Source organism: Salvia splendens, chromosome 20 (genome assembly GCF_004379255.2).
Source record: "Salvia splendens isolate huo1 chromosome 20, SspV2, whole genome shotgun sequence".
In the NCBI taxonomy this organism is placed as follows: domain Eukaryota; kingdom Viridiplantae; phylum Streptophyta; class Magnoliopsida; order Lamiales; family Lamiaceae; genus Salvia; species Salvia splendens.
In genome coordinates, this window is record NC_056051.1 from 21,954,957 (window position 1) to 22,024,833 (window position 69,877).

General features: G+C 38.5%; 7 protein-coding genes and 1 pseudogene across 9 annotated transcripts; 3 read left to right on the plus strand and 5 right to left on the minus strand.

Annotated features, from left to right (window-relative positions):
* Positions 1-10,931: 10,931 nt before the first annotated feature.
* On the minus strand, positions 10,932-11,631 carry LOC121782549 (protein GLUTAMINE DUMPER 1-like). The gene has a single exon (XM_042180432.1). It carries the CDS (start codon positions 11,399-11,401, stop codon positions 11,066-11,068), a length of 336 nt encoding a protein of 111 aa, XP_042036366.1. The 5' UTR covers positions 11,402-11,631; the 3' UTR covers positions 10,932-11,065.
* A 4,059-nt stretch (positions 11,632-15,690) lies between these two features.
* Positions 15,691-18,397, minus strand: LOC121782548 (transcription initiation factor TFIID subunit 10-like). 2 transcript variants are annotated; one of them, XM_042180429.1, is made up of 6 exons: positions 18,211-18,397; positions 18,054-18,118; positions 16,580-16,642; positions 16,393-16,447; positions 16,276-16,326; positions 15,691-16,033 (listed from the first exon to the last, which is right to left on the minus strand). In XM_042180429.1, the coding sequence occupies exons 1-6, from the start codon at positions 18,310-18,312 to the stop codon at positions 15,953-15,955; spliced, it is 417 nt and encodes a 138-aa protein (XP_042036363.1). In that variant the 5' UTR covers positions 18,313-18,397; the 3' UTR covers positions 15,691-15,952. The 2 variants fall into 2 exon arrangements, with proteins under 2 accessions (XP_042036363.1, XP_042036364.1); XM_042180430.1 differs by lacking the exon at positions 16,580-16,642.
* Positions 18,398-19,126: 729 nt separating this feature from the next.
* LOC121782545 (uncharacterized protein At1g32220, chloroplastic-like) lies at positions 19,127-23,579 on the minus strand. 2 transcript variants are annotated; one of them, XM_042180426.1, is made up of 10 exons: positions 23,419-23,579; positions 22,118-22,250; positions 21,934-22,022; positions 21,358-21,413; positions 21,205-21,260; positions 20,470-20,563; positions 20,235-20,314; positions 19,859-19,901; positions 19,571-19,662; positions 19,127-19,480 (listed from the first exon to the last, which is right to left on the minus strand). In XM_042180426.1, the coding sequence occupies exons 1-10, from the start codon at positions 23,463-23,465 to the stop codon at positions 19,304-19,306; spliced, it is 867 nt and encodes a 288-aa protein (XP_042036360.1). In that variant the 5' UTR covers positions 23,466-23,579; the 3' UTR covers positions 19,127-19,303. The 2 variants fall into 2 exon arrangements, with proteins under 2 accessions (XP_042036360.1, XP_042036359.1); XM_042180425.1 differs by having other exon boundaries at positions 19,571-19,665.
* Positions 23,580-27,673: 4,094 nt separating this feature from the next.
* On the minus strand, positions 27,674-33,200 carry LOC121782539 (histidine kinase 5-like). Its single transcript, XM_042180420.1, has 13 exons — positions 32,919-33,200; positions 31,574-32,447; positions 31,327-31,383; positions 30,926-31,153; positions 30,728-30,821; positions 30,440-30,646; positions 30,208-30,338; positions 30,067-30,116; positions 29,411-29,754; positions 29,208-29,311; positions 28,299-29,021; positions 28,028-28,204; positions 27,674-27,961 (listed from the first exon to the last, which is right to left on the minus strand). Exons 2-13 carry the CDS (start codon positions 32,303-32,305, stop codon positions 27,836-27,838), a joined length of 2,973 nt encoding a protein of 990 aa, XP_042036354.1. The 5' UTR covers positions 32,306-32,447; positions 32,919-33,200; the 3' UTR covers positions 27,674-27,835.
* Positions 33,201-46,384: 13,184 nt separating this feature from the next.
* LOC121782541 (ubiquitin carboxyl-terminal hydrolase 18-like) lies at positions 46,385-50,812 on the plus strand. Its single transcript, XM_042180421.1, has 11 exons — positions 46,385-46,517; positions 47,526-47,694; positions 47,785-47,873; positions 47,965-48,050; positions 48,246-48,408; positions 48,511-48,634; positions 48,761-48,918; positions 49,348-49,432; positions 49,825-50,037; positions 50,135-50,196; positions 50,599-50,812. The coding sequence occupies exons 1-11, from the start codon at positions 46,423-46,425 to the stop codon at positions 50,660-50,662; spliced, it is 1,308 nt and encodes a 435-aa protein (XP_042036355.1). The 5' UTR covers positions 46,385-46,422; the 3' UTR covers positions 50,663-50,812.
* Positions 50,813-54,433: 3,621 nt separating this feature from the next.
* On the plus strand, positions 54,434-58,990 carry LOC121782544 (annotated as a pseudogene).
* A 113-nt stretch (positions 58,991-59,103) lies between these two features.
* LOC121782546 (ubiquitin-NEDD8-like protein RUB2) lies at positions 59,104-61,185 on the minus strand. The gene is made up of 3 exons (XM_042180427.1): positions 61,032-61,185; positions 59,806-60,065; positions 59,104-59,358 (listed from the first exon to the last, which is right to left on the minus strand). The coding sequence occupies exons 1-3, from the start codon at positions 61,122-61,124 to the stop codon at positions 59,247-59,249; spliced, it is 465 nt and encodes a 154-aa protein (XP_042036361.1). The 5' UTR covers positions 61,125-61,185; the 3' UTR covers positions 59,104-59,246.
* A 1,125-nt stretch (positions 61,186-62,310) lies between these two features.
* LOC121780837 (peptidyl-prolyl cis-trans isomerase FKBP13, chloroplastic-like) lies at positions 62,311-64,441 on the plus strand. The gene is made up of 5 exons (XM_042178474.1): positions 62,311-62,680; positions 62,816-62,908; positions 63,085-63,145; positions 63,517-63,585; positions 64,166-64,441. The coding sequence occupies exons 1-5, from the start codon at positions 62,354-62,356 to the stop codon at positions 64,228-64,230; spliced, it is 615 nt and encodes a 204-aa protein (XP_042034408.1). The 5' UTR covers positions 62,311-62,353; the 3' UTR covers positions 64,231-64,441.
* The last annotated feature ends 5,436 nt before the right edge of the window (positions 64,442-69,877 follow it).

A 69,877-nucleotide genomic window follows, 5' to 3' on the forward strand; every position in this document is an offset into this window, starting at 1 on the left:
CTCGGCTAACACCGAACTCGATTAAGCTTCTCCAACACCGAGCTCGATTAAGCTCGGCTAACAACCGTTGTATTTGAACAGCTCGTTCAGTTACAACAATAAGTTTCTTCAGTTTTCAGTTTCACATCTTGGTTTTTCTCCATATTCGTGTGATTCAAGAAACTAGATAGAGAAGTGAATACACTTTGTGATTCTTGAGCTAGCTAGGTGAGTGATCCACAATCGAGTTGTATTCTCCGATTGAGTAGCGAGCTAAGTGATAGTGTGTTGTAATCACCTTCGTTTTGTTTTGTATTCGTAATAATATCGTCTCACATTTGTTCGTGAATCTCGCGTCGATTCTGTTTTTGACTCTTCAAATTGGCGCCGTCTGTGGGAAAAGGAAAGAAATCGGCGCGATGTCTACGGCGAAATTCGAATTGGAGAAGTTTACGGGCAAGAATGACTTCGGTCTATGGAGATTGAAGATGAAGGCCGTGATGATGCAACAAGGGCTTTGGGAAATCGTCAAAAATGGGGAGGCCGACACCGCCAAGGGTGCGGTTGAAAAGGTCGATCCAAAGGCTCAAGAACTTCAACAAAAGGCGTATAGCACTCTGATCCTGAGTCTCAGCGATCGAGTCCTGAGGGAGGTTTCGAAGGAGGAGACCGCTGCGGCAGTGTGGAGGAAGCTTGAGTCCATCTATATGACGAAGTCTCTTGCAAATCGCCTTCATCTGAAACAGAAGCTTTTCACCTTCCAGATATCAGAGGCGAAGAGCATCTTGGAGCAGCTCGAAGATTTTGGTAAATGCGTGGATGATCTGGAGAACATCGATGAGCAGATCAAGGATGAAGATAAAGCACTTATGCTTCTCAATTCATTACCGAAGAGCTTCGAACAATTCAAGGACGCTATACTCCTTGGAAGAGACTCCAAGATCACCTATGAAGAGGTGTATTCGGCCCTGAAATTGAAGGATTTTCAGAGTTCTTCAACAAGACTGCGTGATCAGGCTGGGGAAAGCTTGAACGTGAAAGCCAATATCAAGAAACCTGAAAAATGGAAGAGGCAGGGTTCTGAAAAATGGAAAGGAAAAGGCCAAAGGGAGTGGGATCAGAAGGAGTCCAGGTCTTGCAACTATTGCAAGAAACCTGGGCACATCAAGAAAAATTGCTGGGCCTTAAAGAAGAAGCAAGCTAATGGCGACTCTGATCAGAACACTGCTGACTGTGCAGCAGATTTGGAGCCGGCTCAGGTCATGAATGTGACTGAGAAGCCCATTGCAGACTCTTGGATCGTGGACTCCGGGTGCTCTTTCCACATATGCAGCCACAAGAAATGGTTTGAGAACCTGACTGAAGCACAGGGATCAGTCTTGCTCGGCAACAACCAGGTGTGTGTTGTTAAAGGCATTGGTAATATTCGTTTTAAGGTGCATGATGGTTCTATTAAATTGTTGACTGAAGTAAGGTATATACCTACTATTAAGAGGAACCTTGTATCTGTTGGTGTGCTTGAAATGAAAGGATTTTCTTGTGTATTTTCTGGTGGGAGTATGAGGATTATGAATGGTGGTGCTATTGTTATGTCAGCCTCTAGGATAAATAGATTATATTATCTGGAGGCTGAGGTCATTGTGGGAGATTCCTATGTTGCTGAGGAACAGAATCTGGTGTTGTGGCACAAGAGATTAGGCCATGTGGGTGATAAAGGGCTTAAAGAATTGATCAAGAAGGGCGTTTTTGCATGTGATGATAGGGAGAGTGTAAAAATGTGTGAGTCTTGCTTGCTGGGAAAAGGAAAGAAATTGCCTTTTGGCTCAGGAAAGCACAACTCCACAAGACCTCTGGATTATTGTCACAGTGATCTATGGGGTCCTAGCCCGGTTAATTCCATAGGTGGTGGAAGGTACTTCTTGAGTGTAGTAGATGACTATAGCAGGAAGGTTTGGGTATGGATCCTCAAGGAGAAATCAGACACATTCAGCAAGTTCAGTGTATGGTACAAGGCAGTTGAAGTTGAGAAAGGGTATGGCTTGAAGTGTCTGAGGACAGACAACGGGCTTGAGTTCCTATCAAGGGAATTTGATAACTTCTGTGTGCAAAGGGGAGTGAAGAGGCATAGGACAGCTCCGGGGAATCCACAACAAAATGGAACCGCGGAGAGAATGAATAGGACTCTCCTTGAGAGAGTAAGATGCATGATTTTTGAATCTGGAGTGCCTAAGAAATTCTGGGCAGAAGCTGTCTCCACAGCAGCCAAATTGATCAATAAATGTCCATGCTCAGCCATTGGTTTTGATACTCCAGATGGCAGATGGTATGGAAGCCTAGGAGGTTATGAGAAGCTTAGGATTTTTGGTTGTAGAGCCTTTGCTCACACAAGGCAAGGAAAGCTAGAACCTAGAGCACTAAAATGCATTTTCCTTGGCTACCAAGATGGTGCTAAGGCATATAGACTTTGGTGCACAGAAGAAGGAAATCAAAAGGTCATCATCAGTCGAGATGTCATTTTTGATGAGTCAACTATGCCATTCAAGCCTACTCTGCAGACAGAGACAACTCCAGAACCTGCTGGGGTCAGTTTTGATCAACTTGAACCAGAACATAGAGCCTCAGATGCTGCTGATTTCCAAGAGCCAATGATGTCCTCAGATGAGGAGAATGAGCAGCCTACTAATAATACTCCAGATGTCTCTGATCCAGAGCCACAAGTTCAGCAATATGCTCTGGCCAGAGACAGAACCAGAAGGGAAATCAGACCACCAGCAAGGTTCAGAGATGCAGATTTTGTATACTATGCCTTGTGTGTTGCAGAGGAGTTGGAGATCTCAGAACCAAGCACCTATAAGGAAGCTATTGGCAGCAAAGACAAAGAGAAATGGAAAATGGCTATGAAGGATGAGATAGACTCTCTCATCAAAAACAAAACTTGGATCCTAGTTCTCAGATCACAGATTCAACAAAGACCTATCTCTTGCAAATGGATTTACAAGAAAAAGGTGGAGGCCTCTGAGAATGATGAGATAGACCTATCTCTTGCAAATGGAGTGCTCATTTCAGTTGGAAGAAGCTCGGCCAGAGAGGAGTTCGGTAAGCTCGGCTTACCGAGCTGGAACTAGCTTGGAACTAGCAGAAGAAGAAGGAAGCTCGGCTTTGAGCGCGGCTTTGAGTTCGGCTTTGAGCCGAGAAGACAGTTGGTCTTGAGCCGAGAAGCAAAGGAGTTCGGTTTGTGTACCGAGAAAGGAGTTCGGTTTATGAACCGAGAAGGGAGCTCGGTTGTGAGCCGAAGAGAGTGCTCGGTTGTGAGCCGAAAAGAAAGTTCGGTCTTGAGTCAAGAATAGAGTTCGTCTTGAGCCGGGAAAAGAAGAAGCAACAGTTCGGGCTTGAACCGAGAAGGAAGTTCGGCCTAGAGAAACTAGCCGTTGGTGCAGCAGTTAGTTAGCCGAGATGTAGCAGTTATTCTTCTTGCTTTCTTGATTCTTCTTGTAGTTAGTTAGTAGCAGTTGCTACTTGATTGTAGAGCTTTAAATAGCTCAAAACCATGTACGTAGTTAGTAGTGAAAATCAATAAAGAGTTTTCAAGTTTTCTCTCCAAGATTACCATCTTCGATACTCTAAGTGTGAGTGTGTGTTCTTCTGCATTGTGAGTTATCATACAACTGTGAGTGTGTGTGTGATTCACCTGAGTGTGTGAAAGTCTTGTGCGTACTGAATCCCAACAAGTGGCGCCGTCTGTGGGAAGATGGCAGCAAGGCTTGATGCAGAAAAGTTCACAGGCAAGAATGATTATAGCCTGTGGAAGATGAAGATGAAGGCGGTCTTGATTCAACAAGGCTTGGCCGCAGTTCTTGCAAATACAGAAGAGAAAGGAAAGGCTCCAATGCTTGATGATAAAGCTCAGGCAAAGATGGAGGAGATGCAGCTCAAGGCACATTCTGCAGTGATTCTGTGCCTTGGAGATAAGGTCTTGAGGAAGTTCAAGAAGCCAAGACTGCGGTGGAGATCTTGAACAGGTTAGATGAAGTTTACCTGGCAAAATCTTTGGCTAACCGGCTGTATCTCAAGAAGAGGCTCTATGCCTATAGTTTTTCTGGTGAAAAATCTATCATAGAGCAGTTGGAGGAGTTCAATAAGATCATTGATGATCTGGGCTCTGTGGATGTTAAAATTTCAGATGAAGACAAGGCCATTCTTACATTGAATGCCTTGCCTAGCTCGTATGACCAGTTGAGTGATGCAATCATCTATGGCAGAGATAAGCCTATCACCTATGCAGAAGTCTACTCGGCCTTGATGGCTAAGGAACTCCAGAAGACTACCAGCAGAAGCTCTGCAAGCTCCAATGTTCAAGCAGCAGAGGCCTTGAATGTGAAGAAGTTCAAAAAGCAGAACTTCAAGAAAAAGTTTGAGGGCCCTAAACCCTCAAGTTCTGATGCTCAGAAGGAAACCAGAGCATGTTTTTGGTGCAAGAAACCAGGGCACTTGAAGAAGGACTGCCATGCCTGGAAGAGAAAACTAGCCTCTGAGGGCCACAACACTTCTGATTGTGTAGAGAGTACTGATCCCCCCTGCTCAACTCATGAATGTAAGTGATAATGGGATCAGTCACAGGTGGATAATGGACTCAGGGTGCAGCTTCCATATGTGCCCCAACAAATCTTGGTTTCATGATCTTCAGGAAGCATCAGGGACTGTAGTTCTTGGAAATAACCATGTGTGTCAGATCAAAGGGATAGGGAAAGTGAAGCTAAGTTTGCAAGATGGCTCTATAAAGATCCTAACTGGGGTGAGGTATATTCCGGAGGTGAAAAGAAATCTCATCTCATTGGGAATGCTGGAGGAGAAAGGGTTCACCATATTGATGAGTCAGGGAAAGATGCTTGTGAAATCTGGGAATGCAGTGATGATGGAGGCTGACAGAGAGCACATTCTCTATTATCTGAAGGCTAAGGCTGTTGATGGAGAAAGCAATGCAGTGTCAGATGACTCCATAACGCTATGGCACAAGAGATTGGGCCATCCAGCAGAAGGAAGCTTGAAAGAACTCATCAAGAAGGGCCTGATCTCTGGAGATTTCAACAAGATGGACCCCTGTGAGCAGTGTATACTTGGAAAAGCAAAGAAGGCACCCTATCCTACAGGTATTCACTCTTCTACAGCCCCATTAGACTACATACATAGTGATCTCTGGGGCCCTTCACCTGTAAGCTCAATTGGTGGTGGGAAATACTACCTTGCTATTATTGATGACTACACTAGGAAACTGTGGGTGTATATACTGAAAGAAAAATCAGAGACATTCACAAAATTCAAGATATGGTGTAAAGAGGTGGAGCTAGAGAAGGGAAGAAGTGTTAAATGCCTACGAACTGACAATGGCTTGGAATTCTTGTCTACTGAGTTTGATCTGTTTTGCAAAGAGAAGGGTATGAAGAGGCACCGCACTGTTCCTGGTAACCCCCAGCAAAATGGTGTTGTGGAGAGGATGAATAGGACTATCCTAGAGAGAGTAAGGTGCTTGTTACTCAGTTCTGGTCTGAGCAACAGATTTTGGGGAGAGGCTGTGTATACAGCAGCCTATCTCATAAATAAGTGTCCATCTACTGCCCTTAAGTCTGAGACTCCTGATTACATGTGGTATGGAGCCCATAGTGACTACTCAAAATACAAGGTGTTTGGGTGTGCAGCCTATGCTCATGCTAGGCAAAGTAAGCTTGAGGCTAGGGCTCTAAAATGCATATTGCTGGGGTATCAGAGGGGTGTTAAGGGGTATAGGCTCTGGTGCATTGAGCCTGGTAGGCAGAAGGTGGTGGTGAGTAGGGATGTTGTGTTCTTGGAGGATCAGATGCCATACTTAAAAAGGAAGCTGGACTCCAATGAAATTGAGAGTGATTTCCTCAAGGTGGAGCCAGTGGGACTTTGCCAAGGAGCAGGTGGAGCCTCTGACTCAGAAAGTGAGTCTGAACCAGAGGATGATGGTGCTCTAGCTCGAGGTAGAAAAGTTGATGAGCCTGCAGCAGACTCTGCCAGAGAGTACCAGATAGCAAGAGATAGAGGCAGAAGAAATACAAGACCACCTGAAAGGTTCTCTGATGTGGTCTACTATGCACTTTGTGCTGCTGAGGGCATTGATATTGCAGATCCTCTCACATATAAAGAAGCCATGAAGAGTAAAGACAGAGAAAGGTGGATTGAAGCCATGAATGAGGAAATGGAATCTTTACTCAAGAACAAAACATGGATCTTGGTGGATAAATCCAGACTGACTACAGATGGAAAAGAAAGGAGGCTGATCAGTTGTAAGTGGTTGTTTAAGAAAAAGATTGAGACCACTGATAAAGATAGAATCAGATTCAAGGCAAGGCTGGTGGCTAGGGGCTTCACACAGCAAGAAGGAATTGATTTCAATGAAGTATTTGCTCCAGTTGTTAAGCACACTTCGATTAGGATCTTGTTGGCAGTTGTGAACCAGCTAGACTGGGAGCTACAACAGCTTGATGTGAAGACAGCCTTCCTCAATGGGGATCTAGAGGAGACTATCTTTATGGAACAGCCAGAGGGCTATGTGAAGACTGGAGAAGAAGGCAAGGTGTGCCTGCTACAGAAAAGTCTTTATGGACTTAAGCAAAGTCCTAGACAGTGGAATAAGAAGTTTGATGCACAGATGAAGAGATTGGCTTCTCCAAGTCAGAATATGATGATTGTATTTACATCAAGAAGGCAGGCAGGACTCCCATTGCCTACCTATTACTCTATGTGGATGATATGCTACTTGCAGGCCCTTCTATGACAGAAATTCAGAAAGTTAAACAAGATCTGAAGTCGAGCTTTGAAATGAAGGATCTAGGAGAGTCAAGGAAGATCCTAGGCATACATATTCAGAGAGATAGAGGCTGCAAGAAGCTGTGGATGCTGCAAACTGATTATATTGACAAAGTTATGCAGAGATTCAGAATGGAGAATGCTAAACCTGCCTCAACACCCTTGTCCCAGAGTTTCAGATTATCAAAGGAACAAGCTCCTAAAACTAAGCAAGAGGCTGATGAGATGGAGGCTATCCCTTATGCTAGTGTTGTTGGGAGTATCATGTACACTATGATTTGTACAAGACCAGATCTTGCTCATGCTATCTCAGTGACTAGCAGATACATGGCAGACCCGGGGAAGGAGCATTGGAATGCTCTTAAATGGATATTGAGGTACATGAAGTCAACTAAGGACTGGGGGATTGTGTTCAATGGCTGGGAAGGTGGATCTGAGGAGGTTGTGCAGGGGTATTGTGATGCAGACTATGCTGCAAATCTGGACACCAGAAAGTCTCAAACAGGTTATTTGTTCACCATGTTTGGAACTGTGATCAGTTGGAAATCAGGTCTGCAGAGTGTAGTTGCTCTCTCAACTACAGAGTCAGAGTATATAGCTCTCACTGCAGCTGTACAGGAGAGCTTTTGGATCCAGGGAGTAATTTCTGATTTTGGTTTTGACCAAGAAACAATGGTGATTCATTGTGACAGCAGCTCAGCTATATGCTTGGCCAAACATCCGGGTTTCCATGAAAGGAGCAAGCATATAGACATAAAGTTGCACTTTATTAGAGATGAGATTGAAAGGGGAAGGGTGAAGGTGGTTAAGATTAACACCTTGCACAATCCGGCAGATATGCTAACTAAATCTCTAAGTAGAGACAAGTTTGATCATTGCAAGAAGTTGATCAATGTTTGTGCAAGAACTGAGATGAGCCCTCAGGTGGAGAATTGTAATAATGGAGTGCTCATTTCAGTTGGAAGAAGCTCGGCCAGAGAGGAGTTCGGTAAGCTCGGCTTACCGAGCTGGAACTAGCTTGGAACTAGCAGAAGAAGAAGGAAGCTCGGCTTTGAGCGCGGCTTTGAGTTCGGCTTTGAGCCGAGAAGACAGTTGGTCTTGAGCCGAGAAGCAAAGGAGTTCGGTTTGTGTACCGAGAAAGGAGTTCGGTTTATGAACCGAGAAGGGAGCTCGGTTGTGAGCCGAAGAGAGTGCTCGGTTGTGAGCCGAAAAGAAAGTTCGGTCTTGAGTCAAGAATAGAGTTCGTCTTGAGCCGGGAAAGAAGAAGCAACAGTTCGGGCTTGAACCGAGAAGGAAGTTCGGCCTAGAGAAACTAGCCGTTGGTGCAGCAGTTAGTTAGCCGAGATGTAGCAGTTATTCTTCTTGCTTTCTTGATTCTTCTTGTAGTTAGTTAGTAGCAGTTGCTACTTGATTGTAGAGCTTTAAATAGCTCAAAACCATGTACGTAGTTAGTAGTGAAAATCAATAAAGAGTTTTCAAGTTTTCTCTCCAAGATTACCATCTTCGATACTCTAAGTGTGAGTGTGTGTTCTTCTGCATTGTGAGTTATCATACAACTGTGAGTGTGTGTGTGATTCACCTGAGTGTGTGAAAGTCTTGTGCGTACTGAATCCCAACAACTATGCCATTCAAGCCTACTCTGCAGACAGAGACAACTCCAGAACCTGCTGGGGTCAGTTTTGATCAACTTGAACCAGAACATAGAGCCTCAGATGCTGCTGATTTCCAAGAGCCAATGATGTCCTCAGATGAGGAGAATGAGCAGCCTACTAATAATACTCCAAATGTCTCTGATCCAGAGCCACAAGTTCAGCAATATGCTCTGGCCAGAGACAGAACCAGAAGGGAAATCAGACCACCAGCAAGGTTCAGAGATGCAGATTTTGTATACTATGCCTTGTGTGTTGCAGAGGAGTTGGAGATCTCAGAACCAAGCACCTATAAGGAAGCTATTGGCAGCAAAGACAAAGAGAAATGGAAAATGGCTATGAAGGATGAGATAGACTCTCTCATCAAAAACAAAACTTGGATCCTAGTTCTCAGATCACAGATTCAACAAAGACCTATCTCTTGCAAATGGATTTACAAGAAAAAGGTGGAGGCCTCTGAGAATGATAGTATCAGATACAAGGCTCGCTTGGTTGCAAGGGGTTTCACACAGGAGGAGGGGATAGATTACACCGAGGTCTTCTCTCATGTGGTGAAACACAGCTCAATAAGGATACTCTTGGCAATTGTGGCTCGGAGAGATTGGGAATTGCAACAACTTGATGTAAAAACAACTTTTTGCATGGTGAGTTGGAGGAGACAATCTATATGGAGCAGCCACAAGGATTCATAAGGCCGGGAGATGAGGATAAGGTCTGTTGTTTGAAGAGAAGCCTCTATGGACTGAAACAAAGCAGCCGGCAGTGGTACCTGACTTTTGACAGGCAGATGGAGAGACTTGGCTTCAAGAAATCTGCCTTTGATAGCTGTGTTTACATAAGGTACAAGGGAGGTAAAGCTGTTGCTTACTTGTTACTTTATGTGGATGATATGCTTGTGGCAGGCCCTAGTAAGGCAGATGTGAAGCAAGTGAAGGAGGATTTGGAGGAAGTTTTTGAAATGAAGGACTTGGGAAATGCAAAGAGAATTCTTGGCATGGATATCATAAGAGAGAGAGCTGCTAGGAAGTTATGGTTGATGCAGCATAGCTACATCAAGAAGATGTTAATCAAATTTCAGATGATTGACTCTAGAAAGGTATCAACTCCAACAAGTCCACACTTCAAGCTCTCTGTCAGTCAGAAACCAGCTAATGATCAGGAAAGGAAGTTGATGTCTAAGGTGCCTTATGCGAGTATTGTTGGGAGTATTATGTACATGATGTTGTGTACTCGGCCTGATCTGTCACACGCCATAAGCCTGACCAGCAGATACATGGCAGACCCGGGTAGCACACATTGGCAAGCCTTGAAGTGGATAATGAAGTATTTGGTGGGCACGCAAGATTTGGGATTGTTGTTCTGCACAGCAGACGGTGAGGATGAGCTCATAGGCTACTGTGATGCAGACTATGCTGCAAATATTGATAGCAGAAAATCCCAATCTGCCTATATCTTCAAGCTCTTTGGTACAGCAATCAGTTGGAAGTCTAATCTCCAATCTGTGGTTGCGCTCTCTACAACGGAGGCAGAGTATATATCCTTAGCAGAAGCGGTTAAAGAAGCTAAATGGCTAAAGGGAATATTGGGGGATTTGGTGTGGTGCAAGAGGCTGTAACTATCTTGTGTGACAGCAACAGCGCCATTAGCTTGGCCAAGCACCAGACTTTCCATGAGAGAAGTAAGCACATCGACATCAAACTTCATTTTGTAAGAGATGAGATAAGCAAAGGCGTGGTGGCAGTCAAGAAGGTCCACACCTCTGAAAATGCAGCTGACATGATGACTAAACCCCTACCAAGTGCTAAGTTCGAGCATTGTTTAGACTTGGTTAACTTGACTGCAAGAAGATGAGGGAATTTTGGTGAAGGTGGAGTTTTGGCTGGCCGGATGGTGGATGCAGCCAAGGTGGAGATTTGTTGGGTTTTGGTGTGGCTGGACCAACCATCGGCCCAAGTCATTATTGAGGGCCGAGCTCGATTAAGCTCGGCTAACACCGAGCTCGATTAAGCTCGGCTAACACCGAACTCGATTAAGCTCGGCTAACACCGAACTCGATTAAGCTCGGCTAACACCGAACTCGATTAAGCTTCTCCAACACCGAGCTCGATTAAGCTCGGCTAACAACCGTTGTATTTGAACAGCTCGTTCAGTTACAAAAATAAGTTTCTTCAGTTTTCAGTTTCACATCTTGGTTTTTCTCCATATTCGTGTGATTCAAGAAACTAGATAGAGAAGTGAATACACTTTGTGATTCTTGAGCTAGCTAGGTGAGTGATCCACAATCGAGTTGTATTCTCCGATTGAGTAGCGAGCTAAGTGATAGTGTGTTGTAATCACCTTCGTTTTGTTTTGTATTCGTAATAATATCGTCTCACATTTGTTCGTGAATCTCGCGTCGATTCTGTTTTTGACTCTTCAAGTATAAAATGGTAATTACTCAACGGTATGAAATTTTCAAAGAAACACTTCAAATAATGAGACAAAATCGACCATTTATCTTCCAAAAATTCCAAACTGAAGCTGCTCATCTCACTAGAAAATTTACCTTCCATCGGATCTCAACAACTCTAAAATCAAAAGAAACAAAAATCCATAACAATATTTTTCCATTAACTAATAGTAGTAGTAGTTGATTGGTTTTGCTCTTGTTGCCTCAATTGTAACTGCTCTCCATTTTCCACTACATTTCCATCATCTTTCTTCACCTTCTCCTCTTCTTCTTCTCCACAAAATGAAGCATTTCGAGGGGTGGCGAGGTAAGTAGGCTTGACTTCACCGGCCATGATCACTAAGAACTTCTCTTCGAAAACCGGCAGAGCCTTCTCGGCCGAGCCGCCTTCGCCCTTCTCGCCTGCTCTGCTCTCCGCGTCTCCATCTTCTGCGGCGGAGAGCTTCCAGTAGGAGCAGGCGAGGATGAGGAGGGCGAAGGCGATCAAGCCGAGCATCGCCGCCAGCCCCCCCGAAGAGGTACGGCACCGGAGAGTGCCACGGCGACCGCTGAATGGCGGCCGGCGGCGAGAAGGTTGCCGTTTTAGTGGTCGAGTGAATACCGATTCTCATTTTTTTTTTTGGAGAAGTGGAAAGAAATAATTGAGTTGATTTGAAGAGAGAAAAGTGTGTGTGTGTGTTTTGGTGTTTGAGGAAAGGGAAGGAGGTGTGTGTGTGTGTGTATTTATACAAGGAGAGGTTGTGTATTGAGCTTAGGTCACTTTGCAATTTGGAGAATTTTATTATTGGATATGATGTTTTGTGTGGTGACATAGAGATGTACTATCATGTATGTGTGTATTGGAAAAGTAGTACTATCTAATATTCGTTTCATATTCTAATTAACAACGTATATGTAATAAAGGAGTTTACATTCCTTACACTTTTAAAATTTTAATTGGATAAAAGGTTCAAACCACAAAATATAGCGTGCATTTGAAGTACCTCCGTCCCATAATAGTGGAGACATTTCTTTTCAGCATGAAGATTAAGAAAAATTGTATTAAGTGAGTTAAGTAAATGTAGAATAAAATAAGAAATGAAAAATGTAGAGAGATGGAGAGGAAATAAAGTAAGAGAGAGTAAAGTAAGCGAGATGAAATATTTTGACTTTTACTAAAAACGAAAATTATTCTACTATTATTGAACGTACCAAAATAATAAAATGACTCAACTACTATGAAACGGTACAAAGTTCAACCAAACAAAATAAACAAACAATGCAGTGAGCATTTAAATAATATTGCTAAAAATGTTTAAAATCTTTAACATATTTTTACGATTTATAGTGCATTCTAATATATGGTTTACTCTTTTTTAAACCGTCGAATTTTCGCCAACCGTGTCTAGAATGGATTCTAAATTTCGTGAAACTAAAAATTTATTCTGATTGAAAATTCTGATTCTACCTAAGGTTCATCCTATTTTGATACCATATCCATGTTTGTCACAAAAACAGTGTTGAAATATTATAGGGTAATGATTTTAAGTATGGTCAAATTGTAATTTTTGTCCTGTGATTTTAAAATTAACTTTGGATCTTGTGTTATTTATCAAATGGTGTTATTCATTTATTTCAACCAAATGATATCGTTTTTCTTAATAATAGACATATTTCTCAATTCATTGGTGGTGATGTCTATATATAATTTTCATGTATCATATCAAGTATTTCATCAAAAAAAATTCACCATAAGAATAAATATAAACATTATAGGTTTCTTACTTGTTTTTAAAATTATGAAAATTAAATAAAATTTGATCAAATTTCATGATATTATTTACAATTTTTTATACTCCATGTAACATGTAAGAAATAAAATGAACCATATAAATCCAGTGTTACTATTTTCGTGAGTATATGATAAAAAAAGAAATGAATCATAAAAAAGTATTACTATATCATTATATGTATTCAGCGTATGAAAAGTGAAGAGAAAGCTTATCTGAAATGGAGCAGAGTAGTCCCACTCCAAGCTACAGGGACAAACCACTCAGATTATTCATGTGGGCATATCATCAAAGTCACATAATCATTAATCAACCAATTTATTTATAAATAATATTTTTAGTGCTTCATTAACTTTCCCTATGTCATATCCTCCCATTTAATTACACATTCCTGCCCTCACTTACAAATAATCAGAAATTATGAAAATTTGGTCAAATTCTCATTAATCCAGCAATTTTTAAAGTGAAAGTTTGCCATTTTTTCAAATATCCCATTTTCCTCTCCCCTTTGCAGTCTGTTCATTGCTTGGCCTTGTCGGCCTTTATAAAGTTTTGTATGGATATATACTGAATTCGCCTTTGGTAGAATTCAACTAATCCTGCTCCATCGATGATAACTATATTTTGATTTAGAGAAAATAACAAATTGATATGTGTATATAAAATATAACTATGAAAGGACGAGCACTCTGTTGGAGATTAATAGGATCCCATCCCATTCTCAAAACAATATCCAAATATTTGGCGTCATTTAATGGGCCCAAATTAATCTTTCAACAAGTCGTAATTTTTTAATCTAACCACTTCTGCCTCTTTTTACTTTCACAAATAATTAAAATCAGTAGAATTAATTAATTGCTTTTTTGCTTATTAGTCCGCGGACGATAGGGCATCGTCCGCCCACTGTGGGCGACGCGGATGATGGCGCGAACGATGCAATGCGGTTTAGTTTTTTTTTTTTTAATTCGAAAATTTTGTTTATATAAATACCTCATCCTCAGATTTCATTTGTAACTTTTCGATTCACTTTTCAACTCTCAAATTACGCTATAAAATGGATTCCGGTGGATACTCAAGTCCTGGTAGCCCGATATTTGGAGATGGCACACGGTGGCCGGGTACACAACCTGGCGAATATCGGTCATTCGACGACAACACGCACAACGCCCTTATGAAGTGTACGGATCCGACCAGAGCCGAATACCTCCAGGGGTTGATCGATGAGTTGCGCCGGAAGTTAGGGCTTCTGTAGAATAGTCAATTTTTTTTATTTATAACCATTGTAACTTTTTTTAATCAATGTATTATTTGGCGTTTCTATTTAATCGTTGTGTTTTTTAATTAGTTTGCATTTATATATTTGAAAACATTTAAATTAATTAACAAAACAATAGTAAAACCTATAGAGCGCCCCTTAGAGCGCCCCACTGCAGGTGGAATGGCAGGAGGATAAAATGCTGACGTGGCGGTGTATAGGGCGGGCTTTAGGGCGCCCCCACCGTGGATGCCCTAATATCAATCATTTGCTGGACGTCGACGAGGCCTCGCTTATATTTTGCAATAGATACTTTGTACTACTTCTAGTATTTTATTACTAGCTTTTAATGACATAAAGTTAAGGGACATTGTTTTTTAAAATCACAAGTTTTAGCTTTAAAAGCTGTTAAAATAGTATAAATTTTATATTTTGAACGTTATTTCTCAACCTGATCCAAATAAGTCATTTTCAGCAAAAACTTATTATATGTGGACGACCGTGAAACGTTTATATTATTGTAGTTTATTTTAAAGTTTGTGGCAAGTAAAAAAAAGATCACGTAGAAAGCCACGTTGTTAATTATGCTAAGTATGAAATAAAAAATAAAGCCATGTACGCCAGTTGGATACGGTGATTGACCCGCCGTAGAAAATAGCACACAACATGCAAAAATTTTGGTTTTAAAGACCAATATCCCTAAAATTCATTGTTGTGATTTAGATGCTACCCACTATATACATATATATGCACAATATTATTTTCTTAAAATGGAGGGATAATTTTCTTATGGAATAAGTACCAATAATGATATTAATTCTATTTTTATTTTTATTTTTATAATTAACTCATAGTACTAGTAAATCATTAGTTTGATTTTCTATTCTTCGGTGACAGCTTTAATACAATAACTGCATAGATGCTTTCATGATAACAATTAACAGCTAATTATAAAATAGTCCGCTGTGATTCCTCCATCCTATATAGTAGTATTAAATTAATAATAAATGTATTAAAGGGACTAATGAAGGGCTAAAATAATCAAAGCATACATCACGATTACTATTTTAATTACTACGCACTTATATAGTTATATTAACTAATTAAGTGAAAGTGAAGAGCTTATCTTCATCAGTTTTTATTACAACCCTCGAAATTAATAATAATAAAAATCAGAAGAAGATATTTTATTTTGTTATTGTAGTTCCTACTTTTTAGCTTTAGTATCTCATTTTTATTTTGTTATCAAACATAGTATAGTTTCCGTCCTCTATAAGAAAATAAAATATATACTATCTCACCTTTGGAACCACTCTTTAAAAGTACCCTAATCCTTTTCATAAAATGTCGTACACACATAATTAAGTAAAGTAGAGAGAAGAAACCTTTAGAAAAGAGCATTAATTATTTACATAATTTTTGACATTGTACAGCATATAGAGTTGGATGATAATGAGCAAAACAATTGTCATCAATCTATAATTTCGTACTATTAGATTAAGTTCGATTCCAAAAATACCCAAACCAATTCGAGCAGTATAATTAGACCCAATAATTTTTTTAACAATTATATTACCTCTGTTGTTTATGTGGGAATAAGCTACGCAGTTTTAGTATTCTTTATTTAACTGAGTATGACTTTTTTTTCTTTAAATGTCCAGTTTAACTTTACTCGATTTTTCTTTAAATTGTAAAGAAATTAAATATCTCATGTTGAAGTGATAATAAATTTTAAAAATATAGTAATATGGATGAAAAAAATTAATAAAAATATAAAATTTCATTATACATAGTACGTATTAATTTTATAATATAATGTTATTGAAATTTCATTATATATAGTACTGCACACGTTACATAGTATTCAACTAAATTACGCAGAGTTCAATTGCACAGCATTTGAAACTGACAGTAATTTGATTAGAATGGATGGGATAGAGATGGAGATTGCTACACCAACTGCACAAATCCTCAAATACACTGGCATACATATCCAATTGTGTCCAGTGGTTCGGGCAAGTAGTCACTCATCTCTCGAAGCGGGATCTAAACCAGCCGTTGGAGTGTCAGCAAAGTATTCTTGGTGTTTGACATTCACACCATACTGCAAGCAGTAACGAGAAAACTCAGTTACTACCAATAAAAATGAATAACTAGATTGATTTTCGATTACACAAATAGAAACCAGTGACAAAATCCATGTTGGGGAAGTTAATTTGAGGTGGTCGCAATACTGCTGGTTCACTCACTAAAAAACACCGCTGCCATTCAACTAATTAATGCTGTCAATCTTTGAAATGCTCATCAATAGCAGGATGCGCAAAAGTATGAAACCAAGGCAGTTACCTCTCGTAGAGCCTTGGACAGATCCTCCATGGTCAAGATCAAACGCTTCTCCTGTTATGAAGATTGTTAAAACTAATAAAGACTGGTCGGAATTAATATAAAATCATATGTATCAACCTTTTGCTGTTTATCTCTTTTGTCCTTGATTACAGCTGGCCTTGCCTTACACTGCCTGAATTAAGATGCAAGGAAACAATCATCCAATTAACACTAAGATAGATATAGCAAGGGCAATCAAAACGAACCACATAAATAATGATTATCTCTAAGTACAATTTGCAAAGAGGAAACTAAAAGAACATACTGAAGTGCATCAGTTGCCACATCTGCAATGAACTTCTGTGTTGCAACTGCTACCAACCTAGTCCTAACGAGAAAGAAAGAGAAAATATGATACACCAAAAGATGTGAACTCAAAGCACCAGCAAACGGGGGATAAGCACGTGGGTAAACAGAAAAAGGGGGAAAATTAGAAGACAATAATAAAGAAAACAAGACTGTCTAAGAATTTCCATAAAAGGAAAATAAAGTAGCTATTGTTAGCATGTTGACTCTTTTTATGATTAAACAAACAGCACGGCTGAATAACATTTCCTAGTCTGTAAGGACTAAGGAGGAATCAGGAATCTATTCCAAATAAATATTCTTCAGAAATACTCACCCTGTCCTGTAAAAATATTCACTTTTTGCCATTTTTGTCCGTCAGCCAAAATTACTCAGTCTGAATTTTTAGAAACTAAACCCTAAACCCTCCCACCATGGGAATCACTCTCCACTCACAATACTCCAACCACTTTTTATAAAACCCGTGCCACTATCGATGGTGACTATTTCTCTAGGATAGAGGGAGTATATAGAAGATATATGTGCAAGTATAGCATGATGCGTGTTATGACAATTAATCATTTCGAATTATAAGATAGCAGTAGCATTTAAGTATACAGATCTGACCCCAAAAGTATTTTGTGTACATTTAACTATTCCAAGTTATTTGAGGCTGATTTTTAATGGTAATGTGCTGAATGCTACTGGAAGCAAGGAATACTCAGATAAGGAATAGCAGAGAAATTTAATAAACCTGGTTTTATGCTTTCACTGATATATGTTTTACATGAATGCCTCAGTGGACATACATTGTAGGTCGAATAACCTTGTAAATGGAAAATAATTTCACAAAAAGAAAAAAAAATTCATTCGAAACTCTCCACTACCATGAGTCATGACATCTATGTGTTGTTTTCTTCCTGATTGAAGAACAGGAGAGCTTTTTGAAGTAAAAGTCTGCTTTTACAATAGAAAGTGTTTATCAGTAGTGTTATGCACTTGCTCCAAACGTACTTGAAAATCAATCCACTTCCAATGCAAAAATAAAAGAAAAACTAGAACCTACAATTAGCACTAGTGCACTCACTACTCCAAAATGAACATTTGGAGAGACCAGTTATTCCAAATAAACACTTGAAAAAGATCCTGCTATGTAATCTATTAGGCGTTCACACACAACATCTGTGGATCTGCCTCCAGGTAAATTCTAGTAATCGTGTCACTATATTGTAAAACAGAACAACCTAAAATAGGTAAGCTGAAACAAATCATAGTTAAGCAATTAAAGAAAATAAGAAGAAGAGGTAATAGATAAACAGTTGAGCAACAGGATAATACAAGCTAAAATAGTCGTAGTAAACTACAGAAACTGAAAATTGCAGAATAATTCTAACTAAACCGATACTATTTCCCGATCTAGGGCAAAATACAATGAAAGGGAAGAGTATACTTACAATCGGGTGTCGGGGCACTGGAATCCACTTTTCGCCAAGTAATGCTCCACCAATTCATCAGGTATCTGTGTAGCAACACGATTAGTTACAAATTAAACGGATGCGAAATTCTAATTGCAACACGGCGAGGTATAGATAGCGAGTTAGCGACTATTACCGTGGGGGTATAATCCATTAAAGAAGCGAGGAATTCAGTGAGCGCAGTATCGTCGTCGTGGCGCCCATCCTTGGGTTGCTGATGGCTGGTTTGGCCGTTCATTTCACTGTCCTTCCCTAGGCTAAATTAGCGGCGGAGATGGAAGCGGCGCGTGAGCTCAGACTCGACGATCACTTTATTCCTTGGACTGAATTGAGCTATAAATAAGTATTCGTTCGTCGGGTCATTTCGGGTCGGTTTATGGAGCCCGACCCGATCCAAGTCCGAAATTGTAATTTTTCAACCTATCGTATTATCCAGTTTAAATCGTAAATCTCTATAACCCTCAATTAGCATTTACTAATCTCAATTATAGTCTGAGCATTTGAGGATAGTTTGGTCCAACTTTTTTGTAAAAACTGAAAATATCCTTCCAATGATAATGCTAGGTATGGTTATTAAAGAATATTAACAACAGGTAATATTATTTCTATATCCAAGGACTTAAAATATCTATCTCTGTTCATAAATAGCAAAATTATAAATAATACAAATTTTAGTACGTAATTTGCTAAAGTAAGAGAAACATAATTAGACAAAATTATAAATAACATGAATTTTAGTACATAATTGATAAAGTAGGAGAAAGTAAGACAAAATATGATAGAAATGGTGTAAGTAAATTGTTGAGTCCACATTATTGTTAGTGTTTAAAACTTTTAATTTTTAGAATTGATCAAAAGTTTAGTGAAGTATCCAAAATTATATAAATAGTCCACTTTTTTGTTGGCGAATATAGTGATTCTCTCTAAAATCTTAAAACAACAATCAATTATGTATTTGGTCTTGTTTTTTCGTACTTGTTTTCTAAAAAAAAGTTAAATTAGTGTTTTGGGATCTATTCTGAATTCTAAATTAAATAAGGATACATATCATATGCCTCGCCAGTCAGTTTCTATAATTGCAGTGAATTTCAGCCAGTAACAACAAATACTAAAATTTGATATTTGTGGAGTGCCATAACGTCTCTTTATTACATTGAGCCATCATTAAACTAGTAATTCTATTATTGAGGCCTCAATATAAGCAGACTCTGGAGAAAAAGAAGAAAGTCTCATCTCTGCTGCTGGCCGTACCGTTGTATCCCGTAAACATCAACGATGCCCGGAGGGAATACGGGGTCAGTCGCTGCTCTCACAGCAACCTTAGCCACAGCACTGACACTAACAGGCGGGGTTAATAGAGGACCAACAAGGGGAATCTGGTTCAGAGCTTTAGTATACTGGAGCACCTGCATGTTCACCAATCGGGAACGGCTTCAAATGACTGAAAAAAGAAACAGCGCACACACAGATGAATCTAAACAAAAATTAAGCCTCACCGTCTCCAAAGGAGTCCCAATGACACCGAGTGGTAACTTCATGCTCCCAACACGACGAGTTCCATGAATGAATCCCGGCCTCAATATTACTCCTGTTATAGCAAGAGGATCTTTCAATAAGGTTGAGCATGGTTATGTGATGTATTTCTTAATTCAGATTTATGGTCAACCAAGCAAGTCTTTGAACTCATAACTCTGTCCTAGAAAAGTAACTAGGTCGATTTGGTATATATATTACACAAAATTATAAGTTAAAAAACCAAGAAAAGGCCAGTCTTAGCAGCTCACCTCCGTATGGATACCTGGTGAGTAGCTCCGTCTCAGCGGCTCGCTGCACAACATATGATACTGGCATCAGAGATATATGACATACAGAGTAGTAAATATGCAAGAAATTTTCCAAGTGAAGATTCATTCATCTTTACGCGGTACTTTTTTAAAACTAACAGGAGTGTTGTTACTTGTTACATCCCTTCCTAATTATCAGGAACTCCCAGTCACCTACCATGTTTTTTTTCTTCATGCCATTGTTTCATAAAAGAAATAATTTGTTTTCTAAGCAGTGAGGGTAATTATAAACTCTTTCTTAAATGCTACATGTGCTCCACCACTTGGGATCAACAATGACTTCATGTGTGTAGGCACGTACGATATCTGATCATACCTTTCCTTCGTAATATCCTTGGAGAAGATAATTCACGAGGCCAAAATCAGCAGCAGAGATATATACAAACCTCTTTACACCTACAGACAAGGAGAAAAAAGGGGTTAGGACTAGAACTCAATCCATAAAATTCAGATATAATGAGAGGGTAAAGCCAACAGACCCTGGCTAAAACAAAAGTATTGAGGACAATCTATGGCCTTGCTACAAGAAAAGGGAAAAACCATAAAAGCACCTGCTTTTGAAGCAGCTCTAATAGCATTAATATTTGCAGTTCCATTGATTTTGTACATCTGTGAATTGGAACCAAACCCACCAACACAAGAAATCTGTGTAGGAAAACACATTCATCAATGATTGACTTAAACAACAGCAAGCTTGGAAGAATGCAATATGAGCTCAAAATTAATATAGAAGAAAATCCAGGGAAAATTTTCTAATAAAATAATCTGAGCAGTCCTTCCCGACTCATGACAATCAGACAGGGAGATCGGACTGGTTAATAAGCACAATTATGGAGTTTCAAGTGCTTAAATTGCTATGCTCTCATGTACCTACATATGCATTTAAGAAATATGTGAATAAGAAAGGATTGATTCTGTACAGTGAGCAAGGCAAGTCATGCTTTCAGTCAATAAAAAGAATAGAGAAAATTTGTCAAGCACAACACAGAAGGATGGATTCTTTAGAAGTACTGTGAAGATTGGTCCAGACCAATATTAAATATCTTGTAATCTGATCATCACAAAATTCATATGTTCACTGGTGATATGCCTAGCTAACTTAGTACACCTACAGACAAGATAGCCCTCTGCCCAACTATCATAACAATAATCCAATTGTGCAACAAATGCAAACGCTACTAAAGAAAGTGCAACTGTTAATATTTTGATACTATACAACACTGTATTTTCAGTTTATTTTGATAATTTACAACAAAAACAAAATGCGAGGCAAAATTAGAACGCACAATTGATGTAACTCCTTTCAGCGCATCCTTCCACGACTCAGACAAAAAAAGGTTACCTTCAAACAGGAAAAGGAAACTCAAATGAGTAAATTCCTTCTAATCAGTAAGGAGATTAGGGAGAGACAAATGAACACAACAGAGCAATCATAAAACCTTGATGCCACATTACTCTGTTAGCCCATGATTCTTGTATCGAGGGTCTTCCTGACCTGCAGATGGGAGAAAAAAAATGGTTTGTGAGGCGTGAGTAACAGATGTAACAAAACCACTTATAGTTAGAACAGAAAATGATACATCTAAGCTGAGGCAAAAGATGAAATGACGTTTGATAACACAGAGGTACCTCTTCCAAGCTAATTTTATCTTCATAAATATAAACTAGCATTTTCTGGACTCGGTTAGGTATACCCATAAGCCAGGGAAAATAACAAGAGTGCATTATAGAAAAAATATTCAAGTTGGGATATTCTCAACTTCCAACTTCAGGAAGATGTTCATCAGGGAGCCCAAATTTTATAACTCAAGAGAGAAATAGGATTGCAACTTCATACTGCAGCATGTATGAAGGAATTATCCCCTGAGTAACATGAAATAAACATGCAAATGATGATTGAATTCGTCGCAATACAAGCTTTCTTCTATAACTCTGAAAGTAAAGCAAGTGGTAGACAATCACACATTTACAACCAGATGGACCAAAAATTTGTTCTTAAATTTACAGTAGAATACCTGCTGAGGCTAGCGACAGTCAAACCACGATTCAAAGCTTCCTTGCAGACATTAGAACCAACAAATCCATTTCCCCCAAGCACAAGCAACTAAAATACAAAACAAAAAATACAGCAAAACATAATGAGTCACCTAGATAATTTATTAAAACATGAGAGATTCTCTTCAATAACCAAAGACCTACCTTCTCTGTTGGAGGAGGAGGGACTTCAACTGTCTCCGCTTCCTCAATTTTATTAGGTTTTACATAACCATTAGGGCTCGTAGGTTTATCAGGACCGGTAGAGAAAAAACGCCCATTTGTTGATGCGGCTATACTGTTTTGTGGTAAAGCAGTAAGTAGAATAACAAGAAATATTTACACAGAGTATCAAAGATGTGGTGAAAATAGAGAAGCACTTAAGAGACAAGAGGTCAAGAATAATCTGGAAAGGAACAAAAGACCATAAACAAAAAGAGTAAGGACACAAGGTTACAATCAAACAATCACTTTATCCAAACTGCCACTGAGTGAGAAAACCATACTTCAAGAAATTCTACCCTTCTCATTAAAACCTTAAGACCTTTTGTTCCGCATCGACACCCAAACCAAGCAATTGCCACATTTGAGAAGCTTCTTACATTTCCTATCTTGATTATAGGTGCCCTAGTATTTTGAATCTTTGATATGTTGAAAGAACCATGAAATATCTTCTACCAAAGCATTTGACATATTTCTTAAGACAATAAACTTGTTTCTTGCTTTAATTAGTGTATAAAATTACAGCAAGTACAGTAAGGGAGCGATCAAAGAATGATTACATGTTTTTCTCCCAAGGGAGTCCAATATTTCAAAACCTGTCTTAAAAAGATTTAAAATCTAGTTTTCTACAGCAATCATGGAAATTGTTTCAACCCAACAAACAACCATACCATAACTATTTTCAATATAGCATTCTTCCAACATAAGGTTAGCATAAAAACAGAATAAGACACCAAAAAATGAGAAAACTTACAGAATCTATTAGAATTTCTCAGTGTGTCTGCCATCAATACATTTTTTTCCTCTTTTCATTTTTCTCAATGCCTAATACTGGAAACATTCCCTACACGCTCACAGAATTCAACATTTGAAAGAAGCTACCCACATATGCTCAATAATAATCAAGTACCACTACTTATTCACCCCCTGGTAACTTCGCATTTGGGGGAAAACAAGCCGAGAGCATAAATTTGTCCCAACGATGATCACACAATGATAAACTCAAGCACTGCAATTCTCCCCGCAAAAAAATTATACTCCTATAAACTAAAAACACCAAAATTAAGCAGGAAATACCATCGCAATCAATTACAATCCAAAGTTCAAGCTCCATTTTCTAACAAACGTGCAAATAGATAATTAGCACGTTAGAATATCCATAATCCAAAGAAATAACCATAGAAATACAGAAGCATCAACAAAAAAAAATCATACGAAAAAATGTAGAAAAAATAAAAATTTACGAGAATCTGGGGAGCGAGAGTCTCGAATACTGAATTAATCGAGACATTTCGTTGAAGCAAGTGTAATTTTATAGCGTGATCGGTGTCGACAAAATTGCTTGAGAGAGGAATGAACAATCTTGTTTCTTTTCTTCTTTTTAGTGTTTTTAATTTTCCTTTGTTTATTTTCTGATTATATGATTCTGCATATGGCACGATCTAGAAGTTCGCATGGAGGTAGGAACGTTAGTACACGTGGAGAGTTCATGTGCTGACACGTGTCATGCAGATGTTGCCTCTCATTGGAACTTTGCTCTACCAATACTACTTTAGAGCATCTCCAGTGGGCGGATGTCCCACTCGGACATCCAATAGGACATCCCAAAAACACCTCCTGTCACGTCACTAGGACTTCTCATCCCACTGTCACGTCACTAGGACATCCCCTGCACAATCCGCCCTTCCCATCGCCCTTCCCACTAGGACGTCCGACCCGGACGTCCGACCCACTCCACAATGGCGGACGTCCGCCAGGACGTCCGAGGACACCCGACGTCCTCACGGGACGTCCGTATCCGACCTTCGACGCCACAATGGCGGACGTCCCGATCGCCCGTCGCGGACGTCCGATCAGACGTCCGCCATTGGAGATGCTCTTAATTTGAATGAAACTTTGCTCTAAAACTGTACATGCATATATATGCATTTTCTTTTAATTGATAGCATTTTCTTTGGAGGATGGCTAAGTAGAGGATTAGAGTGACCACAACATAATTTATCCAACTTTGTTGCTTTTAATCTCTTCTCATGTCCTATCCCTAGATCAATTCTTTATGTAACATACATAATGCATAATGCAGAATCCAAATTCACCTCTTTTGTGAAATTCTAGAACTATGGAATAGGATCTTTGAGGATGAAGTTCACACACGAATATTGATCTCTCACTGGACTGGACTGGAGGATTTTAGAGCCTATCATATATGAAATTTGTTGGTCTAATCCAATTACTAACATTATATCTCTAGAAAAGCCCAAGTAATCAACAGATAATTTCATGGCGGCCCATTATAAATGTTGATTATTTTCACTGGACCTATGATGGGCCCCGTGGATTTAAGAGGTGAAATCTGTTGAACTTAATTTTGTTTCATGAATGAAATTGTCTTTGTTGAACATTTTCAATACTCTATAGTTACTCATTTTGCTAAATAGAACATACATATGCTAACGAAGATTTTGCAAATGAGAACTCTTCTATTCTGAAAACGTGAAAACTATATATTTTTAATAATTGTATCACGAAGAGTCGAAGATCTACCGACTACCGTTGTTGCATCTACTTTAACTTGATAGAGTAGTGCAGATCATATTTTTTTGTTGACCCTCTTAGTAAAGAGGAAAAAAAAGGAGTGCAAATCATGTTTTCAAATAATGGGTTTTAATATATTTTCAGAATGTAGTTAAATTAGTATTGCGTTCTCACATTCACTTCCGAGTTATTGTTGTTTTTTTTTTTGAGATAATTACTAAGTAATTACAAGGGTATCTACTTATGGGTCAAGCGACTAATTTGCAAGGGTATCTACTGCCGGTCCAGTGACTAATTTACAAAGATATCTATTGGTGGACCCAGTGACTAATTCCGCTCTCAGCAAATGGGACAGCTGACCCAAGGATTTAAAGTTGTTCCATGCACTTATTTGTAGGCACTTCAATAAGTAGGACAGCTGGTTCAATTATTCAAAGTTGCTCCATACCTTAAAGGTAGGGTTGCTCCATACCCAAAGGCAGGGATCAATCTAGACACCTCAATGCATGGGACAGCTGTCAATGATTTAAAGCTGCTTCATACCTCAAAGGCGGGGATCAATCCAGTCCCTTGACCATTTAGTTAAAAAATAGACGAATCTCATGCCACTCGACCACACCCAGTTAATTATTAATGTTTTTTAATGTATAGCTACCCTTAATTACTAATCTTTATCAAGTACTCACTTTGTCCCGACTAAGATGACACATTTCTTGGTCGGCACGAGATTTTAGGAGTTATTGGTAATGTGTTTAATTGGAGAGAGAAAAAGGTTAGTGCAACTATTAAACTAGAGAGAGAAAGAAAGATGAATATTTTAATAGGAATGAGAAAAAATGGTTAGGTGTATTAATTAGAAAATGGGAAATGTGTTATCTTATTTGGGACAAACTAAAAAAGAAACGGTCATATTTTAAGTGGACGGAGGAGTAGTAATTAATTAAGAAGACTATGTGGCATTATTTATTAAAAAACATCCTATATGAAAATAGTGTGTGGAAAATATAAATACAGTATAAAAGATGTACGAAAGTATGAGAATATATAAATTTAATTATTAGTAAACTCATACTGTATAACAAACGAAATCAGTATTTCAAAGTGCATGATTGATAGATAAAATTTGCATAAATCCTACTAGGGAGAAAAATGGTTTGGAAAATAGATTTATTAGGGGCTTAAGCCCTCGATCCAAGCATGCATGTCTGCCATTTTATCCGAGGCTAAGGATAAGAGCACTAAATAAAAATTCGAAGACAAGAAATTGTAACCTTTTTAGTTATCTTTGATTGCACCGTTGGTCTAATGTTTCTGCCCACTTTGATATGTTTTTTATTTTATTTCTATGTATGTATATATATATCTATATATATATATATATGGTGTTGTGTGATTAAGTAGATGAGTCAAGATTTCCACCATATACTAGGAAATAAAGAGTATTTCTATAATTATAATTAATTGAACACATCTTGTGGTAATATATAAGAAATTATTAAAATTTTATTCAATCTATAGAGGTATTGATTGAAGCGAATTTGGGGAACGAGTTTGGATTTTCGACGGTGTCTCTGTCAAATTTTACATAGTGCTGGAATAGTAAACATATTACCACAACTGATTTTCTGCGTGCATATAAACTAGTAGTGATCTTGATTATTTTATGTGATCAAATTCGACTTGACTTAATTTTCAAGTATTTTCTGAAAATATATTTAACTTTTGTTATGTATCGACTAGATGGAACTTGATTTATTATATGATAGTAAATTCTGCGCACATTAAACCATGCATTATGTGAGTTTTTAAATTTGTAATGATGCAAGTTTGAGTACATTACCTTCTGTTGGGATCGATGTATAGGGTAATTAAATTATTAAAATGCTGTAAAATTATTTATGTGAGCTTTTAAATTTGTAATGATTCTTGTGTTTGTGTCATACAGCATTACATGTCTGTTGCACTTAATTTCAATTATTGTTTGAACAAAAACATCTTCAGTTGTACAAAGTGCTTCAGAAAATTGTACAATTATTTTTATATAATAAAATGTGAGTGAAATGAGTTAGTAGAATATGAAATCCATAAATATGTGACATAAAATTTGATACTTATATGTACGATATTAATGGGTCTGAGTCAAACTTTATTGGGTTCGTATCCATATCAAGTTAACTAATTATAAACTTGATAATTTTGGGTTGGGTTCAGGTAACCTATTAAAAACTAATACTCTAGTACTTCATCCGTCCCACATAATTTGACCCAGTTTTCCATTTTGGACCGTCCCACATAATTTGACCCATTTCACTTTTACCATTTTTGGTAGTGGACCCCACATTCCACTAACTCATTCCTACTCACATTTAATTATAAAACTAATATATAAAAGTAGGACCCACATTCCACTAACTTTTTCAACTCACTTTCCATTACATTTCTTAAAACCCGTGCCCGGTCAAATTGTCCCAAATTATGTGGGACGAAGGGAGTATTATTTAAATTATTTTTATTCTTTTGAAAAAATTATACTTTAATTTTACTTTATAGGTTTGTGTATATCAGATTTTTGTCGTGTAAATTAGGTTGTGTCATGTAATATCAGACAGGCTATAATCGTGCAATATCAAGTTTTAATTGTGTAAATCAGGTTCAGGTTGTTAAGATGTTGTGGTTTGAAGGTATCAGGTTGGATTCGTGTTTGAATTGAGAATTCCCTTAACATGTTGGGTTCGGATTATGTCTTGTTGGGTTAAGACGTTATTCGGTTGACCCAATAACGACCCAATCCGCACAATTTGTCACCCGTGGGATCATTATACCAAGATCAAGCTAATCGTGAATCGAATACATATTCAAAATCGTGCTATGTTTCACTATGTGAGTCCTCAACAAGGATATTGATGATTGCGCGATAGAGGAACTAAACGTTCAAGAATCTGAATGGGACGGTAGCCAAAATGATTAACAAGGAAAACGAAGACGATACACACAGATAAATTGACTAGAAAAAAACGCGGCAGATGCTTTACATAATACATTGATGTCAAAACTTCCCTAACTCATTTCTTTTCTATACATGATGCTTACCATTTACAGCTGCTACTACGACTACTACTATTACTACTAGTCTGGTATATATTGCTGCAAACACTGCTTTAAGTTCTGGAAATTAACCGGCTTTGATACAAATGAATCCATACCATTAGCAAAGCAATCATCAGCACTCTCTGATAATGCATTTGCTGTCATCTGCACAAGATCATTTGATTTTAGATCGACGAATAAAATAACAGTACAGGAAAATCAAGTGCTTACTGCAATGATTGGTGTCCTCTTTCTTGGTATTTCCTGCTGAAATTTTGGTGAAGAATGTTGGGGTGGTAACTGCAACTCCACTCCTGCTTTCACTGCGCCATCCCAACTACCCGTTTCCTCAAAAGATCGTATCAATCTTGTGGCTTGAAGTCCATTCATCACTGGCATGCATACATCCTGTGTTATCAACAATTGTTAATAATCAAAATAAAAAAAAGGACCAGAAAACAGTGTTGCAATTTTATACTTATTGCTCTGGTTTTAAGCATACCATTAGAATGAGATCGTAATCTTTGCATTGAACTGCACGCACAGCTTCTGCTCCGTTATTGACAATATCTATGTTGTGTCCCAACTGCTTCATCATCGACTTGGCAACAATCACGTTGATCTTGTTATCTTCCACGAGAAGGATCTTCGGTTTGACCTCAGCCTTTTGACCTTCATTGCTCTTTCTGGAAGAACACTCGGAACTTCCCTCTGTTTGAGCCTCAGTTTGACATCTTTCTTGGGTAACGCTCGGCTGGGATATTTCACTACAGCGGTGTGTTTGTTCATTCTTTTCAGCTGAATCTAAGTTATCAGAATTTAAGCTCTGGTTCAGTGAAACATCAACTTCAGAAGATGTGTCCATGGCAGCTAAATACGCATCTTCCTCTGAACTCATCTCCTGACATGTAATGCTACTAGAGGGTGACGAAGAATCCTCCAACAAACCATCGTAATTCTGTGTGGGATCAATGCCATAGGTGATTGGCGAGAGCTTTTGGATCCTACCGGAACTTTGAGACGAAAGTAAACCCAAAGTGCGCGGTTCAAACAGAAAACTTCCTGCGTGTAAATCTTCATCATCTGAGACCTCTTGGTTATCCATATCCGAGAGCTCGTCTGAACTATCAGAGACTGCTGAAACTTTATAGGGTAGTATAAACATGAAAGTAGACCCTTTGTCTTCTACGCTTGATACAGTTAGTTGACCACCCATGAGCTCAACCTATTCACAAAACAAAAATGTGTAAAAACGTAGATATTGAAATAAACAAGTAGAAGCAGCAGAAAAGTAGATAAAAAGTTCAGCTACCATCTAGAAAGCATGTTATTCTAGTCATTATGTCTAAGGAAGATCAACTTCTTGAGAAGGAGAAACTCGAATCCAAATTTCAAGATGATGATTACTCACCAATTGTTTACAGATTGCAAGTCCTAATCCTGTCCCACCGTACTTTCTAGCAGTATCCGCACCTGCTTGCGTGTATTTCTTAAACAGAGTGGGAATCGCATGCTCTGTCACATAAGGATCAAATGAGGCGATTATCATGTTCAGTTCCCATCAAATGCGTTTGAAAAGGGAAGCCAAAAAAACCCATGAATTTGAGCAGATACCTGGTATTCCGATCCCTGTGTCATAAACATCACAGCGAATCCACACTACTGATTCTTGAGGATTAGAATGGCTAGCTTTGTCTTCTTTCGTTGGTGTCCCATCTCTCTCTTGATCGTTCAGCATGTTTTTTAATTCATTTTTATCACCAATACCTTCTCCCTCATGACATCCATGATTGCCTCTCTGGCTTCGACTCAAAGATGAGTCTTTTCTTGTGTTTGCTGAATCAGAGGACTGATCTGCAGGAGCTTTCCAAGACTTTTGTTTGCTTAAATTGTGCGGCTCTGGCACTACATAAAGCTTTATCCCAACCGTTCCCTCGCGAGTGAATTTGATGGCATTGCTGTTAAACATTAAAACACGGATATCTTTATAAATAAATCAGCTGATCCATGGTGCAACATAGCAGATTGATAATCACTAGTACAAATATAGCATGCATAACTCAAACTGAAAATCTAAATACTTTTGGCATTGAGAGGATATGTGACATATCTCTGAGTCAGTAAGTCCATAAAAGTATAGAAACTGAGCTTTAGATTTAACTCTAACTTATTCTAGAAAAAACTTTTTCATATATGATTCAAGTATCAATGTTGTTATAGCATAAACTGTGTGCATATAATATGCATGTACGAGAAAGTCCTATAAGCACCTGACCAAGTTTGTTAGAATCTGGCGAATCCTTAGAACATCTCCAATCACCTGAAATATAGCAGTTTCCAATCCATTAATACAATCCAGTCTACAAATTAATCCATTCGCTCTTGAATACCGTTAGGATCATATCATTTACCTCCACAGGAACATCATCTGCTACATTTCCTTCTAAGGTTAGTAATTTCTGTAGCGATGCAGCTGCTGTCTGCAACACATGTTTAACTACCTCTCTTGGTCTAAATTTTGCAGCTTCCAGTTTCATAACTCCTAAAAAACAAAGTGGTGAGATTCTTAAGTTTACTTCCATATATTAATTTAGATGATGATGGAACAAAGATGAATTCATGGGAAAAGATATAAACTCCCACCTGACTCAACCTTAGAAAGATCAAGGATGTCATTGATTATTCGAAGAACCAAATCACCAGAAGACATCATGACGTTCACCTGCTGTCGCTGCTCTTTGTCGAGCTTAGTATTGGAAAGAATCTCAGCCATGCTCACGACTCCAGATAGAGGAGATCTTATCTCATGAGACATGGTAGCCAACATTTCTTTCGCACGCATTGATTCCTCTGCAAGAATGTTACCAAGAGAAAATTAGTTAGCACTACGTCTACAGCCGGTTCTTGAAATCACGGCCAAAATTTGGTTACCTGTGATATGAATTGTCTTGTTGAGCTCCGTCTCCTTAGCTTTTTGTACAGCCATTTCTTCTCTAATCTTTGCCATCTTCTCTCTTTTTCGCACCTGAAATACATCAAGAAAGATAAATTGACAGAACAAAAAGTTATTGGAATTATAGATAAATAAACAAGTTATGGGAAGGAAAAGGGTAAGAGAATGGAACTGACCTGATCAGTCACTTCCATTCCCATATAATTTACACCAATTGTCTCTCCAGCCTTGCTGAAAACCGGTTCTACGTAGATTAAGAAGGTTTTTGATCCAAACAGCTCAGTTTCAAATGTGATTTCTCTCTTTGCAGGTAATCCTCTTTCCAGCACTTCTTGTTTAAAGTCTTGGGATTCCTTTACACCAGAGCCGGTGAAGATCTCAACATCTGTTTTGCCTATGATATCCTGTAAAATATGTTACTCTGAGGAATCATTCTAGCAGTTGATTCAGGAAATATACTACACCACATAAAAATTTTAGACCAAAATATGAACTTTGATTCTCAGTAGTCGTAAGTTATGGAATTCTTAAAGTTAAAACAGTCAGTTCAAGAAACTGTATGATATTGCCAATTTACCTCCTCGCGCAAACTCGGGAAATGGTTAAAGATGAATCGGTAGCGCAGTTCTTTATCCTGGAAAATGTGGAGCATTTGATCAGTCACTATGAGAAAACCATTAGCTGCTAATGTAAAATCAGAAGTTTGTAAATACATGATAAATGAATTCCTAGCATTAGATACGTTAACTTACAAAGTTTATAGTGCTTACTCAATGATGAAGTAAGGAAATAAGACAAATACATAAAATATGAGGATAGTATACCTGATGGCCTATGACAACTGGAGCATTCTGCAAGACAAAATGCAAGAAATTATCTGCTCTATTCAAAACCTGTGACAGTTCCTCAACGGGGCTCGACTGCTTTTCCAGTTTCTCAATACTCTCCTGCAATTTCCCCATCAAAACTTGCTCTCGTCTAAGACTAGCCTCTAGGAGTTTCTCTAGATTCATAGCATGTTGCTTCCAGTAAACCATACTGTCATATTCAGCATCGACGCTTATTTTCTCATCCTGGAAGACAGTGTCACGCTTCCTCCTCGGAGCATCTTGATACAAGTACTTGAGATTCTCATCAAGAATGGAGATAGGACGCTTGTTTCCACCGTACCCATCTCTTTCAAACCGATGTTCCTCCAATATCTCCAACTTCTTGAGCTCGACTTGTCGCTGCTGCCTGCTGAGGGTGTCGAGCTCCTCTCTCAGGAGGCGCACAGCATTCTCCTGCTTGTATTCCCAATTCCTCACCAAGTTAGCCAGCTGCCAGTTCCCCTTTTCAGTGTAGCTGGCAAGCTCCATGAGACGCTCGAAATCAACTATGTCGGGCTCCCTCTTGATAGTCACCTCCTCCAGCATGTCTTTATCCACTCCTGGCCTCTCCACATTGAACTGCCTCCCGGCCTCATTCATGTCCTCCGGCCACATCGAAGAGAGGACTATGTCCATCTCTTCTGACTCGCCGGTCTCAATAGCGCAACCCATAATTTCTTCTACCATTTAAGATTACAAAGTTTCCAAACCAAGATGGGCAAATGTCTCAGTGCCTAAGTTAGGTCACTAATGCAACATGAGCTTATGTCTGAAATGTTATCGTCGATTTGAGATGGATCAGAGTGAAGTCTGTGTTGATTGTGAGATTCTGCAATTTAGCATCAATTACAACTATAAACTGAAAAAGGAACACAGAGAGGGAGGGTATTAAACAAGCAGTTTATGAGCTGTAAAGCGCAAAAGTAACAGTATATTCTACTAATGAACAACTAATTCGATATAGTTATAATCAAACTTTACAAAAAAAATTTGCACTATTGAATTTGGTGGTCGTTGTTCATCAAACTTGGTAATTAAGTCGAACAACAATACTCATGGATTTGATCCTCAACTAAACATTTTGGAGACCAGAATTGCAATTCAATTTCATTAATCAAACAAAATTCCACCAAATTACAGTTGAAATTTTGGAAAACAAGCAGAAGCAGAGTAGTAGAGGAGCATTGACTGAGTCGACGATAATGATGAAGAACATGCAGTTACAACTTACAATCAAAATTATGATAAAAATTCACGAAACCACATGGGGATAAAAATCAAATAGCTGAATAAAGCTGACCTTTATAAATAAAATCTGACGGCTTGTTTCTCTGATTGAAGAATAATATTGGTTCACTGTAGATCTGGAAGAGTCTCTTCAAAGAGCAAAAAAGAGCCAAAGTTCTGCGCGAATAGAAAATGCAGAGAGAGAGAGAGAACAGCATCTGCATGTGGTGTTGGGTGTTGGAAATAAGAAAACACTAGAAACAAAGCATGATTGTTGAAATACAATGTGTGTGCGGAAAATGAAATCAAGACGAAGCCATGTGATTGTGATGTGATGGTGAGGTTTATTAATGGATTGAAAAATGGTTGATCTGGATTTCTCTTATAGCAGCGGCGATAAGCAATTTTTTAACGAGAAAAAAAACTGTTTGCTTGTTTGTTTCTCTCTCCCCTTTCCCCAACTGCGGAGCGGATAGTGTGTGTAAGGCCATCCACAACGCTGTTCCTATACCGTTCCTAAACCGTTCCTTAAACTACTATTTGCGGGCCCCACTGTACTTTTTTACTCCATTCCTTAACTAAGGAACGGAACCTGCAACCCTCCGTTCCTTAACCGTTCCTTAACCGTTCCTTAAATTACTATTCATTCAATTTCATTTTTTATTTTTATTTCCAACTCAATTCAATTAAAACAAACACACTTTAATAAAATTAAAATAACATTACAACTTAAAATTCAAAAAAATAGAAAAAGACATAATTAAAATCCTAAAAAAATAAAAATTGACATAATTTAAAATACAATTTTATAGAGACAACCAAGAATAAGTTTGTCCCACATCGAAAGTGAAACATAAAACATTCAAGGATGTCTCTATAAAATAGAGACAACCAAGAATGAGTTTGTCCCACATCGAAAGTGGAACATAAAACATTCAAGGTTGTCTCTATAAAATAGAGACAACCAAGAAAGAGTTTGTCCCACATCGAAAGTGGAACATAAAACATTCAAGGATGTCTCTATAAAAGAGAGATAATCAAGAAAGAGTTTGTCCCACATCGAAAGTGGAACATAAAATATTCAATGATGTCTCTATAAAATAGAGACAACCAAGATGAGTTTGTCCCACATCGAAAGTGAAACAAAAAACATTCAAGGATGTCTCTATAAAATAGAGATAACCAAGAATGAGTTTGTCCCACATCGAAAGTGGAACATGAAACATTCAAGGATGTCTCTATAAAAGAGAGACAACCAAGAATTAGTTTTTCCCACATCGAAAGTGGAACATAAAACATTCATGGATGTCTCTATAAAATAGAGATAATCAAGAATGAGTTTGTCCCACATCGAAAGTGGAACATAAAATATTCAAGGATGTCTCTATAAAATGGAGACAACCAAGATGAGTTTGTCCCACATCGAAAGTGGAACAAAAAACATTCAAGGATGTCTCTATAAAAGAGAGACAACCAAGAATGAGTTTCATAAATTCGCAAGCCCATCAAATATATATGGGCTAATACGAATTTCTAGTATTCATTTATTTGTAAAAATTGTTTTTAAATATAAAAAACAATTTTTATAAATAAAAATATTTTTTTTTATTAAATTCGATTTTTTTAAAAAAATCGAATTATTGCGTCACCGTGACGACGCCCACTCGCGGGGCAGCGAGTGGGCGTCACGCGTCGAATGGGACGCCGCCACGTCGCCTCGGCGCGTGGCGGAATGTGTCGTGCCGCGTCTCGCGGGAACGGCACCCGGCACGGCACCGGCACGGAATGGCGACGACACGGGCGGCTGCAACGCGTGCCGCCGCGGTTCCGTTCCTCCGGAACGAAATAAGGCACCGCAACGGCACGCGTTGCGGATGCTCTAACTGTGTGCATGGAGATTGTAGAGAGAGAAGTGTGTGTGCCGTGTGTGAGAGAGAGGTGGCGCGCGTGCAAACTACACACAATGTTGTACTACAATTTTTCGTGTTAATATTAATTACCAAAATTATTAAAAAAAATACAATTTTTGAAAAAATTATTAACGGATACATTTAAAGGATTATTCAATTATATAAGTAACATTTAGCTCACAGTTGTATATTATGGGTGAATTTTTTTTATACTAAGTGCTTGTCATAATTATTGAGTGACCTTTTTCATATTTTCTAAAGTTTAGATTTATTTGTGGATGGGCACGGAAATAAAATAGGATGTGGTCACGGTACAAGTTGTTACAAAATAATAATACTCTGTAGTTCATCTGCCCATGCATATAAATATACTCTAATTTTAATTTTAAATGTATGAACGACATTATAAAAAATTAAAAGTCGGTCACTTGGTCGGGGAATCGTCTTGTACTATAAAATACTAATACCCAAAAATGTCTAATTTTATTTAATTGCATGTGATTGCCAATCTGAAACTGAGCTGAGAACGTCTTTGTAATTTCAGTTTATAATTTATATCTTCAATTTTCTAGTAAAATATATTTACTGATTTTTTTGAAAAATGTAATGTGGATGAATAATCGAATGAGTATGTATAGCGTCGCTGAAGCCGGAAAGTTGAAAGTTTTTGCGTTTTTCTTAAGAATATATTTGAAAATTTAAATAAAAATATCCAATATTAAATGAAAATATATGTTCTATAACATGACAGAAAAAGGTTGTCAAAGAAACATTCGCTTAATAAGAACAAAGGAAAATTAATTATATTTCCTGACACCAATTATATACTGTATTAATTTGTCAACTAATCATTCGTAACTGATAATATTATAAGCTATAGTATGCAGGGGCGAATGCAAGAATTAAAATCAAGAGGGGCAAAATTATGTATAAGCAAATAATTAAATAATTGAGCAGTGGCATTTAAGAAGGAATTCAAACAAATATACAAATTTGAAGAAATATTAGTATATATATAAATTTTTGAGGAGGGGCAAATGCCCCGCCAAATGCCCATGTGGCTAGGCCCCTGATAGTATGTATCAACCGACCAAACTAAGAAAAGTGTGTAAGTAGATGCAAGTCACATATCATATGCTTCCCTAAGGATCCGATGTCATGTTTCCTCTCTTGGTTGGGCACTCCTCTCCAAAAGGGTGATAACAAGACGTAGATCTCTATGTTTTATATCATATCTTGGTCGATCTGGAACATACAGAATAAAATGATTTTTCAAAAATTTGAGCCAAACTGGGAGGCCGAAAAGAAAAGACCATTTTTGCAACTTACGCTATGGAATGCAAGTGGCTGTCCAAACCTCCCCCATGACACAGATGTCGATCGATCTAGTGCACGTCTTCAGGTTTTGCAATTTAGCATGTCCGTTGGTGTTTGACTGAGATGTCGTTGTACTTTTATGTTTTTTATTTTTGCGGCTTAGCATCTGGCCGTTTGTCTTGAACCTTTGCTCGCTGCTTGCTGGCTCGAGCCTTTTTTTACTTATAAAAAAAAGTAGATGCAAGTAACGAGTTTTGTTGATGGGATACAGCTATCAATTTACAATTCAATTTGCGCGATAGTTGGACATGGGCGTAATTTTAAACTTTGTGGATTGTAAAACCAAGTCTTGAGCATTACATTAAATGTCAATAAATCAAAAAAAGTACTATGTGATTTTAAACTTCATGGATTATCTTTCATATTTTAAACTTTATAGAATAAATCAGAAAAACATTGTTATTTAAGCAGAAATTAGTCCTAAATCAAATGACATCGTCCGTTGCTTCAACTTCAATTTCACCATAACTAGGGGGAAAAAACAAAAAATAAATGCAAAACTTTGCGAATTTTCATTTTAATTTTAAAAACTATTAAACAAAACAGAATTGACCCTAGTAATGGCAGTTACCCATATTTTTTAAAATGCAATAATTTATTTTGTAAACGATAATCTAAAGGCCCAATCATTGGGTCAGATATTAATAAAATAGATTGAAGATACTATATGATGTGTACGTAGTATTGTTAGTACTAGTACTATTTAAAATTTTAATAATGCAATGTAAGTCTCTATATATATTCTTCTCCCATTTCTTTATGGCGTTTAAATCTTCTTCTCCAATTGATAAATTAATTTTTCCTTGTGCTCAGCTGTCTAATTATGCCAATTTCAACTTAATTAATTAACCAATCCTAAGTGCTTGACATTTGAGATTATTTTTTAACATAAAAAATATTCTGACATTAATTTATGTCATTTATAAGCAACAAAAGGAGATCATTTAATCTAATTAAGCTAAGGACTTTTCAGGTCATAAAACAGTTGATCTCTACACATGCAAATTACTCATCATAGAGGCTATTACAGCTTGTTATATATTTAATTCATTAAACTCCTCCTAATTAATAAATAATTATTGGTGCATCAAATTTAGCCCCTCGAAATATACCCTTTCAATTCAATATATGCGACTAGCAATTTTGTAGAGGAGCTATTTGATAAAATAAAATGGGCGATTTGCAATTTACAAAAAAGATGAGGCCATACAAACAAATCGTAATTTGAGTTAAATGGGCCCTTAACAGTCCAAAGCCTAAACACAAACCATGAAACCCGGAATATATAATATTTTATGATAATGGACACGTCACATAGTTAATAAATTAATAAGACAAAAATTGTCAGAGCATCTCCAAAGGAAAGAGGTAAATGGAGAGTTAAAGAGAAATAACTATCATATTTACCTCTTTTATACAAAATTTTATTCTCCAAGAGAAAAGGTATCTGAAAATGTATTATACCTTCTTTCATTTTGAGAAGTTATTTTTACCTCTACTTGGAACTAAGAGGTAAAAAATTAGTTATTTTATTTGTCTTTTCCATTTATCTTCTTCTTTTGGAGTACATTACTTTTTGAAAAGGTATAATTATTTGTTGAGAAGATAAATGAGAAATATAGCTTTTCAATTTACATTTTTTCCGTAGAGATGCTCTAAGAGTCTACGTATGAATAACATAAACTAGAAATTGTATAAAAATCATTGAGAAACAACGTCACACCCACACTTAATAGTAAAATTATATATCCAATAATTATGAGCACTAATTTTATTATCAGATATTATAAATTATGAATCAAACCTTTGAGTATTTATTTTTCGGGTATCATATATACTAATCAGAAATTAATGTAAGAATGGAATATAATATACTATAGAAAAATATTAAATAAAAAAATGATAAATTACAATGAGGTAGATTTAGTGGACAACACCACTCCGGAATTTGTTATGAGGCCACCACCAAACCCTAGTCCCATTTGGATTTGCAATCTAATTAATCAGTTAATTATTAATGGAACACGAATCAATATTGTACCACCCCAACTGTAATTTTGAATTATCCCAATCCAAATCATGATCAAATTATAAAGAGTTACTCCTATTTATGTAGCTACAAAAGTTGTTTAACAGTAAACCGCACTTAATCATAATCACATTGCAACAAAATAAATTCAGTTACCCATGCATGTTGTAATGATGGCTAAACCATAACTGGTTATATTCTCCCTATATCCCAGACATAATATTTGAATATGATATATGATGCCCTAATTTAGGGATAGATTAGATTTTTGCTGGTTTGACATTTTGTGCAGCATCCTTAGTATCATAAATTTTCCCTTTTAATCTCTCCATATGCGATATAATTCTGTTAGACACGTTGTATGTTTTAAGAAAATAAAGTGAGTGAAAAAAATAAGAAAATGCGATATAATTCTGTTAGACACATTGTATGATTTAAGAAAAATAAAGTGAGTGAAAAAAAGTAAGAAAATGAATATGAGTTCCACTTATTTTATAGCAAAATGTAGGTTTAATAAAGTGAATGAAAAAAGTAAGAAAATAAATGCGAGTTCAACTTTCATACATTAGTTTTATAGCAGAATGTATGTTTAATAATCTAGTAGAGTGTGAAGTTTAGTTATCTATATTGCAAAATGTAGGTTTAATAATCTGGTAGAGTGTGAAGTTTAGTTATCTAGATTGAAAAAAAAATGCAACTTTTAATTAGATATACTCATGGTTGTTTAGATATTTCGGATTAAGCATGTTAGTTTGAAAATTGTATACACTCTCTGTTGAAAGTTTATGAATTAAGAAGAACGGTCTATGGCGATATTGTTAAATATGTAAATATATTAAAGCACTATTCATTATTAGTAATATTAAATGTGCAAATATATATCAGCAAATTTATAAAAATGTGCTCTATAATAATAATAAAAATACATCTTTGATTAATTTCTTTATCATCTAAATTGAATTTCATCATAGAATTCTACGATTAAAGATATGCAGAAAAATTATCGAAATAATATTGTAAGATTTCAATCATTAATACCAATAGTTATGGATAGGTAAAAAAATGTAAATGAAACTTAAGTTATAAGCACATTAATACTAGTAGTTAGGTCATCCACAACGCTGTTCCTATACCGTTCCTAAACCGTTCCTTAAACTACTATTTGCGTGCCCCACTGTACTTCTTTACTCCATTCCTTAACTAAGGAACGGAACCTGCAACCCTCCGTTCCTTAACCGTTCCTTAAATTACTATTCATTCAATTTCATTTTTTATTTTTATTTCCAACTCAATTCAATTAAAACAAACACACTTTATTAAAAAACACACAACATTAAAACAAAGTTACAACTTAAACTTAAAAAAATAAAAAGCACACAATTTTAATAATTTCATCCGCCAAAGTTTGCCCAAATGTGCTCAATTAGATCCTGTTGGAGTTGGGTGTGCGCGCTAGAGTCGCGTGTCCTTGCACGAATAGATAATCGTTCTTGTATAGACGGATGCGCTCCACTTCGAGGCGGACTACTTGCGGTTGAGCTTCCGGGGGATTCGGGGTCGAACCAATTTCCCGCCTCGGGTCCTTCGTCTTGGACAATCATGTTGTGCAAGATTATGCAAGTATACATGATGTCGACCATGTTCTCCATGAACCACGTACGAGCCGGGGCTTTGATGATGTTGAAGCGCGCTTGGAGAACCCCGAATGCCCTCTCCACATCCTTGCGAGCGGCCTCCTGCTTCTGCGCAAAAAGAGTCTGCTTTGGGTTCGCAGACCCACTGGACGTCTTCACGAAGGTAGGCCACTTCGGGTAGATGCCATCGGCGAGATAGTACCCCATTTTATAAAGCCGGTTGTTGGCGACGAAGTTGATGGCCGGCGCTTTACCATCCAAAACTTCGGTCAAGAGGTCGGACTGGTGGAGCACGTTTACGTCGTTGTTCGACCCGGGAACCCCGAATAAAAAATGGCAAAAAAAAAATAAAAAACGGCAAAAAAAAAACGGTAACAATACTGTTGCAAATTTTTTTTTTATTATTAAATTTGATTTTTTTTTAAAAAAAATCGAATTATTGCGTCACCGTGACGACACCCACTCGCGGGGCAGCGAGTGGGCGTCACGCGTCGAATGGGAGGCCGCCACGTCGCCTCGGCGCGTGGCGGAACGTGTCGTGCCGCGTCTCGCGGGAACGGCACACGGCACGGCACCGGCACCGAATGGCGACGACACGGGCGGCTGCAACGCTTGCCGCCGCGGTTCCGTTCCTCCGGAACGAAATAAGGCACCGCAACGGCATGCGTTGCGGGTGCTCTTATGAATAGGTGAAAAAAATAATGTAAATGGCGCGTGATGCTAGAATCACCTATAGTATCTAGTAAACAATGTTTTTATTATTAGAATTTTTTAAAATATCTATACATAATATTTGAGCAGTTACATAAACTAGAATTTGATTCCGAGAGTATTTCGATAAGAGCATCTCCAATAGCGGCGAGCGCACCGGCTCACCGATTTATGGCGCTCGCCGGTCTGCTCGCCGAACTATTGCAGCCGGCAAGCGCTAAATCGGCGAGAAAAAAGGCGAGCACACGCCGATTCCCGAACGCTCGCCGCTATTGCAGGCTCCCCATCGGCGAGCGGATATTTTTTTAATTGAAGAGTTGTGGGCGCGGAGGACTGCACGGCGTTAGTTTTTTTTTTGTAATTTTGTAATTTTTTAATTTTGTAATTTTTTTAATGTACCTTTTTTTAATTTAAATGAATTATTGCATTTTCTCGTATCTGTGTCGTAAGTTGAATTCCGTATTTTGTGTGATTGTTATTTTTATAATTTTGTTTATTATGACTGGGCTATTACTTGTCCAATTGCTTGTCTGGATGATGTGGATGAGGAGTTTTAGTGCTGATGATGTGGCAGGAGGAGTTTGTGGCTGAGCTATTGCTTGTCCACTTCCTATTATGGATGCTCTAATTAAGTTTATAATTATCTTGAACTCGATAGCGTGTATGAAGATTAATCTCTGTTGGAGAAACTATATAAATAAAGTTCAATCAAGCACTACCCTTCACTAATTTTAGTCCATATCATCAATTTCACTTCGAAGGCTTCTCGTCATAATTTGTAAGTATTGGTTTGCAAGATTGTATCCCGAAATTAAAGTATTCATCTTCTTTTTCTCCCCCTTCAAATTTTTTTTCTTTCCCCCTTCAAATTGATGTATTTAATGTGATAATTATGATAGATGATGTTAAATTCATATCCTCAATATTTATATTCAATGGTTTTAATATTAATGTCATTTGTCAATGTTTTGTGCTAGTCATTCTTCAAGACGAATTCAAGAATTATGACGTTTTAATGATGTTGTATCATTTATAATTCAAACTACGCCAAAACTAGCCCACATAGAAATAAGTCTGCTAAAAATTTTGTATTTGAGTCAATAGAATAAAACTGCAAACTTTATTTTTATTTTTATTTTTAAGACTATGTTCAAAATAATTCATAGAGAATACTTGTCTAAAATATATGAATTTTAAGACTAATATCCCAATAAATTATTATGACGTATACATAATTTTCAAGCCTAAAATAAAAAGTAAAAAAGTAATGAGAAAACAACAAGGTTTTAGTCAAGCCAACAATTTCTTAAACTGGGCGTAAAATTCACGATCTTAGGCCATCCACAACGCTGTTCCTATACCGTTCCTATACCGTTTCCTTAACCACTATTTGAGGGCCCCACTGTACTTTTTTACTCCATTCCTTAACTAAGGAACGGAACCTGCAACCCTCCGTTCCTTACCGTTCCTTAACCGTTCCTTAAATTACTATTCATTCAATTTCATTTTTTTTATTTCCAACCCAATTCAATTTAAATAGACACACTTTAAAAAAAACAAACACACTTTATTAAAAAAACACACAACATTAAAAAAAATTACAACTTAAACGTAAAAAAATAAAAGGCACACAATTAAAATCCTAAAAAAATAAAAGTACACAATTTTAATAATTTCATCCGCCAAAATTTGCCCAAATGTGCTCAATTAGATCATGTTGGAGTTGGGTGTGGGCACTAGAGTCGCGTGTCCCTTGCACGAATAGATAACCGTTCTTGTATAGACGGATGCGCTCCACTTCGAGGCGGACTACTTGCGGTTGAGCTTCCGGGGGATTCGTCGTCGAACCAATTTCCCGCCTCAGGTCCTTCGTCTTGGACAATCATGTTGTGCAAGATTATGCACGTATACATGATGTCGACCATGTTTTCCATGAACCACGTACGAGCCGGGGCTTTGATGATGTTGAAGCGCGCTTGGAGAACCCCGAACGCCCTCTCCACATCCTTGCGAGCAGCCTCCTGCTTCTGCGCAAAAAGAGTCTGCTTTGGGTTCGCAGACCCACTGCACATCTTCACGAGGTAGGCCACTTCGGGTAGATGCCATCGGCGAGATAGTACCCCATTTTATAAAGCCGGTTGTTGGCGACGAAGTTGATGGCCGGCGCTTTACCATCCAAAACTTCGGTCAAGAGTCGGACTGGTGGAGCACGTTACGTCGTTGTTCGACCCGGGGACCCCGAAGTTACGCGTGCCAGATCCAAAGGCGGTAGGTCGCGGCAACGGCCTCAAGTATAACGGTTGGGTGGGTGCCTTTGTGGCCGCTCGTGTAGGACCCCTTCCACTGCCACCGGGCAATTCTTCCATTGCCAATGCATGCAATCGACGCTGCCGAGCATTCCGGGGAATCCGTGCACTGTTTCGTGAAGGTTGAGCAGGAACTGACAATCGGTCGTGCTTGGCCTTCGGAGAAATTCGTCGGTGAAGGCTGCCCGGACGCCTTGGCAGAATTTGAGCAAGCACATTCGCCCAATGCTGTCTCCGATGTGAGGGTATTCGTCGAACATGTCGGCCGTTTGTCCAGTCGCAAGCTGGCGGATTGCTGCAGTACATTTCTGCAGCGTCGTGTGGCTGGGACGGCCGACCGCGTCGAACCCTTCCTGGAAGAACTCTTCCCGGGCTGCCAAAGTATTCGCGATGTGGAGAAATAACGGTTTCCCCATGCGGAAACGGCGACGGAAGTACGTATCTCCCCAAACCGGGTTATCGCAGAAGTAGTCGCGTACTAACCTTGCGGCGGCTTCCTCCCGGTTACGATGGATGTACGTACGGGAGCGTCGTTGGGGTGGCGCGGCTTCTTCCGCCTCCCGTCGTCGATCTTCTTCAAGTGATTGTTCCAATATTTGACGCATTTGTTCATAAGGATCCATTAGTTTGATTAAATTTGGGAGAAGGAAAATATAGTTGATTTGAGATGAAAATTGGGGTGGAAATAGAGAGGAATAGATGTGTGTTTGTGATTGAAATGAGTATGAAATATGAGTATTTATAGAGTAAATAATAAAATAAAAATAAAATAAAAATAAAAAACGGATATAAAAAAAACGGTCTCTTACCGTTGTAAATTTTTTTTTTTATTTATTAAATTCGAATTTTTTTTAAAAAAATTAATTATTGCGTCACCGGACGAAGCCCACTCGCGGGGCAGCGAGTGGGCTGCACGCGTCGAATGGGAGGCCGCCACGTCGCCTCGGCGCGTGGCGGAACGTTCCGTTCCGCGTTCCTCCGGAACGGAACGCGGCAGCGGCATAGGAACGGCGACGGCAACGGAAACGGCGACGGAACGCACCCCGCAACGCGTGCCGCGCGGAACCGTTCCGCCGGAACGGCATAGGAACCGCAACGGCACAGCGTTGCGGGTGCCCTTACAAAGTCATCGTCAGAAACCAAAAATCTGAGCTAACCTAATTACTAATTCATAATAATTAAAAGTTTAGTTTCATTGGCAGAGAGTATAGAAATGTTACGGTAACTCAATTGAATTTTCCCCCTTCCTCCTCACAGAAACCCTAAGAGCGTCCACTATAAGGTGGACGCGGCTTTCGCCGCGAGTGGAGCGAGGACGCGGCGGTGGGTGTATAGGCGCGGCTATAGCCGCGGCTATTATAGTGGCGGATATCCGCACGCGGCTATAGCCGCATTTTTTGAATTTTTTTTTTCGTTTTTTTCATCTATAAATACCACTCCCCCTCTTCCCCCACTCCCATTTTCACAAAATCCATACACCCACTTTCTACAAAAAACTCTCTACAAAATGCACCGAGGAGACGACGAATCACCCGACACTGAGGAATCGGGATATGACAGCAATCCATCTCAGCCGTCGGCCCATCATTCGCCGCCATCGGGTATTGGCGGATATGCTTCTCAGCCGTCGGGATTTGGCGGATATGCGGGGCTCCGTCACAGCCTTGGAGTTGGAATCAATCTCCACCACCGTGGGCATCGAGTCCACCCCTTCCTCCATCTCAGTCGTGGAGATCCTCACCAACGCCGCCCGCTTTACATCGGAATCTGAGTCGTTCCGCTTTTGGAGATTACCGACCCAACCTAGACGCGCTTCACCTGCCGCGGCCGGGTTCCCCTTTCCAAGCTAGCCAATCTCCGATCACCGAACAGATCAAGACGCATTTGATACTATGCTGGGTCTGCTCAGTTCCGGCATCCCAGATACGCCGGCAGCGCGGGTGGAAACACCCGTTTCCGACCCGAGGGAGGTAGCGGCAGTCGGGGCTCTGGTGGCGGTAGGGGCAGAGGCCCTAGGGGTTGAGGCGGCAGTTGTGGCACCGGCAACGTTGGTGGACACTCGGGTAGCTGCCCCGGCATTGCGAGTAGCGAGGGCAGTGGCGCCGGCGGGTTGGGGTAGGGGTAGCGGTGATCAGCCCGAGCGGTCCAGCCGCGGCAAGCCATACAGCAAAGACGAGAGCATTGTCGTGGCGAAGGCGTGAGATTCTATCACTTCGGACCCCGTGGTGGGTACCGATCAGGAGTCGGGGAGTTTTTTGGAGGCCGCGTCATGTTGGCATACGAGGAATTGAAGCCCGACGGCGCCGAGAAGGGCGACCCAGAACAGATCCGAAAAAAGTTCGGTAGGATACTGCGGGCTACCAAGCTGTTCGCGTCCATATACGAGAACAACCTTCGCCACGCCGAGAGTGGCCGGAAGCGTAGCAGATGTTAAGACCCTGTCGGAGGGCCAATACCACAAGACGGGCTAGCCGAAGTTCACCTTGTGGGAGGAGTATCTTGTCCTCGCGGATTGTCCGAAATTCAGGTCGATCGTGGCGAACGAGGTGGAAACAGCTCCTGGTCCGAAGCGCACAAGGCACAACCTTGCCCGGGAATACAGCAGTGGGAGCGGCTCGCACGAGTTCGAGCAGTCCGACGAGCAAGTCGAAGAGCCAGCCGCGACTCACATTAGGCGACGACGGCCCATGGGACAACATGCCGCTATCCGCAAAGCCAGAGGGGGTAGAAGTTGCCTCACGCCAAACGGCGGCCGCGTCCGGATCCCGCATCCCCCAGTCTGCCCCAATCCCACAGCCCACGGTGGCAACCCCACGAGGTATTGGCCAATAACATAGACGTAACGTTGATGCAACAACTGCAAGACGTATGCAGGTCATACGCAAGTGAAACTGACCCGTACGTCAGGAACGTCTACAAGAGGCTCATCAATCGGCTTGAGAGTCGACTGGGGTTGGTTTGATAATCGCCTGAGGATACCGAGGCCGGCAGCAACGAGAGAGGAGGAGGAGGAGGAGAAGAAGAAGAAGAGGAAGACGAGGAAGCCGACTCTGACACCGAGTAAGACGGTGCCGGAGTTTTGTAGTTGTATTTTATTTTAATTATCGTTGTATAATTTTACCGGTTTGCAATACAACGAATATTCGGGCTAATTACCTCGTATTCTAGTTATTTATACTGTGATTATTTAAATTACACTTGATTGAAACTAAAAAATATTTAAAAATGAAATTGATTATAAAATTTGGGGGGCTATTGAGTTGTCCACTATAGTGGCGGAAATAGAATTTTGGGGCTATGAACAACAAAATTGGGGCTATGGACAAAAACTGGGGCGGGGTTATTGGGCGTGTCCGCCGACACCCTAAATCCCAGTAATTAATTAATGATATCTCAATCAGATCAGTTCATCCTGAGGAATTCCATATTGTAAATGCATGTCGCGGCGGATCTTAACTGGTTCCTGCAATTCATAGTGTTGGCGTTAGTTGGGATTTCCGGCATGCTGTATTTGGTGCGGAACACGGCGTCGAGGTAACTTCGTGGTGGACTCCAGCTTCGATCCTCCGCCGCCGATTATTCGTCCTTGGATCGCCGGAAGAGGGACAGTATGGCCGGCGGCGCTGCCGAGGGCTTTGATTCCTGCGTCGTGTGCGGCAATCTCACCAAGAAACAGTGCGCCGGCTGCAAGATGGTCAAGTACTGGTAATTACGTGTTAATAATGCTTATAATTGCTTCATTTTGTGTTTAACACTGAATTGCCTTAATTTATGCATGTCAATTTTGTTTGGAATTTTGGGTTTTTTTTCTTTTATACATTACGGCCTTGCTTTATACATCATGCCTTGGCGAAAACGGGTGAGGTTTGTCTGTATATGAAATAATCGAAAAGTTGTACTTCTTGAGTGGGATAGGGTGATTACTGATTAGAATAATTTAGAAAAGAGAGGAAGCAATCATTAAACGCATCGGCATAATGCAGGCACGTGATATGGAAAATTACTAGCTTTTCAGCTCAATGCACTGTAGTATTACTGGTTCTTGACCTCTGCTCGTAAAGGAATCAAATTGTTTGCTGTGTTGGTTCCCAGTTAAGGAGAGTGAACAAAAGGCTCTATCCGTGTTTTGCAGAGCACTAAAAAATGAAAATTGCACAGCATCATAATGGTTGCTATCCCAATTGGACATTTGATATGATCTAATATCGGAAATTTCTTTATGCATGCGATTGTTATCAGATGCAGTGAGATGCTGCATTGAGAATTATATTTGTGCTTATTAGCATGGTTTGTCATTATATGTCTTATGTTTTTGAACCAGTTTTCTAATTTTGATTACAACAATTTGGATTCCGTGTTTATCTTGAGAAATTGTGCCTGCTTCAGAGTTTGTAAAAATAGACACCCGTGGTTATTTCAAATTTTACCTTTCCTATTTTCTTCATCTGGCTAAGGTTGTTATCGATATCTCATTCCTGGATTGTGTTTACAAGAAAAAGTTATGGCCATGAGTTTGAAATCGCAGACAGGGTATAGTGACAGAGAAAAACTATCCATTACTTCATTGGATTTTCTTTGATGCTATTACATTTTCATGCAGTGTAATCTCGTAAATAAGGTCATATTTATAAGTTATGATGTATCAATATTTATTAATACTCACCCTGCTATTTAGCTAATACGGAGTACTTATTATGCCTGCCAAAATTCCAGCTCTGAAGCTTGTCAAAAATCTCACTGGTCTGAGCACAAGTTAAGATGCAAAGAGATGAAGTCACTGTACAAAGCTAACTATAAAATGCCAAAATCCAATTTGAGGGGAAGGAAAGCTTCAGTAACACCTTTGGACGGAAGCTCAAAGATTTACAAACCTTCAAACAAAGTATTTGACCATCTCATTTTCTGATTTCTAACTTACATTTTAGTATTTACATGCTTGAATATGTATTTCCTATTACCGTTCTTTTTTCAGATACTTTTCCCATATGAGGAATTTCTAGAATTTTTCACTTGGGACAAACCAGGCTATCCTCCTTGTGGACTTCTTAACTGTGGAAACAGGTATTGGATTATTCTGTTCTCCATCTGACTTTTATGCTTAAAATATAAATGTCAAATACCAATAATTATTGACCCACTTGCTTTTGTACAGTTGCTTTGCTAATGTGGTTCTTCAGTGTCTCGCATACACCCGGCCACTTGTTGCCTACTTGTTGGAGAAAGGCCACCGCAGAGAATGTAACTACCTCCATTAATCTCTCTCTCTCTCTCTCTCTGTGTGTAATATATATATATATATATATATATATATATATATATATATATATATATATATATAATATTCTATATAATACAATAACACAGTATTCCCATTTTTTCTTGTATGTATTGGTTGGTGATTTTGACATTTCATTGCATCTATGTGTCATCCAGGTCAAAGGGATGATTGGTGCTTTCTTTGTGAGTTTCAATTGCACATGGAAAGGGCTAGCCGAAGTGATAATCCTTTTTCTCCAATGAACATTCTTTCAAGATTGCCTAACTTAGGTGGTAATCTTGGATATGGGAAACAGGAGGATGCCCATGAGTTTATGAGGTCATTATAACTTTTCCCACATGTGGTTGTGTCTCCCCCCCCCCCCCCCCCCAACAAGGAAAAAAGAAGTTGGCATAAGTGTAACATGCAGTTGCTTTTCAGGTTTGCCATTGACACGATGCAGTCTGTGTGCCTTGATGAATTTGGTGGAGAAAAGGTAGTTCATCCTAGCTATCAAGAGACAACCCTAATTCAACATATATTTGGGGGTCGTCTTCGATCACGGGTAGCATGCATAAAGAAGTCAAGCTTTTATTGTTTGTGTGTGTTTGCTTTTTCAGTTCTTCTGATGATTTCCTCAAATGCTAAAGATCCTGCATCGAATTGCTTGGTTAATCTGGTCCGCTTTCAGGTTATATGCGGGGAATGCAGCAATGTTTCAAACCAATTTGAAAATATGATGGATTTAACTGTTGAAATTCACGGGGATGCTGGATCTTTGGAGGAGTGTTTGGATCAATTTACTGCCAAAGAGCGGCTTCATGGGGATAATATGTATAAATGTGATGGGTGAGTGCTATGTTCACAAGTTTACATTTTTAGCAATATTTATTCTTAACAGTCATATTATAATCTTGTCCTGAATTTAAAATTCACTTTTGAGCAGTTTAAATGGACACATTATCACTAGTTATTGCTTATGCCATTTGTGCTTTCTCATACTTTCATCTGCCAGGGTATGTGTGTGGCTGGATTATCATTATTATAACTACCTTTTAATCCGTTATTTTGGTATCTCCATCTGCCAAATGAACTTCACTTATTTTATTGCTTTCATTTGAACCACTTGACTCACATTTTATTATTTACTGATGCCCATGTCATTCCATATAATTCTGCGTAGTAATTGTTGATATCAAGTTATATAACATGAAAGTGCTATTACCTTTATAACAGACATTGCAACTTTTGACCAATCTGGATGTGTTGTCATTGCAGTTGCAATGCATATGTCATGGCTTGGAAGCGCCTTACTGTTGACCGAGCACCAAACATTCTTACAATTGCCTTGAAAAGATTCCAGGTATGGTCTTTGCATCTATTGTGCTGATTCTCTTTCCCCTGATATCTTGATTCTGTAGAAGAAGATGAAGCGTAAGCTTTTAATATGCTTAAATATGTTAATCAGAATAGTAGTAGTGTAGCACCTTAACAAAATGTTGGCGTGCTAATGAAAAGATAATTTTCAGGAGGTTTTTTCATTTGAATAAATCATCCGTATGGTGTCTAAAACTGATATTCAGCATCACTTTATGCAGTATCGTAGGACTTTCAATAGTGGCAAGTTCATTTATACTTGTGTTGTTGCTCCTATACATGTGTCCATGTTTTACCTTTTGCCAAGTAAGTTAAAATGTGAGTAATAGTGTCAGTATTATGTTGAGCTCTACTCCACGTTTGTTCCTCCTTGTGCAGAGTGGAAGATTTGGGAAACTTAATAAGAGGGTGACTTTCCCAGAGACATTGGATCTTAGCCCATACATGAGTGAATTGGAAGATGGAAATGATACTTACAAGCTGTATGCTGTTATTGTCCATGTGGACATGCTGAATGCATCTTATTTTGGCCATTACATATGTTATATTAAGGATTTCCGTGGAAGCTGGTACAGAATTGATGATTGCAGGGTAACAGTTTCTGATCTTCCTGCTAGACTATGTCATTGTTCGTTTAGCTCGTCAGATAATCAGACGATCAAACTTGCATATTGGTATTCTTATTTAGGTTGCTAGCGTTGATTTGGATGAGGTGCTTTCACAGGGAGCCTATATGCTCTTGTACAGCAGGTAATTCTATCATTTTACAGGGTTAATATAAGATTAACAAAAGGTTTTGAATAAGATGAGAAGCAAGATCATGTATAAGATAGTTCATCTATAAATATTCTCCTCAAGTTTTTTTGTAGTAGTTATGGGTTTAGACTGTTTGTTTCTAAAGACTCTAAATGTGAAGTCCCTGTGAAGTGAATATATATCTGTGTATACGCTGTTTAAATGCGTCCAAATGGGTATGCTCGAATCCCCAAGCAGAGCCACCGGCAACTGCTAACACCACCCTAGTACTTATGCTGTCCTCAGGGTCCTGCCTCAGACAGGACTTAAAATAATTGGTTTGGGCTCTGCTTCTGCATGCTTGTTAGTGCTTGATATCATTTGAACAGCATCTTAATTGGTGTGCGATTATATTAGGCTTGCACTGGTTTTGACAGAATACATGCTCGCCCATCATGCTTGCTTCCCACTGAATTGCTGATGAAAGAAGAAAGTGAGAAAGTGAAAATAACTGAAGTGGGCTCTTCTTCCACAATACAACATGCTGAGTCATTGCCTGATGTAGTTTGCACTGACAGTTTTGTCGATTTGGAGCAATCATCTACAAATGGTTTGGGGTATCAGGTCAATGGTGGGGGAAAAAGTTCATTAACTGCAGATGCAAAAGGAGACGCAAAAATGGCCGACTTATTTGCCCATTGTCTATGATGCTGAACATCACAATGATGTATTGCCCACCACACCAAAAGAGGTTCCTTCCACTGGAAATCATGATGAGACATATCTCACTAGCTCTTCAGTGATTGATACTTCTTCCACAGAAGTGGATGCCAAGAGTTATGGGACATCTTCGTCCACTTCTGATGTTAAAGCGAATTGTGGAAATGAAATCAATATCGAATTGGGTTCATCCAGACAGTTGACTGAAGTGGCCACCACTACAGTTGGGAACTGTAAAGATGATGTAGACAGTAACACTTGTAGTATCCCAGCCAGGGATACTACTGCCGGTGAGATCTCAGATAAAGAGCACTCTGCTAGTTCGACATCTAATAATGGAAATATTGGGCCCGGGAATGGCTCATCATCCTCTGATTCGATAAAGTCTACGAAGAAAGCAGATGGAGGAAGTTCCACGAAAAAGTGTAAGCCACTCTTCCCTCCTGGTTTTCTGGGAAAACAGCCACTAAAGAAAAGTGTTACGCCGGACTGTAAAGAGATTAGCCATTTTGCTAGAGTTGTGTATACAGAATACAAAAACGTTTATTTTCTACTACCCTTTTCTCTAATAAGTTTTTGCAATTTCACCTTCATTACTTATATTGTTTACATATTTGTCCTTTGTCCTTATATTTATCTTTAAAAGATTACTTACCCTCGGTATTATTTTATTATTATATTAAACCCCATTTTTCATTTGAGACTGAGCTAAACAATTGCATTTGCCTCCATTCATTGTGTTGTGCTCCAGATTAATTTACTTCAAACGAGCTTAGAGCATCCACAGTGGGACGGATATCCCGACGGACTTCCAAAAACACACCCCCTTCCACGTCATAAAGACATCCCACTACACAATGGCGGACATCCCGACGGACATCCACAATAATAAAAATGCACAAATTCACCAAATTAACAATTTACGGAATTAAAATTTCGACAAGAATACGGACGGAGAAAGTGCAATGATAATTTCATAAATAAAAAAATAAAAAAGTACATTTCATCAAAATTCAAAAAAAAAGTCTAAACAAATTACATTATAAATATCAACGACAATCCATCTGCGTCCATAGCTCTTCAATTATATCGTTCTGGAGTCGAATATGGGCATGTCGTTGGCGCATGTCGGCAAATGCACGAACTCGATCGGCCTCTTCATGGGGTATCCCCATGAGTACATTGGCGGTGGTCACGCCGTGGCTTCGACCGTCAGCATCAACATCATCATTGGCTTATCAATCAGTGTTGGACCTTCACCTTCGACAATCATGTTGTGCATGATAATACATGCGTACATGATATCAGCGATGTTGTCAATATACCACAGCCGTGATGGACCCTTCACTGCCACCCATCGAACCTGGAGCACACCAAATGCCCGCTCCACATCCTTGCGCGCTGCCTCCTGACGACCCGCAAAATAGATCTTCTTTTCGTCTGTTGCGCATCTGTTGTCTTCACAAAGACGGGCCACATAGGGTAGATCACATCCGCCAAATAATAGCTCATATTGTGCTGGTTGCCGTTGGCGACGAAACTGACAGCCGGACCAACGCCCATGCATGTCGTTGAAAAGGGGCAACGACTGGAGGACGTTGATGTCATTGTTTGACTCGGCTACTCCAAAATACGCATGTCAAATCAACAGCCGATACTCAACTACCGCTTCAAGGATCATCGTGGGATTCTTGCCCTTGAAACCGGTAGTGAACACCCCTTTCTAGGCGGCGGGGCAGTTCTTCCACTCCCAATGCATACAATCTATGCTGCCCAACATTCCCGGAAACCCGTGCAGACTCCCGTGCATATCCATCAGAGCCTGACAATCTTCAGGGGTAGGCTTCCGAAGATACCTATCCCTGAATATCTCCCTAAAGCTCTCACAAAAATACTTCAGACATTCGCGGGCAGTCGTCTCGCCGATGTGGAGGTACTCATCGAACATGTCGGCCGCAGTGGCTGACGTCCGGACGGACGTCGTCGGAAATCCACGGAACTCCGGTGTCCGCAAGTGACGTCCACGTCCGCCGGTCGCTAGCCTAATGGAGGACGTCCCGCGCGAATGTCCGCACGCCGGTCCGCGTCCGTCGTTGCGGATGCTTTAAAGGTGAATTCCTCATCTTCAATTATTACTTTCTAGCTGATAAAGAAGTTATATTAAGAAATTTATTGATTAGTGAAGCTGATACATTGTGGTCGTTTTGTAGTTGATTATAAGTACGAATATTTGCCGCTGAATTTAGGGGAAATTTAAGTCCCTGAGCCTTAAATTTGTAGGATTTTGCAGGGTTGAGTGGCATGGGGTTGTGCATCATTGCTCGAATCCACTAATAGCATTTCGATTTGGCTATAGGTATCTCCTGATCAAGCACAGTTTCTTGCAATGCTTGTCCAGATTATGGGAGCAAAGAAGTGTATCGAAGTTGGTGTCTATAGATTTGGATTTGGATTTGGATTTGGATCTGGATCTCTGCTGTGCAGGAGATGCTTAGATACACAATATAATACATTCTTAAATTATAATATTAATGTTTTCTTTAATAAAATAATGTGATGTACTATTAAATAATATCTCATGTTGTGGCGGAATGAACAATCAGTGCTCCTACCTAAAACATGATAATTTTTATTGCTTCACATATAAAATTGTAGTCTCTATTACACTCTCCATACACGGTTAGATTTACTCCTTTAAAATCCCAAGGCAAAACTATGTCACCACTCACGAGTTTTCTGAAACTCCCACCATGTCCATGTGTGATGAATCTTCAGAATATAAGGTTTTAAGAACCTATCAAATTTTGACTCCCTATGTTGTGGTTTGACCCCAAAAACTAATGAAGTTGCCTAAAATATAGACTTAACGAATTTAAATACATAGAGTAAACAAAATTGAATATATACACGCATGAAATCATAACAATTACATTGACAAACAAGTAAAATGTCTTCTTAATTGAAATACACTCCTAATTATCCGTCAAAAGTCGTACCGCTCAAAAAGATTTCTAATTAATAATAAATACTACTACATCTGTCTCAATTAAGATGACACATTTTTTTTACACTTATTTTAAAAAATATGATAAATACTTAAAATAGAGAAAAAATAAAGTAAGTTAGAGAATATTGTGGAAGGCACTATCTTCTATATTATTTATTTATTTTCAATTCACACTTAATTAAGCTGGTAGTATATGACTTATAAAAGTGTTTGACTTGGGTCACAACTCAATTTTAGCATTGACTAAACCAACTCAAATTAGGTAAATTTGGGGAAACGAAAACAAGGTGCATCATGAATTTGGCCTTTTCGATATAAAAATTCAATGGTGAAGTGGCAATGAGATAATAAAACGAGGGAAAAAACGACGATTTTACATGATTGATTAGTTTGACTTAATTAATTTTCTTTTCTCATTCTCCTCTCCCCCTTTTTCTTCATCTTCTCATTCTTTCCTCCTCCTTTGCCTGCCTATTTCTTCAGGTACTTTATTCTCTCTCTAGCATATACGTTTCTTTGTCTTTTAATGATAAGCTGAACATGTTGTTTTCATGCATTTTCCTTTTGAGATATGAAACTTTGTAATCATATATTGATCAAGACTAGATTTTTAGGGGATTAAATTGAAAGGAATTGGAATTTGTAATTTGGGTTTTTTTTTATGATTTGCATATATATGTGGAGAGCTGGTCGAATTTAATCATATTCTATTGGATTAACGAGTTTTCGGAAATGAATAGGGGTTGTTGGACGGTTGCAACTTTTTTTCATTTCCAAGGCTCTGATTATGCTGCACATGCATATTAGATCTATAGTTGAATGTGAAGTTTCATGTGATTTATTGCTTCGTTTGCCGTGTTTCATTAAATCAAGGTGTAATTTTTAACTATTATTTTTGCAGGATAAATGGAAAAATACCCTTGATTGGATTTGAACCAGTTTGATCTTGTCGTGTTTTGGGTTAATACACATTACTCTTTCAACAATAAACATTTCCCCATTTGGGCCTCTTAAGATTTGTTAGGTAAATGTACAAGGAAGAAATTAGGTGAATTCCTTCCATTAATTAGAAAAGAGGGTCAGATATAGTGAAACAAAAACAGAAATTTTGAATTGGAAAAGGAATAGAAGAGAGATTGATCACATGGGTTATCTGAACTCAGTATTGTCACAGTCTACAAGCCAAGTCCACGTCGATACTGCCCCGGTCAGCGGCGGTGGCCTTAGGTGATTTTCTTGCTCTATCTATTTTTTTGTATTGATATGTTGGAATATGTTCTTGTTCATGTTATCCTTTCTGTGGAAAAAGTTCTGGATTGATGGTTCTTGAATTCGAATAATTCTTTAGGAAAATACGAGTTTTCCCACACCTTTTTAAAAGTCTACAAGAAACGGGACATCCAGCATCTCTATAGCTTATGTGAGAATCTTGATTTTCTAATAGTCCCTATGATTGGTTCGACTTGAAAAGATTTCGAATTCTGGTTTGTCAAACTATTGAGCTTTGTCCGCTTTCAGATATTGTTTTCTGTTATTGTAGAACTTTCAGTCGAATCATAACTATTCATGATAAATGTGTAATTCATTCATACTCAAGGAATCTTATTTCTAACCGGCGATAATGGCTGTTTCTCCTAGCCTTGTTAAGGTGCTTTAAAATGATCATGCAATGCTTCAAAAAGCTTGAAATAACAGCTCTTGGTTGTTTAGTATGATAATTGTTATAAGAAAAATGGTTCACTTTTGTTGTTTTCTGCGGTGAACCTGACAACTCCTCCGAGTACAAAGGTTTTTTTATTGTGTTCAATGACATGGGAATGGATTTATGTAAATGTCTAACAATTAAATCCTGTAACCAAAGAGCTGCTTATATATGGTTTTAATTAATACCCTCTTAACCATGGCTTTAGATTACGCAGTAGAAATTTTTGTCCATGCTTCTTTTATTAGTGACAGCGTGTGTCTTGTCTTTTCTTAAGGTATAATATCTCATAATTCATAATCTCAAGAAAAGGAATGATATCACTTCCAGATATTGTTTTCCATCATTATAGAACTTTTCTTCAAATAGTCTCTTATATACCACGCGTGTATTGCTTTCATACTTGGTGAGTCTGATTGTTTACGCACGGATAATGGCAGTTCCTCGTGGGCCTCATAAAATTACCATACTATGGCGGCAAGAAAGGTTGATAAAATTGTTGGTTGTCTCAATATATGCTATGATAGTATTATTTTTTTAGAAAACGGTATTATTTGTCGTCTTCCGCATTAAACTTTGACATGTATTTATCTGGAAACAAATTGTCTATTATTTATAAATAGTATTTTTGTTGTTTTCCTCGTTTCACTTGTTTTAAATAAAAATACCCTCTTACCCACGTTTTTTAGATTTTTAGATCATGTAGTAGACTAGTTAATCCACATTTAGTGACGAAGAGTTCTCATGTCTTTCTCTAAAAGTACAATGTCTCAGAATTCCTATCCTCAAGGAAAGGAACTCCTAGCATGTTTCCTCAGCTAACCATTGTTTCATTGAGCTCAAATTATATATCTAAACATTTCATTTAGTTTGTTCTACAATGCTTTTGAACATTAAGGTTTTGGTTTCCACCTTTATGAATTATTGATATCTGAGAAGTGTATTTTCATGGTTCGGTTCGGTCTAACATTGAGCTTATAAACTTGGTGCAGTCAGAATGGAAAATTCAGCTATGGATATGCAAGTTCTCCGGGTAAAAGATCTTCAATGGAAGATTTCTACGAGACAAGGATTGATGGTGTTGACGGAGAGGTGGTCGGTCTCTTTGGAGTCTTTGATGGTCCTCTCTCTCTCTCCTCTCTCTCTCTCTCTGCGTATGTATTTGTGTTGTGTGTGCATGAACATTGCACTCTCACCGCCTAGGTGGATATCTGATTTCCTATTGTTGTGAGACTGACTGAGTTTCAGTTTGAGTACAAATTTATCCACTTTTTGTGTTGTGAATATGGCAGAATATTGTTTCCCAATTAGCAACACGTTTTAAGAACTTTAGTTTTCTATGACTTGTGCATGTGGTTTGAATTTCTTGAATGGGATGACTGGTTATCAAGTCTGCAAAAAGATGGCAAAAAGGGACGTATAAATGCAGATTTGCAAGTGATAGAGGACTTACTCATCCCTATTTTTTTTATACAGTTGTTAGTATTTTCTTTGTTTGTAGGTTCCTAGTTTGCATACGATAAATGCGCTGTTCTTAAGGATATGTATTTTAGTTTCCCAAGTTATGCTCCTCCATCTAGGTACTTTTATTATCTGATTTTCTGTAGAAAATATTTCCCAATAGTGGTAAGTATGTTTGGTATGTATTGCATCTCATCTTAATTTTCTATGATTTTCTTTAACCAGTATCTAAGGTATGATATATTGGCAATGTATCATAACTCTAATTAACTTTCATTGTTAGGCCACGGTGGAGCTCGAGCTGCAGAATATGTCAAACATAACTTATTCAGCAATCTGATAAGGCATCCAAATTTATTTCTGACACTAAATCAGCTATATGTAAGTCCTTTTTATGCTACTCTCTTCAGCTATAAGTTATACTCATATATATGTGTGTATATATACTGTTTTCACATTAACTGTTTTAACTATCTTGTTCTCATTCCAGCGGATGCCTACAGTCATACGGATTCGGAATTCCTGAAATCTGAGAACAATCAGAACAAAGATGCTGGATCTACTGCTTCCACAGCTATCCTTGTTGGCGATCGGTTACTGGTGGCAAATGTTGGAGATTCAAGAGCCGTCATTTGCAGGGGTGGTGACGGTGAGAACCGGAAATCTTTTCCTCGATACCACTTCTTTAAGGAACGTAAAACTAGCGGTGTAGGATTTGAAAAGAGCTGTCACATGGTGAAAGTTTCACTAGAATGCTCAATTTTCTTTTCTTTCCGATGCACGACTAAGTCCAAGTCTAATCCAACTTAACTCTGTTATGTGAACTAAATTGGTTAGACTTTGTTATATCTAAGCTTCTTTTGTGGAGTCAATGAGATTCATTCTGGAACTTGTTGCAATTTTGAATCAATGGTTGTGTTATATCTTGCAGCTTTTGCTGTCTCTCGAGATCATAAACCAGACCAGACAGATGAGAGACAACGGATTGAAGACGCTGGTGGCTTCGTGATGTGGGCTGGTAGATGCCTTTCCGTTTATCTTTTCACTCTTTATTTTCTGCAGACAATGTTCTGGTTTTCTCACCATCTAAATATTCTCTACAGGCACTTGGAGAGTCGGAGGAGTGCTTGCTGTATCTCGTGCATTTGGTGATAGACAGCTGAAGCAGTATGTCGTTGCTGACCCAGATATTCAGGTGTTCTCTCCGAGACGGTGTTCCAAAAATTCAAACCTCCTTGCTAAAAATGTTATTGTTTGTTGAGATTTTAATCTTAACAGTAGTTACATATTCAAGTGATAAGGAATTTGTTGCTTGAATATAACTTTCTTGAATGTTCGCCCCAGGAGGAAAAGGTCGATGACACCCTCGAGTTTCTCATCCTTGCCAGCGATGGGCTTTGGGACGTGGTGAAAAATGAGGTCCGCTTTTTGGATATAATTCATGTTTATGTGATCTTTGATCGTCTGGTGGTAATTCTCAATTTCTCATCCATGTTTTAACTTTCAGGAGGCTGTTTCTATGACTAAACCGATCCCAGATCCCGAAGATGCAGCCAAGAGGCTGATGCAAGAAGCTAACCAGAGAGGAAGTGGCGATAACATCACCATTGTAGTTGTCAGGTTTCTGGCTGCAAAAGTGGAATCATCTCATACCACTACCACCCAATAAGACTGATTTCTTCTTCGTTTGAACAAAAAAAGGAAACAGCAATAGGGAAAGCTTGTGCAACAGTACTCAACTGTAAAAACAAATAGATACCAGTCTTTGCTAAGATGCACTACTGAAGAAGACTACATAGGCACCAAGAATGTCTGTAACTTGAGTTCTATATTTTATTTATATGAAATCTGGGATTATTCACTAGTGACTTAGTCTGTAACGTATAAAATTATATGAAATGTGTTGTGATTTGCGTCTATGTGGATGTGATTATTGATGAGTGTTAATTTTAGCGAGGCTGGAAACAGCTTGAGGTTTATAATGCATCTGCAGATTGAGAAGGAGAAGCAAAAGAAATAAGTCCCTCGCAAGGATCTCAAATCAGCATAGTAATAGCATTAACTCGGAAAAACTGAAATCCACTCAATATTAAGTAGCAATGTTGACGGCAGAGCACACGGCATAGAGTTTTAGTTCATAAATTGCTATTCAGAACATTTTTCATAGTTCTGCCTTTAGAAAGAGCCACCCCTCAAGGCCAGGACAAGGTGAAGCACCGAACCACCCTCGATATTGTAGTCTTTGGCAGTCTTGTCATCTCCAAGCTGCTTGCCAGCATAAATGAGCCTACAATGTGAATGACTTGGTGAGATCATACATTTTACCATAACAATATTATTGGGCAATTCAGTATTTCTTGCGACTCAAACTCGAAAAGTTACAATTGACATCCTGTTGCACTAGTCACAAACAGAGCAGAGGCCTCCATTTTGAGTTATCAAATCCAGGAGTTCAACACCAATGGCAACAGAAGAAAAATATATGGATTGGTATCATGAGGAGCATCTATGCAAGTTAGTAGCTAAATCAGAGACTCATTCTGGGAATTTTCAACTATAACAAAATATAAACTGTCCTATGTGCTATACTCGTATTACTTGGATATGGGAATAAAAATGCTATACAGTTCACCAATGCAAGACACCCAAATCAATCACATGACGGAAAATTAATTGGGGGCAATAATGATCTCAAAGGACAAATAAACCATCAAAAACCAAAGAGACAACAAACCTTTGCTGCACTGGAGGAATTCCCTCTTTCTCCTCTACCCTTTCCTTGATCCGGTCGATAGTATCAGTTGGCTCAATATCAATTTCAATTTCTTTCCCGGTAAGGGTCTTAACCTTGATCATAGTACCTCCCCTAAGTCTCAAAACAAGGTGAAGTGTAGATTCCTTCTGAATATTGTAATCTGCCAAGGTCCTACCATCTTCCAACTGCTTACCTGCAAATATTAGCCTCTGCTGGTCAGGAGGGATGCCTTCTTTGTCCTGGAATCTCAGCCATTCATATTCATTATAGTTAGCAAGTTAACTAGGAAACAGGAGATATAAACAGGGAATTAAATATCATTAATAGATGCACATTATGGCCTCAACCTGCCAGCAAACATGTGATTATCGAAGCAAAGTATGTTCTCAAAACATGAAAGTCAATCAAATCAATGCCCGATAATCTGCTAGCATACATGTACCTGAAGCAGAATAACTTCTAACAACAAAGATTGGGCAGAAACAATACCTAAAACAATAACATGCTAGGATTGCAAGAGATTATGTAACTGTACACAATCTAGCGCACTTTTTACAAACAAACACCGATAAATAAATCAAATCTCGACGCTACTAACACTGAACTGCATAGCCATGACCAGCGACGAAAGAGCCAATACTCTAATACCAGTTCCAGCACATAGGTTGATTATCAAAATATACTTATCATCCCGAAACTTCTACACTTATAATTATAGGAGAATTCCTCTTCTATTTTTCAAATTAGCGGATTTGGTTGACACGGATGCTCTCGAGAGGGAGGCCAGAACCAGAACCCACCGGCATCAAAAATAAAAACTGTATTCCACAACTTCCATAAAAAATCACAAAATGTGCTACCCACCACAACATAACCCTTCAATCGTCAACTGATTGTCCAAAATCCTACCTTTGAGCATGCCCAATACTACCATATAGCTAATCAAATCCCCAAACCAATCAAATCCCCGATATCCCAATTATAATTAACTAGAACCAGCTATCTTAACACATACTTGAACTTCACAGCACACCCTTATTCCGTCAACATCAAGTAATAACGTGAAGAAAAAGTAAAAACACAATCAGAAAGTCAAAATCGATAGATAACTCCCAGCAGAAACCGATACAGGCAACAACAAAGGATTCAACCAATTAAACACACGAGTAATCCATGAAAAGAAAAAAGAGAGCAAAATGAATGACCTGAATCTTGGCCTTGACATTATCGATGGTGTCGCTGCTCTCAACCTCGAGCGTAATTGTCTTTCCGGTTAGGGTTTTGACGAATATCTGCATCTTTTATCTCGCTCTTTCGTTGCAAGTGTCGACCCCACCGAATTCAGATTTTCTTTTCCTTCCAACATCACCTTATTTATATATTCATTTTTTTATTTACTTAAGTTAAATTTTTATTCGTCTTCAAATTATGGATTCGGCGATTTTTTGCCCAGCTATTTCTTTTCTTTCTTTTTTATTTTCTTGTTTGGGTATTATACCTATTTAATTTTTATAAGCACAGTATAGAAATTTAACAGTGTATTTATTAATCTTATTAGCAATACAATCCCCTCAAAATAATGATTAGCAAAATACTAGTAAAAACATCAAACTGCAAATTGTGATTTTCTTGGACTTTGAAGTTGAAGGTATACTTCCTAGTTCCTCCATCCATCCGTACTACGACAAAAAGTCTATTTTGTCCCATAGTTAGAGAGATTTATCAAAAAATGTTTAATTGATTGGTTAAATATCATTAAAATTTTAAAATAAAATATCCTGAAAAATCTTTAGAGATTGAAATATGAACATGACGGTCAAAATTGCATGTCGATTATCCAGATTACACATTACTCAATCGATAGGTAATTTTGAATGGCACCAAACTATTTCGTCAAATTTTATATGGAGTAACAATTTATTCTAAATGAATTCTAAAACATAAGAACATCTACAAGGGGAGAAGTGAATGGAGAGGTAAACTAATACAATTAGCATATTGGCCTTTTTTCATGAAAAATTATTTTTCAATGGGAGATGTATTTGAGAAGGTATTATATATTTTCCCGTTTTGAAGAGGTATCTTTACCTCCCCATCAATGGAAAGGTAAAATCTTATAACTACCATATTTGCCTTCTTTTTATGAAAAACTCTTCTCCAATGAGAAAAATATTTGAGAAGATATTACACTTTATATTTTTTAATGTATTTTATACATTTATTTTATTTTTAAAAAATAATTTACCTTTTTATATATCCTTTCTTTTAGAATGTGTTACTTTTTAAATAAGTATATTTCGCTTTTTAAGAAGGTAAATCCATAATATACATTTTCTTTATATACATTCTCGTCTTGGAGATGTTCTAGACCGGTAACACATAAGCCCAATAACAAGCCCAATAAGCCAACTCTAATTCCGTGAATATTCATTTCGAATATTTTATTTCTATCACATAAAAATACTTCAATTTATCTTTATAAAACTTAAAACTATTTCCCAAATTGTGGCTGTTTCCGAATCACGAAATGAGCTCCCTTCCATTGTCAATCGGAATTTATAATCCCGCACACAGATTAGGATCTCTCACCAGAAGGAAGCCATGGATAGTTCAATCCTCTGCTCTCAAATTGAATCTAAACACCACGAGTTCGGCTCCACTTAGCAGAAGAGAAGCTCTAGGCATTGGCTCCTGCTTCAGCCTTGTTCAATTTCTTCATCCTCGGACGGACGCTGCGGCGGCCGAGAGCGCCGCCTCCGACACGTGTGAGTACACGGCAGCTCCTTCAGGTCTCGCCTACTGCGACAAGGCTATCGGAACCGGACCTCAACCTGCTAAAGGCCAGCGCATTAAGGTAGCAAATTCAAAATAATCCTGTTGAATTCCTCGCATTGTGCTTTCAATTTGGTGTTGCAACTACTGAAAAAAAATGCTAATAATAATATGTTTATTGATGCATACGAGTGTTTGAATCGAATTAAAATTACAGGCGCATTATATCGGCAGATTGCCGGACGGGAAGGTGTTTGATAGTAGTTACAATAGGGGGAAGCCTCTCACGTTTCGCGTTGGAGTTGGTGAGGTACTTTAATTTTGAATTAGGCTATGCTTTTTAATTTTATTTTCGGAATTGAAGTTTTGAACTGTATCAGCATTACTCAAATTATTGTATTAGTATGTGATAATACGATGGAATCAGATGAAATGCGATATAACAGCATCTGGAAACTTTAAATTAAGTGATTGTGATTTATGCAGGTGATAAAAGGATGGGATGACGGAATTCTAGGTGGAGAAGGAATTCCACCCATGCTACCTGGTTCTCATTCCTAAATTTTACTTTTGAAATACACGCATCATACATTTAGTAAAATATGGAGTATTTGAGTATATAGAAAGTCGTGGTTTGCTGTGTCAAATTCAGTGTATTGAATTGTTTATCATGAAGGACGGAGCTAAGATTTTGAAAGTAGACAAACGATTATACACTTTTGTATCTAGGAGTCGATTTGAACATGTGAATACATTTCTGTATATACTATAAGTGGGGAACGATACAACGGCCAGCGTGATTTGCTCCATCCCTGATTGACATCATCCATCTCATTCTCATACATGAAAGTCTTTTTTGGAGAGAGAGAGAGAGGGAATGTATGTGTTGATGACGTTTAACTGTTAAGTTCATTGCAGGAGGTAAACGCAAGCTGAAAATTCCTCCAGCACTAGGATATGGCATGAGGGGAGCAGGCTGCAAAGGAGGTATTACATATGCATAATCACCTTTATATTATGAAATCATTATGGTTGCTGAATGAATTGAGATGCATGTTCCGTAGTAACAAAATAATCAAGATAAAGAGTACTTAAGATGTTAATACAAATGTGTGTCATGTAATTTTGACGACGTCTGAAACAGGAAGAAAAAGATGAAACAAAGATATGCTAAATTCGACTTCCAGTCGGGAAAACCAATGAATGAGAACTCAACTCTCAAACTCTATATATATCAAATGATCATAACACTCCAGACTGGCATTCACTACATAAAGTAAACTATTCATCGGCTACTAAGTATAGATAAGTTCATGCATGAGAGACTCTTGAACACACAGAACTCTTTTGATAGTTGGAATCTGAGAATGTGCGAAATACATAGAGAAAGTATCTGGGCGTTGGTGATTTGGAGCTGTAATGAAGATGTTATGCCTTAAAGTGGTTAAAACTGATTGTTCCACGAATTTGAACTAGGTCAATTTTCGACCACACGTCTTTGGTCATTATTGTTGTTGTTGATGTTGTTAAAGGTTAACTATTGTGCATAATTGAATTGGTGGTGCAGGATCGTGCATCATTCCACCAGATTCAGTTCTTTTTTTCGACGTGGAGTTCGTTGGAAAGGCTTAACTGAAGGCTTCGCGATGGGTTGTGGATCATTTGCTTTCGAGGTTATCTTTTTCCACTTTATGCTATTTTGTGTCTGGTATATGTTAAGATTGAAAGTAACTGTGTAATTTAATAGAATCCTCAAATACAGGGAGAAATTTGGTTTCCATTGTATATATTACAGAGATACAGTTGATATAGAAATTAATATGCTCATTTATTCTCAATTAAATGGCTGTCATTTGGCACATTGTTATTGTTATACATATAACACATGATGATGTAAGGAAAAATGGTTAGAGATTACATTAGAATACATTTACTTTACAAAATTAGCCTTCATATATAAACAATTAACTGTCTCAAGTTTCGTTTTTTGTCCGTCCACGATAAAGTGTCTCATTTACTTTTTACTCCCTTGGTCCCAACTACGTTAAGTCATATTCTTTTTTGTGACGTCCTAATAAAGTTGAGTCATTTCCTTTATTAACAAAAAAAACAAAACATCTTCATCACCACTTTACTCTCTCTTATCTCTCCTATTTCTTTTCCTATCTCCTATTCACTCTGTTTCATAGTAGTAGAGGCATTTTGTCATTTTGGTACGTTTCATAGTAGTGGAGTTATTTTCCTTTTTAATAAAAGTCAATACATTTCTTTTCATTTACTTTACTCTCTCTTACTTTGTTCTCTCATCATCTCTCTATCTTTTTCATTTTCTAATTTATTCTTCATTTACGTAACTCACTTAGCACAATTTTTCTTAAATCACGTGCCGAAAAGAAATGTCTTCATTATTATGGAACAGGGGAGTATTTTATACTCTCTCTGTCCCATTAAAAATGAAACGTTTTCTTTTTTGGGTTATCATATTAAAAATGAAACGTTTTCTAAAATCGAAACATCATCTCTATTTTTTCATCTATGTTACTTTATTCTCTCCCCATTAATTAATAAAACAACAATGCATAAAGTCACATGCCGAAAAACAAATGTTTCATTTCTAATGGGACGAAGGGAGTAGATTATTATCATTTAACTCACTCAAACACAATTTCTGAATTTTTGTGTCCAAAAGAAGTGATTCAATTCAACTAACTTTTTTTATAGACCTCATACTCCACTATCTAATCTCACTCACTAATTTTTCTACTCACTTTTTATTACATTTCATAAAATTTATGTCACGTAAACTTATAACACTTAACCATCTGCAACGCTGTCTCTTATCCGACTCTTAACCGTCTCATCCCTTAACTATTCATGGGCCCCACTGTACTTTTCACTCCGTCTCTTAACTAAGAGACATAACCTGCAATCATCCGTCTCTTATCTCATCCCTTAACTATTCATTCAATTTTATTTTTTATTTTTATTTTCAACAAATTCAATTAATAAAAACACACTTCATTAAATAAAATAAAATTACAACTTAAAATTCTTAAAAAATTAAAAAAAACATAATTAAAAATCCTAAAAATTTAAAAATACATAATTTAATTTCTTCCGCTCACTCTCTCTAAATTCAAAATCTCAAAGCGCAAAGAAGCAGAAGAAAGATCATGTGCGTCTACCGTTGTCAAATTTAAAGCGGTCGCCGCATGCGGAAACGGCGACGGAAGTAGGTATCTCCCCATACCGGGTTATCACAGAAGTAGTCGCGTACTAACCTTGCGGCGGCTTCCTCCCGGTTACGATGGATGTAAGTCCGGGACCGTCTTTGGGGTGGCGCGGCTTCCTCCGCCTCCCTACGTCGATCTTCTTCAAGTGATTCTTCCATTATTCGACGCATTTGCTCAAATGGATCCATGAATGGATTAACTTTGGTAGAAGAATAAAAGAGATGATTTGAGATGAAAATTGGAGATGAAAGAGAGATGATTTGAGAAGAATAGATGTGTGTTTGTATGTGGGAAAGAGGAGTATTTATAGAATAAAAAAAGAAAAAAAAAGAATTTTTTTTTTAAAATTACCGTTGAACGGTCATATGACCGTTTTTAATTTTTTTAATTTTTTTATTAAATTCAATTTTTTTTTTAAAAATGATTTATTACTTCAGCGTGACGACGCTCACTCGCGGGCCGGCGAGTGAGCGTCACGCATAGCGCCGGAGCGCGCCACGTCGCGCGTGCGCATGGCGAGACAGCTCGCGCGCCGTCTCGGTGGGACGGGCATCTCGGCGGGCTGGGGACGAGACGAGACGCTGCAACGCATCCCGCGGTTGTCTCGTCCTGGAGGGACGATATAAGGGACACCCGCGAGACGCGTTGCGGGTGCCCTTAATCTTCAAATTATCATGATTCTGATGGAATGTAATTAAATGTCGTAGTCCTTCCGTCCATTTGTAGCTAAGTTGTTGAGAAACATTTTGTTGGATTGTTCCACAATTGTGTCATTTTCATTTTAAGCAAAAAAATAACACATCTTCTCTTTCTTCCATTATTCTCTCTTCATATCCATACTTTATTGTGTTTCCTATTATTTACTATATTTTATTTGCACTTAATTCACTTCACACACACAATTTTATTAAATCTTGTACTCAAAACAAACGCATTTACCACATCAGGATGGAGGGAGTACTATTTTAGTCATTTTTGGTATATTTATGTACATTGTACTCTTCTTTGTCGTACCGTCTCATTTCTTACAAGAATCTTAACATTACTTTGTATTGTGCCGGGAGGGGATCCCCTGCTGTGCACAGCAGGTGCGGTCCCCTCACTATTCACTTTTTTATTAATTTTTTTTTATTATTAAACAAATGAATAGTGTATGTACGGTGAGGGGACCGCACCTGCTGTGCACAGCAGGGGATCCCCTCCCGTATTGTGCCTCCTATCCAAGCTTCTTTGTCGGCTACTACGTCATCCTTGATTCAACTAGGGTGAGAAGAAGATGGCCCTTAGAGAGGCAGTGGTGGTGCCTCGTGAGCCGTCATGGGATGGCGCAAGATGGATGATTATCGAAGGGTCAAAGATGGAATTGAAGATTAAGTTGATCACTAGCTTAAGGGCAAGTGGATTACGGTTATTGTAGTTAATTGTAGGGAGGTGACAGTGGCGGCGGATTTTCTTCTTAATAGCTCCTACGAGGATTAAAAAGCCAATAAAGATCCAATTTTACGTATTAGACCATCAGCAGTGGGGCGCCTTTGGCGCGCCCTATGGGGCGCCACGTCAGCATTTTTATCCTCCTCCTTCTCCACCTGCAGTGGGGCGCCCTATGGCGCGCCACATCATCAATTTTGTAATATTTACAAAATACATACGAATTAAAAAAAAACTAAAATACATTTAAAATACGAATTTTAAAAACTTCTATCATTTAATAAAAATTAATACATTACAATGCGAAATAATAAAAAACGCAAACTCAGCGACGGCGGTTACGAGCCCACACTTCTTCAATCATGTCGCTCATGAGCTGCGCATGCTCCTGTTGGTTGCGCATTGAGGCCTGCCTAGATAAAACCTCATCGAAACCTAACGGTAACCCTCTATCGGGTGTCTCGATCGATGTGCCGGCAGAGCTAGATGCACGGTCGTCGTCATTCCAATCGGTGATGCTCCCGCCTTCACTCTCGACTATCATGTTGTGCATGATTATGCACGCATATATGACATCGGCGCTGACTTCCTTGTACCAGAAACGAGCCGGCCCTTTCACAATTGCCCACCGTGATTGGAGCACCCCAAATGCCTGCTCTACATCCTTTCGCGCCGCCTCTTGCTTTTGCGCAAATAAAACCCTCTTCTCACTAATCGGGCAGCTGACCGTCTTTAGGAAAACTGGCCACCGTGGGTAGATGCCGTCGGCCAAGTAGTACCCCATATGGTATTGGCGTCTGTTGGCAGTGAACTCTATGGCCGGGCCGTTGCCGTTACATTGGTCGGTGAAGAGGGTGGACGAGTTGAGGACGTTGATGTCGTTGTTCGACCCGGCTACGCCGAAGTAAGCATGCCAGATCCAAAGCCGATAGTCAGCGACGGCTTCGAGGATCATCGTCGGGTGGCTGCCCTTGTATCCACTTGTGAATTGGCCTCTCCACGCCGTCGGACAGTTCTTCCACTGCCAGTGCATACAGTCGATGCTCCCGAGCATCCCAGGAAACCCGTGCGCCCTCTCGTGCATCTGCATCAGACCCTGGCAATCAGTGGCTGTCGGCTTGCGCAAATATGTGTCGCCATAGGCCTCTACTATCCCCCGACAAAAGTACTTCAGACACTCGCGGCCTGTAGTCTCCCCACAGTGGAGGTACTCGTCAAAAAGGTCTGCCGTGGTGCCGTATTCCAACTGACGAATAGCAGTCGTGCACTTTTGCAATGGTCTAAGGCCGGGTTTCCCGATGCCGTCCTCCCGAAACGTGAAGTATTCTTCACGTGAAGACAATGTACGAACAATGCTGAGAAAAAGGTACATCGACATTCGAAACCGGTGGCAGAACACAGTCGGGCCCCAACGTGGTTGATCGGCAAAATAGTCTTCAACCAGACGCTTGTGAGCTTCCTCGTGGTTGCGTCGGACATACGTCCTATGTCGAATAGGACGATGGACTTGCTCAGCCGCCGCTGCAGCCGCCGCCTTCTCGCGCTGCATTTGCGAATAGCATGCCGCAACCCAAGTTCACCTCTCCCATGGCGGGAGTGGTGCGCCGGTGACAACCGTTGTTGCACCATGAGTGTTGCCACCGGGCTGGGTATGATGAGGCGGCGATGAGACCAAATACAACCTTTTTCGATTCTCTGATTTCGATAATTTTTGTGGGGCTGTGATTATTGTAATTGAGAATTTGAGCCTCTTGCTTCGTCAACTCTTCCCTCTCCACGGCTGAAAATCTAGGTTCATGTAATTTGGAACTTTCATGTACGTTTTTCAATTTTCTGTTTGATTTTGATCTTGGTTCATGTAATTTGGAGATCTGGGTTATGTAATTTAGAAATCTTCGTTAGCCTATTGCAATTTTTTGTTCGATTTTGTGTTTCATGGTGTTTGCTTCATTTTGTGCTTTATGGTTTCCATTTTGTCTATTGAGACCATAGAAATTTGGAGTTGGATTTTGTGGCCAAATTTCTATCAAATTTCGCTATTGGATTCTTGGAAAAAAAATTGGGTAATGAATCCTTGAGGCCAGAGAAATTTGGACATGAAGCTGCTGGATTCTTGAAAATTTTCTATCAAATTTTGATTTTATGGCTTTTTTTTAATGAAACTTGTTTATACAAAGTGTGATTATTGAACAAATAATAATTTATAGTAAAAAAATGATTTTATGGCTTTTTTATTGAAACTTGTTTATACAAAATGTGATTATTGAACTAATAATAATTTATTGTAAAAAAATCGATTATAAACATTATCTTAGTTCATTATACAAAAATTGATTATTGACCTAATACACCTTTTATCAAATTCATAGGTCATATACTTGTTTGATTAAAAATTAGATACCATATTTAAGATCCAAAAATGAAATACATAAAGGGTATTTTTGTCTTTACAATTCATTATCTACAAAACTAATTTGTGTATCAAATAGCATTTTAAAAAAACTATCTTCATACCATCTTACTTTCGGCCCGAAAATCCTATCTCTACCTAGTTTCTTGCACTATACTATCATGACAATCAAGAGATCATGTATTGCGATGAATCGATGGAACACCGT

What these genes read in the sequence shown, in the direction of transcription:
- LOC121782546 (XM_042180427.1), bottom strand. Translation starts at nt 61,124, where the DNA reads ATGCAGATATTCGTCAAAACCCTAACCGGAAAGACAATTACGCTCGAG. An exon ending in ATGTCAAGGCCAAGATTCAG is followed by an intron (nt 60,066 to 61,031) that starts GTCATTCATTTT and finishes CTGAGATTCCAG; the next exon opens with GACAAAGAAGGCATCCCTCC. An exon ending in ATTCCTCCAGTGCAGCAAAG is followed by an intron (nt 59,359 to 59,805) that starts GTTTGTTGTCTC and finishes TTCACATTGTAG; the next exon opens with GCTCATTTATGCTGGCAAGC.
- LOC121782539 (XM_042180420.1), bottom strand. Translation starts at nt 32,305, where the DNA reads ATGGTAGAAGAAATTATGGGTTGCGCTATTGAGACCGGCGAGTCAGAA. An exon ending in TTGCAATCTGTAAACAATTG is followed by an intron (nt 29,022 to 29,207) that starts GTGAGTAATCAT and finishes TTTTGTGAATAG; the next exon opens with GTTGAGCTCATGGGTGGTCA. An exon ending in ATTACGATCTCATTCTAATG is followed by an intron (nt 28,205 to 28,298) that starts GTATGCTTAAAA and finishes TTGATAACACAG; the next exon opens with GATGTATGCATGCCAGTGAT.
- LOC121782548 (XM_042180429.1), bottom strand. Translation starts at nt 18,312, where the DNA reads ATGAACGGCCAAACCAGCCATCAGCAACCCAAGGATGGGCGCCACGAC. An exon ending in TAATGGATTATACCCCCACG is followed by an intron (nt 18,119 to 18,210) that starts GTAATAGTCGCT and finishes GTTGCTACACAG; the next exon opens with ATACCTGATGAATTGGTGGA. An exon ending in GTGGCAACTGATGCACTTCA is followed by an intron (nt 16,448 to 16,579) that starts GTATGTTCTTTT and finishes ATCTTAATTCAG; the next exon opens with GCAGTGTAAGGCAAGGCCAG.
- LOC121780837 (XM_042178474.1), top strand. Translation starts at nt 62,354, where the DNA reads ATGAGCTCCCTTCCATTGTCAATCGGAATTTATAATCCCGCACACAGA. An exon ending in TTCGCGTTGGAGTTGGTGAG is followed by an intron (nt 62,909 to 63,084) that starts GTACTTTAATTT and finishes TGATTTATGCAG; the next exon opens with GTGATAAAAGGATGGGATGA. An exon ending in AATTCCACCCATGCTACCTG is followed by an intron (nt 63,146 to 63,516) that starts GTTCTCATTCCT and finishes AGTTCATTGCAG; the next exon opens with GAGGTAAACGCAAGCTGAAA.
- LOC121782541 (XM_042180421.1), top strand. Translation starts at nt 46,423, where the DNA reads ATGGCCGGCGGCGCTGCCGAGGGCTTTGATTCCTGCGTCGTGTGCGGC. An exon ending in TGCAAGATGGTCAAGTACTG is followed by an intron (nt 46,518 to 47,525) that starts GTAATTACGTGT and finishes CCAAAATTCCAG; the next exon opens with CTCTGAAGCTTGTCAAAAAT. An exon ending in GAAAGGCCACCGCAGAGAAT is followed by an intron (nt 48,051 to 48,245) that starts GTAACTACCTCC and finishes TGTGTCATCCAG; the next exon opens with GTCAAAGGGATGATTGGTGC.
- LOC121782545 (XM_042180425.1), bottom strand. Translation starts at nt 23,465, where the DNA reads ATGTCTCGATTAATTCAGTATTCGAGACTCTCGCTCCCCAGATTCTC. An exon ending in ACTGTCGCTAGCCTCAGCAG is followed by an intron (nt 21,414 to 21,933) that starts GTATTCTACTGT and finishes TCCCATCTGCAG; the next exon opens with GTCAGGAAGACCCTCGATAC. An exon ending in CACCAGGTATCCATACGGAG is followed by an intron (nt 19,666 to 19,858) that starts GTGAGCTGCTAA and finishes CTCTTGCTATAA; the next exon opens with CAGGAGTAATATTGAGGCCG.
- LOC121782549 (XM_042180432.1), bottom strand. Translation starts at nt 11,401, where the DNA reads ATGCTCGGCTTGATCGCCTTCGCCCTCCTCATCCTCGCCTGCTCCTAC.